This window comes from Eulemur rufifrons, chromosome 3 (assembly GCF_041146395.1).
Source record: "Eulemur rufifrons isolate Redbay chromosome 3, OSU_ERuf_1, whole genome shotgun sequence".
In the NCBI taxonomy this organism is placed as follows: Eukaryota; Metazoa; Chordata; class Mammalia; order Primates; family Lemuridae; genus Eulemur; species Eulemur rufifrons.
Window position 1 is genome coordinate 44,149,854 of NC_090985.1, and position 72,089 is coordinate 44,221,942.

Here is a 72,089-nt window from a genome sequence, read left to right on the forward strand (position 1 = left end):
CTACAGGAAAGTACCACTGTCATCCATTGATTCATTAGTTTCTAGGTAATACATAGAATGAGTTACTTAATAATTCATTTTGATAATAGTTTCTCAGACTAAATAGCGTACCAAGTAAACTTTTGTACTTCTTGCCTTACTTGTTTGAAAAATGGAAACTTTTGATCATTGGACTTATTGGTAATCAGAAATATAATGGCTTGGAATAAGAGAACAAAGGTTTTGAATCAAGTTATTCACAAAATCAGAATGTACAGAGTTAATGAAAGAAATCTAGGCACAAATTTGATATCACTAAAAATGCTCTGGAATTATCAGTGTATTTAGTGAATAAATAAATGAATTTAACAAGTAGAATAGAAGTTTAATTCTGAGTGTAAAATACTGAAATGTGTTTAATTTTAGATTTACCTAAATTAACTTTATAATCTTCTGAAAGTCATATTTTATCTCTTTTACTAGGATTTTGCTCTTTTAAAGCAGAAAGTAATTAGGATAAGTAAAATTGTGTACTTTAGAATTTACACACTACATCAACTATTCTGAATAAAAGAGGGTAATAAATGTGAAAAGTTATGTTACAAAGTTTTATAAATTTCAGTTTCATTTGACCTGTTAAATAGATGTGCCAGTAAATATTGCTGAAATAAACAAGCTTTAGATATCATAATGTATATTGCATTCTTCAAAGGAACTATTATCCTCTTAGGGCGGAGACTCTTACCGATCAATTTATCTTAAAGACTCATTAAATACCATTGGGAGAAATGAAATGTTTTTGTTTATAAATGATTAACTAATGACTTTTTTTCTAATATATTTATTTAAATATCCATACATATATTCATCTATTTAGTCAGGTAGCCAGCTGTGTTTTGAATTTGTACAAAGCTGACATTCATTCTCCCAAAAGGACTTTTTTGAGCGTCTGCTGTTTAATGCTAGGCTAGATATAGCAAGAGAGACAAAGATTAACAGTGCCTGGCTTTAAGTGAGTCACAATTATCATCTCCATTCTAAAGGAAATTCTCTAAATATTGTAAATTGCATTAGTCATTTGTTTGCTCAAAGGCACTAATGTTTTATGGCTGAAACTTCTTAGTTCATGTAATTTGGAAGTACTGTAGAATACAGAATGGGGCAGATATTTCTTCAAATAATTTTAAACCTTTACATTGAAATTCTTTTATGGTTGACATTTCAGAATTTGAATTTTAGTACTGCCATCCATCTGAAATTTTGGAATCAAAATTTTTGTCATGATTTCTTTCTCACTCTCACTTATTTTGCTATATCTTCAAGTATATAAATATAATTATGGTTTTCTGTTATTAAATCATTAACGACTTCTCTTCTTTATACTACATATTTATACACTATATGTGTATGTATCATACATACACACACAAAGTAGTATATACTTTAACATCACCTCTGTATTCAGGCATAATGAGATAGGAAAAAATGAGTAAGAGTTACTAGGAGAAAGTGAAAGAGAGAGAATTAGATTTTCAGAGGATCTAAAATAGTTAGCAAATAGTCCTACTTAGAAAGCAAATGAACTTTACTACAAAGCACCTTTATGTTTTCACTTACTGACTCCAGCTCACACAAAATTCCTTTCTTAGCAAATAAGGGCAGCACAATGTTGTGACCAGCCATTGAGATCCTAAAGACATTCAAGCACTAATAGGAAGATATAAGTAGCAACTCAAAAGGAAGAAAACAAAAGAAAAGGGAAATATTAAAATTTAGACATCAAAATTCTGAAACCACAGATATTTGGGATCAGTGAAAAATTCCAAACACCTTGTAAGTCCCCAAGCCTTTCTTATTTTATAATACAATACAATAATTCATGTTCATAATAATCACTTCAACAATAAAAAAGATTTTCTATTTGATATATTTTTTGAAGGAGTGCAATTATAATAATTCAGTTTATAAAATTTTCCTCCAAAATAGTTAACATTGTTTAAGAATTTTATCACTGAATAGGGAAACTTCCAACAATCTAGACACCCTTCTGTGAAATACTTTATTCCCTAGTAACTTTGGGTGTGTAAGGTAGTCACCTACTTTTCCTGGTGTCTAATCCTATGCATTTATTGCTTTCTGTATCTTCTCCATTTATTTGCCTCCTCTGGGTAATAGGATGTCCTTAAACAAATGCAATGTTGTAAGTATCAATAGATGAAAAGGTTTGCCCCCACTATGTAGTGGGGTATCACCTTAAGTTTGCCAGACATTGTCATGTTTGGTGACAAAGTTTTTAGAAATTCTTACCATAAACATATTTTCAAAATTATTCCACAGTTAAGAATATGAATGCATCATATGATCATCTCCTTTTGGTGTGCAATTCCATTTACTCACTTGAGACTTTTTTATTAATGCATCCGATTTCCCTGAATGACCCTTTATAACATTTCTTGGCTGTTGATATCATCAGTCTTTTTGGAATCTGAAACTTAAAAGCATAAGACTTTATAAGTCTTAAAAAAAATCTACTGTCTGCCTTTCTTCTATTTTACTTCTTTAAGCAACCACCAAGTGTTATCATAATTTGGTTTTCAATCTACATTTGGTAGCTTTTTGCTTTTGGCTTTTCATTTTCTTTGTTTCTTTCCACTTCGCTTTTGCTTTCTTCCTTGTCATTCACATGCATTTCTCCTTCTACGAACCCCATTTTTTCTCCCCTACAGAATGCAGACTTGGAGGGGTACTCATCAGGGTTCCCCAGCCACGAGACATCTAAAGCCCCAAGGGCTGAAGTCCAACCTAGCATAAATGAATTATAGAAATGCAGGAAGATTCTAGATTTTATACTATACACCAGAGAAAAGATTGGTAATAAAGTTATTTTTTAATGTTTTTCTTCATGGGCTAAATTATGTGCTTATCTTTCTGAGTTATTCCCATTTTCTCCTATGCAGATGGCATCCTTGTCACAGTGTCTGTGACAGCTCCAGTTTACATCACCTTTATTGCTTGTAATTACAGAGGAAAAAGGATACAGAAACTCTCCCATCATCCACATACTAAACCTTCAAGAAAAGCGATTGGTCCTGTGCTTGAGTCACATGCTCATTCTTGAACCAATCACAGCGATGGGAGAAAGAAGTTTATCTGATTGGCCAGCTTGGAACATGTCCCAGCTCATGAAGGAGAAAGGCAGGGTAATGGGCTTGCTAGCCTCCTCCCCATCACGTGGAAGAACATACGTTGAACAGAAAACTAATGTCCATTACAGGGAGTATTACAGGGCACTATTTTAGCCTAGACCTGACTTTATTTGTAATATTAAAAACAGAAGTTCTACTTAGAAAAAAGTGTGCTTACTTATGTTGAATGCCCATCATTTAGACACGTAGCTTTGTACTAAGTGTCTTTTCTTTAAGTGGAACGTGTTAGATTGTCACCCTAAATGTAGTTTGACTTGTTAAAAAATGTAAGTCTATTGATAGTGCCTAACGATGCCAAGTAACAACGCATAAACAAGGAACATGAAAATCAAGATTGCGTAAGAGCAGAATCATGTTAACAGGAGTTAAATATATTTTAAATCCATTAGAAAAGCTCCAGTAGGTACCAGTAATGAGTTTTAAAGCACCTGGGTCAGAAACACTAAACAAGCTGCTAGTTTATCACACAAGATCCATTAATCATTTATGCTGCCTGCAAAACCGGTCTGTTAAAATGGACCAAACATGTGGTAGAGGAGATGCTGGTCGGTGAAATTTTCAGACATAAGGACCACACAGTTGTTAACCACTGTGACAGCTTCCATAAGAAACTGAAGGCTGTTGATACTAGGATGAAGAAAAAATTAGGAAGATGACTTTGAATATATTAGTTAGACCAGTGATTCTCCAAGTAAGGCACCAAGCAAAACTAGCCAGATGCTGGGCATAATACTTCACCAGAAGCTCTCTTCTCTGCCCTTTAAATCTAATTTGCTGGTTTTACTGATGTGCTTCAACATTCGTTAAATCACAATGACCTATTCCACTGGCCACTGAATTCCTGCGGAGAGTAGGCATGCTGTGCTGTGCCTGCATGCTGTAGCTAGCACCTGTTGATATGTGTCCTTATGAGTCAAATGTGTTTGTTCTCAAACCTGTTAATGCCAGGTCACTTATTACTATAATAAAATAATTAAATATTAATAAACTGAGTCACTACTTATCATAAAATAGTTGTTTCTGTGAAAATTCAGTTGAATCCATTGTAAAATCTTGACTAATGTAATTTTCAAAAAAATGCTGTATAATTAGGCAAGTACACCACTTACTTAAAGTGGCCATGCTGGCTGTCTTCTTTACTGCCTGGGAGTCATTCCTCTCCATTTTTTACCTTGTATATCTTCTGATGCCTTCCTCAAATTCATTCTTCTTTCTCCCTTTCCTACCTTCTTTTATTCAGGAGGCCAAACCCTAAGGACTTATTCATAAATAGACTCCTTTGCTCTCTGGCTTCCACTTGTTTTGGCCAAGGAGAGACATTGGCAAGAGATCAAAGAGAGAAAAGTTTGAGTATTCATTGCCCTGGTTCCCTCCCTGTGGGGTCCAATTGGGCAGCTGGCTGTACTTTGGTCCAAAGTCCTTATTTTCTGACAGATAGCCTTCTCTCTCTGGCTTCCGGTGACCACACCCTCTCTTTCCCTTTCAGGCCTGTAGGTGTTAACGGTGCTCAGTTTTTATCAGCTCTAGCACACTATATTATCTCTGTGTTTCCCCACACTTTGCCCATGGTTTTGTTTGTAATCCCTTTTTAAAACTTCCTTTGACTTACCAATTTTGAGTCTACTAGCTGTTCCTCCCCACACCCTGACATGGTGAAGGTGTAAAAAGTGTAGGTGCTGTCATGAGACAGTCCTAGATGCAAATCTTGACTCTATCATTTCCTATGCTAAGTGGAGAACATAGAGCATCTAAGGTAACTTTTCAAGCTTCAATTTCTTATTCATAAAAAAGGGACTAATAATAAATTTGACTCCACAAGCATACAATCTGTTCCTACTGACATAGGGAGAAAGAATTATGTTTAGCTTTTTTGCTTAGTTCAGTGTCTGTAACATACTAAGTTCTTATTAAATTTTGGTAAATGAATAAATTAATGTATGAATGAAAGACAATATTTTCTCATACAGATGTACTTCCTGGTAAATTTGGCAGTCATTAAAGTCCTCTATGGAATGTAGGAAGAATATTCCTTAGGTCAGAACCATATTACTACCATGTGAAGAACTTTCATTAATGTCACTTCTCATTGGCTTAGCTCACAATCTAAAATAAATCATACAAAATATAAATGAGTTAAAATAAAATGGCACACAATGAATCATGCAGATATACATTACTTTGGCTTTAGAGCCATGTGGGCTAGGATTTAAAAAATATATATCTGACTTCCTAGTCAAAGAGATTTAGTATAAAACTTATTTACTAATTATCATGGTGTGCTCTGTACTGACCTTTCAATAATTTTTCAAATTATTTTTACAGATTTATGGGGTACATGTGCATATTTGTTATATGGATATATTGCTTAGTGGTGAAGTCTGGGCTTTTTGTATAACCCTCACCCAATTAATATACAAAGTAGCCATTAGGTAATTTCTCATCCCACACCCTCCTCCCACCATCCCATATTTCCACTTTTCCAAATCTTCAGTGTTTATTGTAATATTTCCCTCTCTATATGCATGTGTACTCATTATTTATCTCCCACTTACAAGTGGGAACATGCGGTATTTGATTTTCTGTTTCTGAGTTATTTCATTTAAGGTAATGGCTTCTAGTTCCATCCATGTTGCTGCAAAAAGACATGATTTTATTCTTTTTTATGGCTGAGTAGTATTCCATGGTGTGGGGTTTTGTGCGTGTGTGTGTGTGTGTGTGTGTATGCCACATTTTCTTTATTTATTCATCACTTTATGAATCAACAATTTTCTGTGTGACACTCACACAACCTTATATGGCATTTATTATTTGTCAGGCTTGTTCTAATTACTTTATATATATAAATTTATGACTCTCCGATGTAGTTACTCTTTTATTATTCCTGTTTTACAGAGAAGGAAACTGAAGCACACAGAGATTAAGGAATTTGCTGAGGTCCCATGGCTAATACACAGTGAAATCAGAATCTGAATACACAACTACTAGCTTGTAGTTGCCTGTAGCAGAGACAGTGTTACGGGTTCACTACATTTCCTCTTCCAGATCACACAGAAAGACTACATTTCCTAGATTGTCCCGCATCTAGATAGGGGTCAGTGACTGAATCTTGACCAGAAAAACATAGGCAATAGTAACGTAATCCTCCTTCCAGGCTTGGCTTTTGAAATCATCCTTTGTAGCCCTCCAACCCTCTCTTCCTCTCCTTTGGCAACCTAGGAAGCGAGGGGTTCCACATGGATCACTATGAGATGGGCAAGGCTGCTCAACCTGTTTTCAACTATGACGTAAATAAGAAACAAACTTTTATTGTGTCAAACCACTATCATTTGAGGGTGCATTTATAGATATGGCATGGTGTATCCTAACTAATGAAGAAATTGGTATTTTGAATGAGACTGCTTTAAAGTAAGCTCTAATATATGACATTGGCTCGTTACTAGGCAACATGGAGGTTAATATCGGCGGCTAGGCTATATGAGAAACTAGCTGTACATTTTATACTGTGAAAAAGCAGCTGAAAAACTGTTTCTGCTAATAACTCAGAAGGCAGAATTGGGACTTTTAACTTGTAATTTTAGGGAAAAAGCTGAATAGCATAAAAGGATTAGTATGTATTGGCTATTACTGGCTGCCTTTGGCAAGGTTATTACAAATATGTAATGTGTGTGTGTATTTGTGTTTATATCTATCTAACTCTCTCTCTCTCTCTCTGAAAAGAACTGGCCAGTATACAAGCAGAATTGAAAGGAAATACAAAGAGTACAGAAATTGGAGTCTGGCTGTGTTAGAAGATGCCAAATAGTTAAAGATGAGATGTTATAAGACACTGAAGAAAAGGCTTAATAAAACTTCTCCATTGAATAAAGTGATTTGGGGCAAAGATCAGATGGAGAATGTAGACTTCCCTCCTACAGTTCCAGAGAGTCTCAAAGAAATAGTCACTGCCTCGAGGGAGACCAGACCAGACCCAGGGAAGGTGGGGCAGTCGCTGAGCAAGGAAGCATAAAAATACATTGGGTTTGAGAACCCTTCCTATCAAAGAATTTTGTGTGTGGTTGCTGGCACATGGCACCAAAAGCTAGTAGATCAGAGGCATACTAATTTTTGAAGGGGCTGCATTGCTAAAGAAACCACAACTCTGGACTAAAACATCCTTTGATTTTATGAAACCTGAAACAATCCTTAGGTTTCAAGCCTTTGAAGAAAAAGAGCCAGGCTTCAAAGCCTATTACAGCCCCCAAAATAGCCATGGTCTCTGACACCCACATCAGATGTGGTCAAGGAGAATAATGGATGAGCAGGACCTTCCCTGTATACGGAAGCGGGTGGTAGAGAACAATGATGAAAGGCCTTCCTCCCAGGGAGCACACTGAGGGTGGTGGGTCAGCAGATAGAACAGCTCGCAAGCACTTATTCTGGCAGCCTGAACAGGCTCCTGTGCTCAAACTGGCTGATGGCACTGCCAAATTGCCAGGTATAATGTGTCACTTTAACAGCAATATCTTGCTTTAAATAATAAACACAGCCCTTTTTCATCCCAACAAATGTCAACTTGATAAAAAAATAAATAGACAATAAGATCACCATAGACATTATAACAATTTGAAATACCTCATGGCAGTTGCTTCTTGGAAAACTATAATTGCTAGTTCCCCATTCGGGAAATTTCCAGTAATTCTCAAAACACTCAGGAAAACTGAAATTTCAGTGAATATGAAAGTGATCATGGCACAGTAGGATTGATTTCTAGTCAGAAGTTATATCCTCATGGTCTTACCCATGTTTGTTTTTTGTGTGAGACAATAAGCATAGCCTTGCGTACTGGTCAGACCAGTGTGCCAAAGAGGTGCAGGGAAAAGAAAAGCATGGCCTGCCTTTCTTTACTACAAGTTTTACTTAAAGGCCAGGTGAATACATTATTTTATATTAAAATAAACACCTCATAATATGGAATAGATTGCAACATTCAGATGAATTTTTGAGATAAGATCTGGAACCGCAAATTTATTTTTGCAGCATTGACATATGTCAGCTTCCTTGGGCTGCATCACTTGGCAGGAATCGGTTTGCACGCCTAAGTTAACTGAGAACCTGGGAGATGAGAGGGAACAGAAGGAAAGAAGGGGTGTAGGAGGCATTTTACAATTCAACAAGATGGGTATTGGAGCTGCATGATTTTTATAACTTAGATCATACTGATCTTAGGCCATTGTGTATAAGAACAAGACTGAGGCCTGGGACTTCTAAGGTTGAGTCCTCCAAGTGATTGTGATGTGTGATGTCACTTAGGCAACATGAAGGTAGAGCAATGGCACACCTATGCCTTTTATCCCTTTTCATTTTTTTTTTTCCCTTCCTCCCATTCAGCCCTTCAGTTCAATTCAAAACCAACATTAATTCAAAATACTAGTACTCCATATACAAAGACATATCTATTTCTAAATAGATATGTAGGTAGGTAGGTAGGTAATATAGATAGCTAGCTAGATAGATAGATGGAAAAGAGAAAAAGAGAGGTGTAGAGAAAGAGAGTTAATGGAATCTTTACACACCCCTCATCTTAGTCCTACTCCTGACATAGCAATTAGCACAAGGCCAAAACTGAGCCACTTTTAGACAACACAGGTGACTTTGTCACAGCCGGCAGGGCACACTGTATATTCTTCCTAGGGCTGATAAAGTGGGAGGATGAGAGTCTTGACTTGCAGATGAACATCTTTTCCATCATAGAATAAGGATCTGCAGAAAGGAGCCAAGCAAAGAGTAAGAGGTTCCAGAGAGAAGAAAGAGCCCTTTCAGATCCTGGCCCCAGATGCACAGCAATCTAGCTGCAGCCCTAGGCTTCCCAGCTTCCTTCCCTGCTTCCATTAGTCTGAGCTGGGTTTCTGTCTCTCACCAGTAAAAGATTCTGGGCTGAAGCAGCACTATAGAAGACCTACAAGCCTAGAACTGATGGTCAAAGAGAACAAGGAGACACATTTCCAGAGCAACCTTTTCTTATGCAAATGGTCTTTTCCTTGATTGAGTTGATAGTGACTGAAAATAAAATATTGAGTCATATCCTATGTATGGAGTTTTGATTAAAATTTAAATAAATCCACAATAACCACTTTAGTGGTATGTTTAAAAGTAACATAAATTATAATTTCATGTATATCTACTATAAGCTTGATGGCTGTGGTGTCAGAATTTCAGGGTCTTGTTGCTGGAAATGTTTCAAAACTGGTTTTCAAAGATAAGAATTGGCAATCACAGGAGAGTTCTCAGAACCCTGAGATGTTAAGATATTTCCAAAGAGTGAACTGTAGTCTTGAATTACATCTGGCCCTGTTTGCCTCAACAATTTAGAAAGTTCCTAAAGTTAGGAATCCTGTCTTAGACCTCTTTGCAGCTGTCAAAACCATCTCTGCACACTTAGCAGCTCCTTCTTCACCTACAGATAAATCCACTTATTTGTATATAATTCATAAAAAGTCCCTACAACCAACTCTATTGTCCTAGAAAATTTCTCTTGGCTCCACCTTCTATTTTTCATTGACTCTCTCCTGTTCAATCCTGGGTTCGTGTTGCGTTGCATCCCGTCTGGTTTCTATTGTTCTTCTGGACTTTTTACTCTGATGCATTATTAGGACTGTCTGTGTTAATTCTAGTTGTTCACTGCTTGCTGCCATTCTAATTTTGAAGCTTTCCAACTTCCTTATCTTACCCTGGTTACCAGAATGCCTGATAGACCATCATTAGCCTCTTCTTGCTAAAGAAGTGAGTTTGGACTTTCTCTCTGCACTGCCCCTTCAATTCCATCTCTATTTGGCTCCACCATGTTCAGGAGTCTGAATTTTATAGACTATGACAACTGGATGCCTTACCCTCTGGCTTCCAGCTGGGATTGGCCAAGAGAAAGCACAGGAAGGAGAATGGAGTCACAGTAGGAGACACAAATCAGCTGAGGGCCTCTGAGCTTCCCTCCCTGATGGCAGCAGGTTATTTTTCTACCTTAAAGGCCACAATTCCTGTCAGGTAGCTCTTGCATGTAGCTCTCTGAGGCTCTGGTAACCTGACACTCACATTGTTCCTATAGGCTTTGCTGTTACTGTGCGTCATCCCTTGATGGTTTCCGTTAACCTTGCCTACACCTTTCTTTGTACAAAGTTCTCCTTTCCTACTCTTCGCAATGACCTCATTTACATGTGCCATCCTTCCGGTCAGGGCACTAAGAAAAGCACCCTCATCCCTAGAACAGTGTCCTGCACGTACTAGGACCAGGAGGCACCAGGAGACTTTGAGTTCTATTCCTGGACTCATCATTTATGAGGTGGTTGTTGAGCAAACGTGTATTGGTTACTTGTTATATCCTGGACACTCTGCCTTGGCCTTCATGCTACAAAGATGAATGTGTCACAATCCCTATCTTCAATGGAAAATACTATGACAGGAACATGTAGAGTTGCCCTGAGAGAGATCCTGAGGGCCCTTAGGAGGCTGAGGTGTGTGAACTGCACTTCATAGAATGAAAAGTTGCTCAGTAGACATTACAGTCTGAATGTTTGTGTCCCCCTAAATGGACATGTTGAAACCCTCAATGCTAGGGTATTAGGAGGTGAGGCCCTTGGGAGGTAATTAGGTTACCAGGGCAGAGCCCTCATGGATGAGATTGGTGCTCTCATAAAAGTGACCTTGACGAGCTCCTTTTTTCTCACACCTTCTACCATGTGTCTTCTACAGCTAGAAGACAGTCCTCTCTGAAGCAGGAAATGGGCCCTCAGCAGACACTGAATCTGCTGGCTCCTTGATCTCCGATTTCCCATTCTCCAGAACTGTGAGAAATAAATTTTTGTTGTGTATAAGCCACCCAGTCTATGGCATTCTGTTATAGCAGCCTGAACGGACGGAGACAGCAGACAACAGGGAAAACATACACAAAGACAATGTACACAAATTACAGAGATGAACCTGTTGTGGCAACGGCTAGTATATGTGTCAATTTGGAGGTATGTATCTGGCAGGAAGTGGCCAGTGGCAGGGCTAAAAATGTAGGCAGAGGCCCTATTACAAAGAGTACGAATTCATTCATTGAATATCTAGGTTTCATAGTATGTTATATTATGAAGTTGTGGCTTTAGTCTGCAGGACTATAAGATTAAGAGATAGGATTAGAGAATAGATTTCTGTGACTGTATAACTATAAGAGCTAAAAAATGATTGGCATGATGGGTTTCTTGGCATGATGGGCTCTTATTTCTTTCTTAAAATTAAATAAGAGCAGCACATCCTGTTACATACATCATAGTAATGAGAGAGAAGGATGGGAGTTATTTAAAACTGATGTGGAGTCATTTTTATAGTCTGGAGTAATATTTCTGCAGCAGAGGGACCCAAGTACTTTTAGAATCCCAAGCAAAGGACTCGACGTCCTCACCACGGGGGCCCCATGAGACCATGCCTCCCCCCAGCAACACTCCCAGTGCCCTTTAAGGGGACCCTGTGCACTCCGTCTTCCCTTCACACGTCGTCCCAGGATCACATCCCTTCAGCCCAGGGGACTCCAGTATGTCATTTTCCCCCCTCTCTGTCAGAGCCATTGCTTTTCAATGTTCTTTTCAAGACATTTATCATGTTTGACTTTACGTGTTTTCAACTGGTTCCCCCTGGAACACTCTATCTCTATTAGAATCCTTTCCTTTATGTGAGGCTGTATTTTTTCTTGCCTTCTGAGGGACCAAAAAAAAAAAAAATAGTCTTCAGAATTCTTGAAATATCTATTTTTTTTCCTTTTGAGGAACGGATGAAATGTTTCTAAATTTCAAGCCTATTCATAACCAATGGAGGTGGTGCACAACAGTCATGTTTTTGTACAGTTTTTCTTTTTCCCCATATATCCATGAATAGATGTGTTGTACACACAGATGAGAAGCTCAGAAAAGTTAAGTGAGTTGTGAGAAATCGCACAGAATGCTAGCAGCAAAGCCACAGCAGAAACTCTGGACCTTCCACATACGCCCTTTATCATATGGTGACACAGAGTAGTGCAATGATTAACAATACAGGTATTGGACTGAACAGCTAGGTTGAAATCTCAGCAGGTGACCTTGGGGATGTTACTTAGTCTCTGAGCTTCAGTGTGCTCATAGGTAAAATGGAGATAACAATAGCGTAGTATGTGCCACACAGGGTGATTTGAGGATTAAGCTAAAACCTTGAGCTTAGCATAATGCTCAGGTTATGTCATTATTATGTCTTGACCTTGTTGTTTTAACTTTCCTTTACAGGAAAACTTCTTAAAAATATTTTCAATATACACTATCCCTACTTCTTTGCAGCCCATTTCCCCTTCAACTCAACTCTACACTGTCTTCTTTCCATAATGCTACTGACAAACCCAATAGATACTTTTTAATTATTATTTTTACTTGAACTCTCAGAGACATTCAGTACAGCTGTTTCCCTTTTTCTCAAACGTTTCTGATTTTATTACTCCTTCTCTGAGCACTCTTATCAGTCTTCCTAAAGAGGACCTCCCTGTTCCTTCTCCCTAAGCTTTAAACATTAGGATAACTCAGATCTCAGTCCTGGGCTATCTGCTTTCCTCACTTAACACCCTTACCCTAAGCAACCTCACTCATTTCTGTTGTCAAATCCCTATTTCTGTTCATAATTGCTATGGTACTCTATGGCCAGGACTGCACATGGAAAGTGCTTAAAAGAACATAAATGAGAAGTTTCTAGATCTTAGAACACAGGCTCAAATAAAGTGAGATTTCGAAGTTGCTGGCACAGAAGAATGGCAAGTCCCAGAACTTGGTCTTTAGGCACATAGGATATGGCTTATTGAGCTGCAGGATTATTATCTTATATAGTAGCATAAGTTGTTTCTGACAAGGCCTTTTGAAAAGAAGGAAACTTGATTTGGGGAAAATATTTTTAAACATAAACATTTCCAGAGAGTACCCACTTCTAAAACACATCTGCTTCTCCTAGGAAGCTTTCTCTAGAATCATGTTCTCTGAGTTGACTCAGGAAATAACCATGTAAAGTTGTGATCTACTAGGAAAGAGTCACACACAAGTTTATAGTACATAGACTTCCTAGTAAAAATATTCACCTACATCTTATTGGATTGAAATTGAATGTGCTTTGTAATTGCATTTTCCCCTAGTTCATTTCCTCAAGACTTGGAAAATGCTTGTGTGCCTTCTTTGCTTTTCTACACATTATAACAGAGCTTGTGAGTGCCCTTCCGGAGACTAGTATTCTGTCAACGTCTCAAGAGGTGGCTTGTAGACAGTCTGCATCTCCAATGCCTCTCCCAAAGGCTTGCCAACCAGGTTTGGCGAGGATCAACTATTGACAAATGAATTGCTTCAGGGGTTCCAAACTGAAAAACACATATGTCCAAGGGTTGTATATCTTTAAAATTATATGAACACCCATCAATCTGCATTATCTCCAAACTGCAATCTCCAACACGATAACTAATTTGGGATTGTTGTACTCACATTTTAATAAGTTCTAAAATGTCTGACTTGTTTCTCCCTGCCTCCCTGCCCCTCCTTATCTCATGATGAAAGTGACAATCTATGATTAATCTGAGTTTCACTGAATGTCAGGTGTAGGTCACCTGGAAAAAATAAAACAAAGGAACATTTGCCACTTGTCAATGCTCATTCATGCACAACCACAAGGACCCTTTCTGTCTTGTGAGGAAATGGTATGGGTGAGTATTTACACTGACATGGGAACTTCTTGTCCACATCCAAATGAGTAAGCCAAAAAGGGCATGTTAATGTATTTGAACACATACGTCAATGTCTTTCTTCAAGAAAGGGTGATGCAGTTCTACAAAAATTCTTTTGGCCAATTTATTTCTATGTGTCTTTGAAGATACACCATAGGTATAAAAATAGGAGAGCTTTATATAATCCTGACAATGGAATTAATCTTGAGCCTCAACATTGTACACTTGATATCCAATGAGTGTGAAGGGAATCCTACCTACAAGGCTGGAAATCTGATCTGTCTTCTTCTCCATTGTGTCTCCAGCCTAAGCTTAGCATGGCACCCCCCAAAACATATTAGATACTCCATAAACATTTTTGATGAATTAATGGGTTAATGATCTCTACTGTTCACCTAAGCTGTAGCTTTCCTAATTGTTCACCATGCAGGCTTCATGCATGTGGACTCTGATTTTGACTCCATTCTCCCAGTGGCACTGGACACTGGCCCTGAACACTCTCTGTGGGGCCTTTCCAATCATCTGCCACTTAACAGCTTCCTCTGAGGGTTGAACCCTGTATACCATGTACCCCTTCCTAATAAATAGATTATGTATGTTTGAGATGTCCTACTTGACTTTGAATACCGTTCATACTGTGCATCTCTGCCTCATGTCTTACCAGCAAAATCTGAATTCATTGGATATGGACCATACCATCCTGGTTTTGAGAATATATGGTACTAGGTATCCACCTTGGCGTCCATAGTGAGGACAGTTCTTTTTATTCCTTTTTTCCCCTTTCTTTAAAAGTCTGCTTACTGCTGCTCCAGCTTGTCCCAGGGTCAGATCTCTCAGAGTTATAAACAGCAGAAGGTAGGGCAAGGACAATGTGTGCAAACTAGAGAAAAGTGTATTTTAGATCACTATAAGGAAAAACTTTCTAATAGGCTTATCAAATTACCAAACATGTTCAAATACAGACAGCATGACCATGTGTTGGGGGACATTAAAATGAAGTCCTATATTTATAAAAAGATTCATGTGTACAACATCTGTGGCAAATGATTCCTTTCCTTCAATCCTATTTGAAAGAACGTGGCAGATTTATGCCCCCTCATATTTTAAAGGACTTAACTATGTTACTAAATTCTTACAACCTTGAGGCAACGTAAATTAACGATTTCATTTTTAAGTTTAAAAATAGTTAATTTTAATGTGATAACCATAGGTTCAGATGAACTGCATCCTAAAAAATAGTATAGGTGGTTTAGAATCAATCATATCCAGTTATGAACCTCAGCCTCTAATTCTAACAAGCAGTGTAACTTTTGCAAACTTATTCACCTCCCTGAAAATAAAAATTTTACCCATATGTGAGGATAAAACGATTTACCTTGCTGTGTATACATACACACACACATTCAGTATATACATATATGTGCTGTATGCATAGTATATATGCTGTATATATAATATATATGTGATATATATTCACATAAGTGACTTTTTAATATATTTTAAAATATTGTTTGTTTCTTTGTAACATGTAGCTGGTTATACATGTAGCTGGTAGTAATGGCTAAGTTTTATTGCACACATATAAGGTGTCTAGCTGGTACTATGCTAAATATCTCATAACATTACCTCCTCTGTTTGTCACAACACTATGTGACGAGGCACATATAGATTCGTAAAACAAGGTTTAGAACACTTACAATATTCCCCTAATGGCTAGTAAGAGGCACAATTGGCATGGCATTCAGGCAGTCATGACACCATATCTAGATTTTTCATTTCTAAGTGATGCAAACTGGTGCTATCCCCACATGGAATCACACCAGCATTTTCCTATCATTGATTAATACCTACAAAACTTTAGTCTCAATGTGTTGATGATGCTGTGAGTGATACTGTTTGGTTTATTTTTCCTCTACTACAGATATCTTGTTGCCTCAAAGTATGCAATCCAGAGAGCTAGAAATTACTTGATTAATGACATTCAGAGCAACCCATATTTGGGTAACACAGATATAAACAGGACAAAATGCGTTTTTTTCTTTTTTTTTTTTCAAAATGCATTTTTTAATGTCTGCAGTTTTTATGGGTAGGTGTTACAAAGTGCAATCAATGTTTGCTATATCTCTCTATAACAAATTTATACAACTATTTTTTTATTATTTCAGCATAAGGGTATACAACTTTCTACTGTGTGCAATGACTCACTTTTCTAGTGAATTCTTTTATGGGGGAAATAATTACCTGCTCATTTTTATAATATTTTGAGCAAATTTTTATTTTCGTATATCTGATTTGATTTCCCTGTATCTGTAGTTACCAGCAAAATTGTACTGAGGGTGTGCTAAGTCACCTCCACAAAACTAAGACCATATGTAGACATTTATGAAATGAAAAATAAATCAGTGAACACAAAATTTGAAAGGCCAGTTTCTGAATCCTTAGCATCTCTGTAAATGAATCCTCATCTTTGACTTTGGAATGTAATAGAGAGAAATTATTTGAGCCCGTGCTATTACAAGGCCATTTTGGATGAACTTCCGTTCAATGTCAGAGCAATGGGCAGAGGCTGGAGAGGACAGTGGACTGGCAGTCTCAACCAGCAGGCTGGGGCCTGCTTTTCTTTCAAATAAGCTGAGTCTGGTAAATTGCTTAGCTTCCTTGGGCCTCAGTATTATCATTGGGAAAATGGCAGTGAAAATGTCTGCTCTTTGTACTCCACAGTTTATCAAATTAGAAGTGATACCCAAAGGCGTTTTACAAAGCACAAAGTGCATCACAAATAAGAGTTTTCACAGTAATTCTAACTAAGTGTGTAATACCTTCACAATTTCTTCCAGGCAAGGTTGCAGGATATATCCTATTCTTTAAAGCTCTGTTATCTTCTCTTGAAAGTATAATAGCAAAGATGAGTCATTGAGAGAACTGTTGTTATTATTATAACATCCATAGCAAATAATAATAGCACTTGAAGTACACACAATACATACTCATACTTTGGAGGCTTAGAAGGAATCAGAACATGGATCCCAAGAGGAGCTTCCCCCAAGCAATGTTTGTTGTGCTTTTCTTCCTTCCTCTCTTCTTATCCCTTTCTTTTCCTGCAGGTGTTTCGAGGTTCTTGTTTTTCATGATCTTGGCTGGCATTTTACCCAAGGATACTGGCTTTGATATGATGTCCTGCTTTGTAATTTTTATGACAAGATTCCCTGCCTTCAAAATATCCTATGCTAGTTTCTCCAAAGAGTCTAGTTTAATAACCTGACAAATGTTAAATATTTGACAAATTCCTATTATTGAGCTGAATTGAATAAGGTATTAATGGGGCACCTTGACATGAATGTCATCATATCCTAATGACATTCTGTATGTTTAGAACCTTCAGAACTTTTCTCCAGAGGTGAGATATGGAATGATCATATTTTTGGCTGGAAGTGTTTTGTATGACTTAAAATCTGTGTTAAAAATTAATTAGTTGCCAACAGATAAAAATATGAAGATATTTTATAAAGTTCCAGCTTTTTGACTTCTCTTGAAATAGCAGAACCTGTGGCAAGATTGGGTCCTCCATGGCAACAGCAGCAGCCACCGAGGAGCAGCTGGCTCCTTTAGAAGGGCAAGCTATGTTCAGTGTAGTAAGGGTCCCCACCTGTTCCACTTCATTTATTTATGTCATCTGTCTGGTCCCTGTAAGATCTGAGTTTGTGACCCTTGTTGAACACACAGAAATAACCTAATTAAATCCTGCTTCATAACCAGTTAGTCATGGGTGAAATCATGGACAGATGGTTTAAGGTGAACATATGTTGTTGATCTGTTTCTCTTATTTCATTAACCATTTGCCAGCATTTTAAACAGTCTAATCATATGTCACAAACCATATCTGGAAGAGCAGTTTATAAGGTGATAATCTAGAGTTTCTTTGAATTGCTTATTTTTAAACTTCCAAGTGAAAGCTGCTCTGAGGTTTGATTTGCAGTTCAAGGTAGAATTTTACCAGCTCAGTAAATGTGATTTCTAGGCAGGTTCCAAATTCCATGCCTGACTCATTTCTGTGATGTCAGAGTATTAGAAAGGACATCTCTGGGACGGGTTTTGTTTAAACACATGAATTTACAGTGAGTAAAAGGCCTCCCATGAAGTTTCACTATGAGTGATATATTAAAGGCAAGGAAGAAGGGACCTGGAGATTTGGTGTTGGTAGCACCTTGAAGCATCTAAGGTTTTCTGAAGGCTTCATAAAGAACTTCCCTCATTCCCAATGCCTAAGGGGAAGAAAGTTGATATAGGTAAACCTAAATTAAAGAAAAATGGAGTCATTTTAACAGCAGGGGGTAATTTAGAAGGAGGACTATAAATATTATAATATTGTTTGGGAAAAAATCCCCTCTTTTATTTTTTTTTTGATTTCTAGAGTTACCTTTTTTTAAATCAGAGTATTAATATGTAGGGGCCTGACATTAAGGTTTGGGTCTACAGAAAGGGGTATAAGACACCTGCTTATTATACTTTAGTGAAGGCTGTCGATCAGAAGCACAAAAGGAGTCCCTATGATTCCACATGGTCTGAAACAGGACACAAGGCTAGAAGTTCCTCATACAGAGGTGTGAGGTCAAAGCATTTCCATGTCTGTGCAAGCAAAGAGAACTTGCAAGTACGGCTATGGACATGGTGGGTGATTGGTTAAAGAACTGGGCGTCTTGGGTTCAAAGATCTTGACATTACCCACAGAAGGCCCTCTTACATATGCTTGGCTTTGGGCAGGGGCAGGTTAGCCTAATCATTACCAACCAACCTAATCATCACCAACTGTGCAATTATCCACTGGGCTAGATATTGGTTTAGGCCCCCAGGGAGAGGTGGCAGAGCAAATGCCAAGGGAACATTTCATTTGAGACATAGACAACCACCTCTTGCATAATGAGTGATTCAAACTCTCTTTGGGGATCCATGTAACCTGGTGAGCTATTGAGTCAATAACATACCATGAATGAAAATGACAAAATCATCACGAAAGAGCAAGGTGATCGAGATTCCAAACCTCAGTCTAGCATTTCCTACTTGTCTTGAGTCAGAACAAATTTAGTGTAATTAGGAGGAAAAGGATGGATACAAACAACTATAATGGTAGTCACAGGGAAATAACAAGTGCATAGCGTGAGGGAAATTACTTTTTCTTCTTAACAAACTCACAGACAAAGTACATGGTAAGATGGCACTCTGTGTCATTCCATCTGCCAGAGCTCAGCATTTCTACACAGTCCTCATGACCGTAGGGGTCACTGGGTTCCCCCTCATTCCAGTTGCTGTAGTTCTGCAGTGGAGTGTTGTCTGTGAACACGTACTGTCCCTCCCTCTCAAGGTCGTTCACCCCAATGAACACCCGGAAGAAGCCACTCTTGGCCACATAGTCGGCGATGAGTGTGTTGGCAGCTTCATCCTTGGGCATGGCCAGCATTCCACCCCGAATCCTGCAGTGGGTCAGGGATTCCCGGTAGTTCTTCTCCTCCTGCACGATGTAGTAGAACTTCTCTTCAGTCTCCCTAATCCCTGCTATGACTTTGCAGGGAGGAAAAGAAGAGTATCATTATGTATCTCAACAAGAGAAAGGCAAGTACATAATACTGCCAGATTTAAATTCATTTACTCGATGTTCAAGAATTATTTTGCAAGGCCCTATTATGAGGTAGTCACCGGTTTAATTTTTTCTTCCCACTTTCTAGTTATCAAATGGAGAACTAACTTCTACTACTTGTCCTCTGTTTTCATCTTCCTCAATGTCCCACAGCTGTCCAGCAGAGAGCATGTTGACAAAGACTTGCTACACAAATGGCCACAAGGCCCATCTTATGCTATTTTTCCCATCACAGTTTGTGTTTTAGCCACACTTGTAGTCCCATGGGCACGCTCTTCTCTCTATTGCTTCCACATCTTTCATGCCTGGGAAGTCTTATCACTGCTTCTCTGCCCAGCAAAATCCTACTCATCTCAGTGGAAATTCTTTCTCCTAGAAGAAGTCTTTCCAATGCCCCTGTACAGACATGGCAGTTGTCGTGTGCTGTTTCCTGTGTTTCCATTGCCCCTTCCACTTTTTCCTTATAGCATGCAACACATTCTAGTCTAATTGTTTGCTTGTGTGTCTCTCCAACTCAACTGTGAATGTCTTGAGGGCAACGATCATGTCTTTGACACTCTTCAGCCTCAGTGCCTGAAATATTTTAGGGGATGGTTAATGCTTATTGAAATGGCGTAGGAATAATACAGAAGTTTGCCCATTTGGGGCCAAATTCCTGGGCTTTGAACATGTATATGGATTGAGATTTTCCATACTTCATGACAGGTACAAAAAGGAGAATGAGCTACGGAGTAAGCTTCAGGACAGAACTGGGGACTCAAAATCCCTGAGCTCATAACATGGCATGTATGTTTTGGTCTTTTGGGGCATAAATATATATGCATTTTGGGGCATATATATTTAATTTTAATTCACAAAGAAGTCTATTACCACTAAAATGTTAAGAACTATTGCTCTATGTTCTACATTTGTGATCTGTTTTATTCACGACAGTCTAAGTCATATTAGGGACAGAATCTTCAGTATGGGTTATAACCAGAGTTACATAATAATTAGGGTGGTTAGTTAATATCAAGTATTTCCTTTGCCTCTAGTATTACAAGATGAAGATGAACACAGGATGGCATCTATGGGCTTCCAACAATGTACAACAAATATGGCTGGACTGCAATAAATGAAAGTATAACAAAATGAAACCAGTTGTAACAGTAACTACAATAGTTCCCTTATTAATACTGTCTCAGAAGATAATACATAAGCTCTTCCCATTTTAAGGGCTTTTACTGATAAACTATCATGGGGAAATGGATAAAAATGACTAATGTGGGACACTGCAAAACTTGGAGAAAGATAAAACGTTCATACTGGTTTGTCCTGTGAGGAGAGGAATCAGAGAAACCTGTGTTCAAATCCTTGTTCCACTGCTCATTAGGTTTGTATCTATGGGCAAGGTACTCTCTCTAAGCTTCAGTTTAATCATTGTATCTACATCATAACAATAATTATGAAAACTCAGGGAGATAATACTAGTAGTTATGCACTATTCCACGTACTCAAGAAAGTAGCAATTGTTGTTATTATTACTCCTATTTTCTGAGATGCTGGTTCTGTTTTACTCTTGCTGTCTTTTTTTATTCTTAAGGCATGCGTTGCCAAACTCTAACCTTTTCTCCATTCCTCTTTCTTAGGAAAATACCTTTTTCTACCCATGAGCAATGCACATATGTATGAATATATATATGTAGTGGACTTGAAGTGTCCTGTAGTCTGTGTGGATAATTAGCATTTTGAGAGACTTTTAAACTGGAGACACTACCTTAATGGACCTTTGCTCAACACAATGTATTTCCTACTAGAAGTATTGAAATTACAGTGTTGAAAGAGACTAATCAATAGATATATAGCACAAAGCAAAAGAGAATATGCTCACCATTCTTGACGAACTTCATAGATGTCTTGAGACGAGCAACACTAATATCCAGTTGTCCAACAACTTTCCGGTATCTTCCACAATCACAGACGGTACCTTTTAAATAACAAAAACTGTGAAGTCATGTTGAAGTACATGCAGACCAGTTGAAAGGAACATTTGTTCTCTTTCCGATATTTACTATCTTTTTCTAGTCTGGCTCTATCTCCCTGTCAATGAGTATACCTTAAAACTTTGACTTAAAACAAGGCTTCCAATTTAAATTATTTTAAGAAATCCAGAAAATATATTTTTAAATGTTTTGAATGGGTTAAAAAACAATTCTAAACTAGATTTTTAAAAAGAAGAATAAATATGACAAACCACTGCACACACATTGTGGACCATTTGGCATTTTTGTTGGAATACAGAATGCGTCTGCCCAATCTCAGAATAAAATTTTTACAGCTTTCTTAAAACATATTTCCAGCCATTCCTCTCTGCTGTTTCTGCATCATTCACTAGTTCACACAACTCTCCCAAGACAAAAGAAACTTTTAATGATTAAATCAAATGTTAATTCTGATTATTCATTTAAAGTATAGGTTGTATGTTTCAAGGACTAGGATTAAATCCTGGAAATAGATCCAATGTATAATTTTTAGAGCCAATTTTTCAATTTGTGGATTAACTATGATTTTGTCATTCATTCTTCTTTGCTCACCTACCTTTTCAACTATCTACAAATATTTTTGTGATAGAGACAGAATTATAAAGAAAATGATGTAAAATTCAAATGATTCCCTTTTTCTATTTCATGGCCATTCATGTCAACATTTTCATTTGATTTTTTTCTTTAATAGTGTGAAAGTTAAAAATAACTTTATTAGCCAGAGGGAAAAAATATGGCTTTATTTACCCATATTCACAGTTAAATATAAGGAATGTAAAGCAATTCTCAGAATTTGTCTTCACTACACCCCTGTGGTTAGAAACAACTGAAATTACTAAAGAACAATCTACCTCCTCTCTCTGCAGAAGGCGCTGGTAATAAAACTCTTTTATAATGTTCTGGGAGAATCTCCCTGGCAATGGAAAACATGTGCTATAACCAGGGGGTCTATCTGGATCAGGCCAGGTTGCTACTGGCACTCCAAGGGCCGGTATTTGGTTGAGATACTAGTGGAACGTGAGGCATGGCATGCTGACGCAGGTCTTATTGCTGGATTTTCCTCTTGGCCCAGGAGAACGATGACTGCTTCCTGATGTGCTGGGTTTGCTTCTAACAGTAAGCATGGCAGGGATGGAGTGTGCCGTCATCCCCTTCCCCAGGGCTTGGAAAGTCACCAGCGGATAGAGAGGAAAGTTCTCTTCTTTCCTTTCCTCTAGCCCAAGGAAAATAAGGTTAAACACACTGAAAGTACTCTTGTTTTTATCTAAAGCATACTTATTTTTGAGATGAATACATTTGGAGTGATGCTAGAAAGCAAAGACAAAAATGAGCATATCATACCTGCTTTGCCTTTTCCTCCAGGTATTCCAAGCAAACCCTTTTCCCCTTTGTCACCTGAATAAAAACAATGGCAACCAAAAAAAAAAAAAAATGAAATAAAGGGTGAATTATTTCACACCTAAAATCAGAGCAGTTTTTAAATTTCATTTGCAATATCTTCAACCAACTAATATCGCTTGGTTTTTATAAATAATTTGATTTTGAATTGGCTGCACAGGTACAATTAATTAAACGAGTCATAATTGATTTAGATTGAATATAGAATTCCAGCAGGGTATGTAAAGAACATTTTGAAAGTGTGTTACCTATCTCACTAAAATGTTTTTTATAATGTGGCCTTCTGCACAAGGCTAATACAATTCTCAGCATGTTTTTTTTTTTTTAACTTTTTATTCTTTTTTTTTTTTTTTTTGAGACAGAGTCTCACTCTGTTGCCCAGGCTAGAGTGAGTGCCGTGGCGTCAGCCTAGCTCACAGCAACCTCAAACTCCTGAGCTCAAGCGATCCTCCTGTCTCAGCCTCCCGAGTAGCTGGGACTACAGGCATGCGCCACCATGCCCGGCTAATTTTTTCTATATGTATTTTTAGCTGTCCATATAATTTCTTTCTATTTTTAGTAGAGATGGGGTCTCGCTCTTGCTCAGGCTGGTCTCGAACTCCTGAGCTCAAACGATCCGCCCACCTCGGCCTCCCAGAGTGCTAGGATTACAGGCGTGAGCCACCGCGCCCGGCCTCAGCATGTTTTTAATTTAAAAAAATATCATTGTTTTGTAAGTCCAGATCAATTAGCACAATTTAATGTCTGTGTATTTATTATGTCTCAAGTTATTTTCACGTGGCTTTTTGCCCTTGGGTTTTCAAAAAAATATGTATTGTGCTTTTACAATTGAATTAAAAAATATTTACTATTTACTTGCTCTATGAAAGACAAAAGGCTAGCTACTTTGAGAGGATATACAGAGAGACAAGATCAAAACTTTGACTTCAAGGAGTTTACAATTTTTAGAAAAGATGTCATGTATGCAAATATCTATAATATAAAGTCTTGTCATATATACTGAAATATCAACCTTTGTAATTTTCCTTTCGGCTCTTCTTTGCATGCGACTGCTTTCTCATTTAGAGGAATCTATAAAATAATTCTCAGAGAAGCAGGACTTTTAAAGCACAGAGAAAGAAAAAAATGTTAATTTCTTTTTTTACTTCAAAATAAGCTCTCGAAGCTTATACCAAACACCATAATTGAAAGCAAAAGTTTTCATTTGCAAAAAGAAATGCTTGGCCTAGTTTCTTAAGAGTCAAAAGAGAAGACCCTGAGAGAAGTAAAATCGAGTTTATGCTGCAATGGTGATCTGGAAAAAGATGAAGAAAGAACTCATGAATGATGAATACAGCATGGTCACCCAGGCTAGGAGTATGGGGCTTACCCTCATATGAGTTTGGTGTGGCCAGGGAATTGGTGATACGACCCAAGGGGACAATGTGAAGGAGAGTGGAGTCAGCATTGAGATTCTGCCTAACCTCATTTTTCACCAGCCATAGGGAAACAGTGGAAGCCACTCTAAAACCTGTAGGGTGCCTTACATTGCATGTGCTGAGGACATCGATCGGTTCCCTTCTCATTACTGTCTGATGAGTGCTCTTCTTTAAGAGTCCCTTACACAGTGGCTGTTGACCCTCCAGACGAGGGCATGCCTGCCGGGGGCCCAAGGACTTACTGAGACTTTCTACACTGACCCATGCGAACACTTTTCTTTACAGTGATGCCAGACATTCCCGTGATCCCCAAACAGAAGGGAGGGTCCTTGAAGTCTAGAATGCAGTTTACGTGGGCAGGGGAAAGCCTCAGAACTTGTACTTGGATGAAATGAGACAATGGTGAAGTCTATGGCTATAGGATGTGATGAATGTTGTTAGAGAGACAGTGAACAGAGATAACATACTCTGAGAGGAAGCCAGAAGAGACAGTGCTTCAGCCGGAAGAATAAAGGAAGCCTTAGCATTTGAGCTTGGCTATGAAAAGCTCCAGCAGCTAAAGCGGGGAGCAAGATGAGGAGCATGTACAGCTGAGGGTATGGTTGGGAGAAAAGCATGAGCATACATCAAGCACCCTGCTGGGGAAGAGTGATCTGCTCACACCTTAGTTGTATCCTACAGATTCCTTATTCCCCTTATATGTAAGTGGGAAAGGTAAGAACAGATATAGAGAATACATAATATTAACAGAAGGGGCGGGAACATATATTTACTCAGTGCCAATTAGTTGCCAAGTACTGTTCTGGATACTTCACACATACTATCATCTTAAACCCTATGAGTGAGTTATTATCGTTATTCCACAACCAAAGAAATCGAGGATCAGAGAGGCAAAACAACTTGCTCAAGGACACCCAGCAATTAAATGGCAATTCTGGCATTGAAACCCAATCTTTTCTCACTTTCCAGTTCTTGGTACTTCCCAATGAGTTAACCAATGATTTAATAATGAAAGAAAGGAAAGTGTTTGAAAAATGCTATCTAAAGTTGAAGAGAATAGCAATCCTTACTACCACCAAAACTAATATGGACTTAAAAGATCATATGAATATGGGGTAAATATTTTAATTTTTTAAAAATGTATTTTCTTTGTATGTGAATCCTTTTCAATTCAATATGGATTGCACGTTGATTCCAGTTCTGCTATGATCCTAGTCTTAGGCTGAACCCCATAATAGACATAAAAGAAGCGTAAATAGAGTGCTTTTGGAAAACGATGGGCCTTTAAGAAAAGCAAAGCACACATAAGAGAATAAAGAGAATGTACTAACAGTAACAGAGTGAGATAAACAGAAAGCCTGGCAGGAATCCTGGAAAGGAAAAGATGGTTGTGGAGCAGAGCAAGGAAGGCTTCACTGAAGCAGTATCCCTTATGTAGGAAACAGCTTCTTGAATTGGTATGTGGCTTTTTTTCTGAGGAAATGTAAATGCTGTGACTACTTTCCAGTACTTGACATGAATCCTTTCCTTTTGTGACAGATGGGAACACCAAAGCAGTGTGGTAGAGTGTAACACTATAGAAGCCCCAAAATAATGGGGCTTGAATCCTGGCTCTGCCACTTACTACCTGCATGTGGACAGGTTATTTAATTTCTTTAAGCCTCCATTTCTTCGCTTTTAAAGCAGACATAATGACACTTAAAATTATAAGATCACTAAGGAGAATAAATTAGGTACAGTAATGGTATCTTATAATGGGATTAGCACTGGGCTTGACTCACGGACGATGCTCAACCGATATTAGCTTCTGCTTCCTAAATCTGAGTTATGGTAAAGGCATGCATGCCAAGTACTTACCCAGTTCACAGAAAGTTTGGGATTAGAATATCTATTTTCCCCATATAAATTATGGTTTAAAGCCATCCACAAAAACTGATTTTGGCCCACGAGTGGGAACATGTCTATAATAACTGCCTTAAGGTTGAAGAATTAGAGGTCGCATTCAAACAAACAAACAAACAAAAAATTCACAACACTTTCAGTGTAAAAGGATTATTGACCTTAAATAAAAGCAGTTATTTTGCTATGAGATGGAATTTATCTATACTAAATCATTTTTATTTCTTATTCCTAAAATGAAATATTGACATCCAGAAAGCTACCCTATCCATGCAAGTGACAATATTAAGGTCAACCTAGAATGTTGAGATTAATCTGAGTCAGTAAAAAATTTAAAAGGGTTATCATCAAAATGAGGACAGTATATTTCAAAGCACAGATTAGAAACGAAGTTAATCCAAGTGAGCTAGAATGCTGCATCTCCTTTTTTTAAAAAAATTCCAGGACATTCTCATAAATTTTGATGGCATATCTCTGGAGAAAGAAATCTTAGAAGATGAGGTAGAAACTGATATTAAGGGCAAGTGGTACTTTTAGGAACACTGTAGGAAATAATATGTTTTATCATTCATTTTTCCATTCTTTTTTCCTTTTTTTTTTTTTTGAGACAGCATCTCACTCTGTTGCCCAGGCTAGAGTGAGTACAGTGGCATCAGCCTAGCTTACAGCAACCTCAAACTCCTGGGCTCAAGCAACCCTACTGCCTCAGCCTCCCGAGTAGCTGGGACTACAGGCATGCACCACCATGCCCAGCTAATTTTTTCTATATATATTTTTAGTTGGCTAGATAATTTCTTTCTATTTTTAGTAGAGATGGGGTCTCGCTCTTGCTCAGGCTGGTCTCAAACTCCTGACTTCGAGCGATCCACCTGCCTCGGCCTCCCAGAGTGCTGGGATTACAGGCGTGAGCCACCACTCCTGGCCTCATTTTTCCATTCTTAATGCAACAAACATCTAGAAAGTGTCTACTACATAAAGGGCATTAGGATAAAATGATTAAACATTAACGTCCTCCACAGAGCTTATATTTATTTAAGCAAACAGATCCAGTAAACCTTCTGTTCATTTGTTCCCCCAAGAAGTTCATAGTCTACAAGGGGAAACAGACAAGCTAGCCATGACAATGAGTACTATGATAGAGGTATGCACTAGGTACTATGTACCTGAATCTTGAAGTAGGAATTGGCATGAAGGAAATTAGGCTAGTTAACCCTATCATTTTCAGACTGTTACTTTTTCAACATTTTTGGAAATTCATCTACTTTGAAGCTCAGCCAATCATACTAAAAAACTCTTGAGCCTTTCTTGTCTTTGTCATCTACGAAGTCACTTAGTCTTATTTTCTGAAAGGATTAAGACTTGGCTCAAGATCAGTAATTCTAACTCTTCTAGTTGGAATCTCATCTAGATTTGACACATCTAAATCTAGGAAAGTGCTAAAGCTAGAATGATTCATTGAAAAATGAAGTTCTTCAATTCTGGACTTGACCGTGGCAGTGATTTACCCTCCCCCTCCACTTCTGCCATGTTCAGGGCAATACATAGACTCTTAACCTCATTTAACAAGGCTGCATCTCAGAAATATCAAAGTCCAACATCCCACTTTCTATCCCTTTAACCAGTTGTTAAATGGAGTAGATACAGATGGGGCAGATCCATGATGCACTCTAGTTGAAGCTTATACAATTCCAGGGGCCCTCTTTAAGAAAAATAATACAAAATTACATATGGAAAAGTGGTTGCAAAAGTGAATAGTTATCATGAGAAAAAAAATCACTAAATTTTAAAAGTAGACAAAACCACATTACAAAATTCACTAAAAATCACGACATTTTAATGAATGAATTGTGCGTTTATAATTCTTTTTTTCATAATTATTGGTTGCATATGTTTGGCTGTATTCATTGCTTCTTTATTTGATCACAAATGTATAATATCATTTTTTAAGAGATGACAGAGGGATAATATAGTCAGATAACAGTTTCCTTTAACATGTATAATCAAAAATGATTTCATTAAAAGCTTATTGAAGTAAAACACAAAAGTGTGCCAACATAAAGGTCCTGCTTGATGACTTTTTACAGAATGAAATGCCTATGTAACTACCACCAAGATTAAGCCCTCAAAAAGCCCCCCTTTTGCCATCTCCCTATTTATATTCCTCATTCCCAAAGGTCACCATCCTGACTTATAACCATGTTATAAGTTTTCATGCTATAATTTTTTCATGTTGTTGAACTTTCTATAAATGGAACAATTTGGAATGTAGGGGTTTTTTTTTTGTATGGATTCTTTTGCCCAATACTATGTCCATGAAATTCATCTTTTCTGGCATATAGAAATATTAATAGCATATTTATTTCCATTGCTATAGGGAAGCAGTGTATGGGAGTTTCAGTTGTTCCATATCCTTGTCAACACTAGGTATTGTCAGTTATTGTGACTTTAGCCATTTTGGTGAGTATGCAGTGCTGTCATAATTCAGTCAAATTTGTGTCACTTTGATAAGGTTGGCACTTTTTCATATATGTATTGGTCATTTGAATAACTTATTTTGTGAAATATCTATTCAAGTCTTTTGAACTTTTTTGTCTCTTTTGGGCTGTTATTTTTCTTATTGATTTGTATACAAACAAATCCCTCATGACCTGTAGCAGAAGTCTGAATTTTGTTTTTTTATTAATAATGTCAGCATTTTCTTTCACTTTTACAACTTGTTATGGGTGACATATAGTTAATTAAGAATAGTATCAAATTTGAGAATATACCTTTTTAAAGTCTTTTTCACATATAAGCTGTTAGATTTGGAAAACTTTTTCACAGACTAGTTCTGGTCTTATATATTTCAAACATTGTTGTTTGGTTTTTTCCCCTACAACCAACACATTTCTTGTGCTGGATGTCCCAGGACACATTCCTATCATGATCTGACGTCTGGCCCAGCACTTTTGTACCATGCATTTGAATAAATGTGCACAGTAAGTGGTAGGAGTATTCTTGGAAGCTATTCCCACACTGGAATTGCGAGCAATAACTGTACATGGAAGTAACTTCAAACTATGTAAATATATCTCAATAATTCCAAACTAAATATTTTCCCCACTCAGACTCCTCTTAGCTAGTTCCCAAGATTCTTGTATTCACTCCAAAACCACTTGATATAAGAGGTATGGTGAGAGAAGTTGGGGAGTAGGAGAGAGTAGTCCTAACCCATGCTTTCTCAATGGGATGATATCACTCAAGGATGCAAAAGTCAGTTCTTGGGGAGTGAAAAATTGTACTCTTTTTTTAAATACAAGAAGCACAAATATACACACAGTACATAAATATATAGTCCATGGGTGGTGTTAAAATTTCATGGGGAAGGACAATTAGGAAAAGTATGTTTAAAAGGCTTGTTGGGGAGGCAGTAATTTTAAAAAATGTTGGAGAACACTATTCTAACCAATTGAGGTTAACCTGTCTTACTTTGCAAATTTTACCAGGATATATGGCCATGTGAACCCATTGCTAAGGCTGGTATCAGGGGCTTGGGAAGGACCCAAACAAATGACAGACTCTGAAGCTAAAGCTTCACTAGCTTCACAGTAAAACCACCACAGATGTACACTGCACCAGGACTTGTGAACTCTAAGGTTACATAGCTCTTCCCCAGCTATGAGGATTTTAACTACAGGTGACTATACAATATAAGCCATCAAATCAAAAATACCTGTAGTAATTTCTTTTCAGTGGCACTGTCCTTCGTTCCTATCTTCAAGTGCAGGCTGAAGGAAGTACTTCAAAGGAATGAGTTGGGGGAATGGGGAGAGAGGGCGTACTGAGCTGGAGAATGAGAATAGCGAGGCCACTGTCTAAGCTGAGACCGCAGTCTATCAACCTGTCTGCAAGAACATACTGCTGGCCAAGTGAGGCACATGTTTAATTATGAAGCTGCGCAAACATTTATGAAAATATAGAGGGCCCATCAAGGCTACAAAAATTATATTACCCATAGCACTGAGCTTTCCCCCAATCTGTATCATTGTATAAGCATCTCTTGTATTTCCCTCTAATGCCTTTTCCCCATAACATAATATTATTATTCCTCAAGACCTACATCTGTTCCTCCTCATATCAATCTTACCTTACTCTCCCATATGATTCCTGGAGTAGTCATATTGTTCAGTACTATAATATTTTTGAGAAAGTTCTATCTTCCTGAATAGTCTATGAGTCTCTTGCAATAAAATTTTGATTATCATTCAGCGTTGTATCTTTAAACCAGGTGGAACAATGCTTGTATGAATTACTGGATATCAGGAGCAATTAGAACCTGCTACTCTTGTGGGGCTTTATGAGAAGAGGCAGGGAAGGAGTGCTTAGAGAGTATTGAGGAAATTATCTCTGTTTTATAATATTGAGGCTGCAATTATGTCCAAGAGCAGACATGACTGAAAACAAATAAGTATACACATATATGCTTCAAATTCCTATCCTGTTAATAGATCACAGGACAGAATTTTCATTTATTCTTCTCAGATTAAGAAAGAAAATTATATTGCCCTCTGCCTATTTTGTGTTTTATGAATGATCATGTATCATTTTGATTGTATCAAGGATCTGTGGCCAATCAGTAGATCCCAGGACAGAATTCAATATAGAGACAACCAGAACTTGATGCTTGATTCTATTCCTGATATCTTGTTTAATTTTTCTCAAGGCCTTTCTTTTTTTTGAGCTGTGAGATATATTTCTCATATATGGAAGAAAGAGCCAAGCCATGAAGACAGAGAGAACTCATATTTTAAAAGAAAGAAATGGGATTATTTTAATGACACAAAACCTTAAAATATTTTAAAGGTATGCTCAATTTGCTTTAAATTGCTACTGGAAAATAGTAAAATGCAACTCACCCTTCTTGCCAATGGGCCCAGTCTTGCCAATATTGCCCTGGTCTCCTATATCTCCCAGTTCTCCTTTAATTCCTGAAAAGCAAAACATGTCATATTTATATCATAAAGTTTTATATTTCCTTGAAAAATGTGGAAAATGTGATATTCACTTGAAGGAAATACAAAAAAGTGTATTATTCTACCTGTGATATCTAATATATCTCCCATCCTATATCATCTATTTTAACAGAGTTATAACATATGCATTAAAATTAAAATTTGAGCAAGTATGGCAATCTTGGACATGATGATAATAAAATAATTACTGGTGCAGTATTTCTAGAATGACTATGGCAGAGGATATTTAACATAGAGGTTAGATAAGGGCTGAGTGGAAGCATCCTTGCACTTTGTTCTGGTTTTGTTCTTCTCTGGATCCATTTTGGCATTGCTTTGGGATTCTGTTTCCTCCCTTTTTAAAAACAAGGTTTGACATCCTTAGCCACTTTAAACAGGGGAGGAAATGTGCAATCATAAAACTCAGTGATCCAAAGAGACATGAGAGATGTTCCGAGTTTCCATCCAAAAAACTATGATCAGAATCACTGAATTCTTTAAAATTTTTTTTACAATGATCTAAAAATTATTTGCCAGTGATAAAGCTTTGTTTTTGTGAGAATAATTTTGCAATTGACAACTGTATTTATAGAGTAAGTTTAAATCAACTTGTGAGCCTGTGACTTTTTCTTCTCTTTGAATTCTTCAAGATTTTAAAGTAAGTGGTCCAGGGCAACCATCTTGCACCAGCTGGCAGGGAACATTTCGAGTGCTCGGAAGGCACACACTCACACATCGCAACTCGGAAGTGATGTGCTGGTGAGGCTTACTCTAGGCCTTGTGAGTGAAAACATTCCCTGATAGCCTTTGTGTTATTCTCATCATGTTTGATCCCACTTTTCCCATGTCACCACCATTTGCCTCACTGTGTTATTCCTTTGCCTAAGAGTTAAAGAAATAGCATTTGGGAAAAGGTGAATATATCAATGGATTCGGCAGCTCTTTTTGTTTCTTTTTATCTTCCTCTTTAAGCTCTAGGCCAGCCAAAAAAAAAGTTGCTTAGCAGTGGTTTCAGAGGGAGACAGAGCTATGAACACAGCTGTGTTTCTAAAACTCATAGTTTCTCAGATATTCTGGAGACTGCTTTTCCCTGGGGCTCCTGGAGTGCCCCACCCCAGCCAACCCTAAGGATGCAGCTTGAGAAACGTGTCCAAGTCTTGTTGACAGGTGATCTCATAGGAGCTCTCAGATGGCGAATTAATTCACGTTGGAAATACATTTTGTGCATCTCTGGGGAAGAGGGTGTTAAGAAAGCTGCTCATTTCCAGGGCAAAAGCCAAAAGAGAGACAAGAGCAATTCTGGCATTATAGTGTCAGTTTCACATCATTTTACTTACCCTTTGGCCCCATGCGCCCCACTTTGCCATGCTTTCCTTCCTCTCCCGGATCTCCTTTTTCACCATCATCTCCTTTTGAAACAGAAAATGAGAGGGAGAGTGTAGCAGCTCACATAGGAACATAAGCACATTCTCCTCCGGGTAAGGTGAACATGGGCAGAATCCATCCCTCAGCTCAGTGCTTGCTTCACAATTCATCTGTGAACATGTATGTAAATCCACATGGACTGGACACTTAGGTAAAAAGAAGAATCTTCCAAGATATTTTCTCCTTTATTTTTCTCCACATTCTAACTCTATATTTGAAGAAATATCCTTGGTGTTGTATTCCTAAGAATTTTGTTTGGCCTGACAAGTCTTTATTCTTGCTATAGAATCTGGTGAATTTTGGAAGCATGATATATATAACACTTATAAATGTTATATTATATATATATAAATTTGTTACTCTCTGACTGCCTGCTGGGGAACCCCAAAACTGTAGGCATGGACTAGGAAGTCAAGAGCAGGAGACTAGGAAGGAGGAACAGCTGCAAAGCAGTTCTGTGCGACTGTGACTAAGGTGGGTATTGCTCCAGCACCTTGAACAATCGAGAAGGACAGAATAAATGGTCTCATGAATGATGCCCCAGAGTGTGAATCAGGAGTCCTGGATTTTAATATCATGTTAGTCACTGATGGATTGAACAAATCTCTGGTAGGCCAGTGATTGAGCTTATTGACCTTGGACGAAGACAGACCTAGACATGAGTCTCAGCTCCACAGCTGCTACCTGGAGAAACTTGAATGCACAACTTCCCTCTCTGAGTCTCACTTTCCTCTCCTGCAAATTGAACTTACAACACCTATTAGAATTGGATTTTAGGAAGTTCAAATAAGATAATATGCAAAGAAGACCTGGACACAATCAGTGCTTAGCAATGATGGCTACTATTATTCTTTCCTTTATATTTCAGTTTCCTCATCCTTAATGTGGGGATAATATCTTCTCTCCCTACCTCACTCAGCTGTTTTAGGATCAACAAGATAAGCATGTGAATGTGCTTTGAAAACAAACAATACAACACACACAATATTATGACCAGGTACCTACATTATCACCACAGCAATCTTAGGACAAAAGAAATCTGTCAGACTTCTAAAGACAAAAAGGAAGTTTTTGGGATTGGACATTTTGGCTGAGAAAAAGTTGTGATGTTCATTGATTTATCCATAAAAAAATATGACCAGAGATTTTCTCTCTCTCTCTCTCTCTCTCTTCCCAGAGAGCAGTATGTTTTGAATGAAAGCACACACAAGGTATGAAGAGTTGGATTTCCAGGTTGTGAGATTGGTCAAACACTGGGATGCTTCTCAAGGGAAGCTATAGACTCCTCCCAGGAAAGACTTTCAAAAAAGAATGCACAGATGATTTTTGTGGTCATACCAGAGGGGGAAGTGGGTGGACTAGATGGCATTTTTCTAGCTAAGGTTAACATTGAATGTGTACTGAGCAATTATGATGTGTACCAAGCAGGGGCAAAGGACTTGACATGTAGTCATCATAGCAATTCTAGGGGATAGAAACTATTATTTCTCTATGAATAGAAAAAAAAATGAGACTATGTGGTTAAGTTGCTCACTTACTGTTATAGAGATTGCTCCTGGTAGAACAAGGATTCAACAATGTTAGATCTGGTGGAGGTAAACAGGTAGCAAGGAAGTAGCTAAGGGCAGAGAACAGGAACCAAATTGTAGCTAGGAACCAAATTGTGGTTAGGCACTGTTCCCTGATGGGAATATACATAGTAAAAAGGTCCTAGTAATCTTTACCTGACCTAGAGCTCATTACCATCTAATTAACATAACATGGATGGAGCTTTATGAATGATTCTGGGGAAGACTCATGCACAGAAAGGAAAACTATTATATAACCTACCCGTCGTGTGATCTGTTATGTAACCACAACCTGTCAATCATCCCCAAAGGCTGGAAACAGCAACCAGTCCTGCCAGGGGAAAGATGGGGCAAGCTAGTGGGCTTATAAAAGGATGGGATCAGCCTTTGGCGTCTTTCTCCACAAGTGGAAACTGATCCGTTCCACTCTCTCTGGAACGTATTTTCACTTTGTGTAGCTTTCTTCTCTACTTTCCTTCTTTCTTTTAAGTGATAAACTGTATAAAGTTGCTCTGTGTTTGTGATCACTCTGTCTTTGGCTTGGCTTGGTACCAGTACTCATTCTTGATGCTGGGAACTGGGGGACCAATGCGCATCCACACAGACGAACCTAACAACAACACGCATGCTTTTCCTCCCGATCTCTAAAAGTAGACTGTAGTTTCTTTTGGCCTAGGTTTCTGTGACTCTTAGCAAATGGCGGATTTTAGAGAATTTGTACTTTGCCAAATTTTTCAGGTTGAGAAGGGGAGATGTGGAAAGAATGACAGTTTTTGTTTCCTTTTAAACAAGAAAGATAGTGGGGTAAAAAGGAAAAAAAAAACTTTCTTATTATCTCAATGACTTAATTCACAGGAAATGTATCCGTCGGGTAGCTTAGCGTAATTGAAACCTGGCTTTGCCACTCACTAGCCGAGGCACCTTGGGAAGCCCTTTACATTTTCTGAGCCTTTTAATACTCACTTGTAGAACAGACAAAATATTAATAACACCTTTTTTTTCCAGAGGTTTTTAATAAAGGTAAAGTTATAAAGATATTTTCCTTCCCTATCTAACACTCCCAGACTGGGCTAATTTCTCCTCCTCGTTACCTTTGTTGTTTAAAATACCACTTTATACTGAACGTGTCGGTGTATCTCTGCTTATCCCTTACATCTCTTTCTCAGCTGAGGGATGGCTGGGATCATAAAATTTATTGTAGCATCCCTAGAATTTAGCACAGTGCTGGCCCTGGGGCTTAATAAATGCAGTTGAACTGGATATACTTTGTCTGAACCATAAAACATCTTACAAATGTAAGAATAGTGTTTATTGCATACTCCGTGCCAAAAGTGTTCTTAGTACTTGACATGCAATCTATCATTTGATTTCCACAGCAACCTTTGAGATGGATACTAGTCTTAGCTCCATTTTACAGATGAGAAAATGGGGTCACAGAGAGGTTAAGTAACTCATCCAGTGTCACACAGCTTGTAAGAGATAAAGCCAGGATTCAAACCAGAGCATTTGTCTTCAAAGCCCATGTTTTGAATAAGTTGTATGATTTGAAACAAATTCGTGTCTTAACATTTCTGGCATTTGCATTGCTTATATGGGACTAATGATGCATGTCCTGCTCACTAAAAGGCAAGATCAAAAACAAGTATGCATGCGAAGCACTTTGCGAGTCCAAAGGCCACACAGACGTGAATTATCAATGCCATCACAGTTTCCCCTCCTTCCTTCCCTTCCTGTGAGCTTCCCCATTCATTTGCAAGCGTCTAACTGGAAGCAACCGGGCGAGTGACTTAGTCATCTGCTGCTCCCTGGTGGCTCCTGATGGAGATCCGGGAGGGTGAAAATAGGATTATTATTCTTGTGACCCGTGCGACTGCATCCCAGCCTGGTGGCAAGCGGGCTGCTGGCAGAGAGGCAGTAAACAACTGATGCCTTTGCCTTCAGCTTGGGTTCTGGGTTTATTTGATCTCTGGGACATGCTTTAATGAGAACAGAAGGGAGATATAAAAGCAAGCTTTGGATACGATCCCCCACGTGGCTCACAGTTGTCTGCTTTTATCCTCTTGGCAATATTTTATTGGATTAGTAGGACAATTTAGACTTCTTTACTTCATTTAAAAATAACCACTTGCATTTGAAATTAAATGAAAATCTATAAACTGAAACCAACCAATTTCAATTTTACAAAAATGATTTTCTTTGACCGCCCCCGCAAGCCACCAGCAGAATTCCAGCAGAGCACACAGTCGACCACATTTTCTTCGATAGGACATTTTTTTCCCCTAACAAGCAAAAAGTCTTTTAAAATGGAATCTTAGTTTGAATCCAGGTTGGTACCCTGTACTCAAAGGAAGTAACTATTAAAAATTAGACAACTGGTTTTGGAAATGCTAAAAAAAAATTTTCCTGGAAGATGTCCTTTTCCATTGTGGAAGTAGTCGTATAGATGGGCGGGGGTGGTGGTGGGGGAGGGGAGCTGTTAGCAGTTTTTCTCCTGATCAGTCTTAGAATTGAATGGGACAGGGGGTACAGTGTGCTTTGTTAGGCAGGAAAGAGCTCCTGCCTAAATATATCCTTCCCACCTTCACTGACATCTTCTTTCCATATATGCCAATTGCATCCTCATTCTTGGAAATTTCAATAGTCAATGCTGATTAATCCCCAGACCTCTCATAGACCCCAGATACACTAGTACGATCATACAGTGCACCGCTCCTGAGGACTTTTCCTTCCCCAGTCACAACCTCATCACTTCACTGACATGTCCAGGCCTCCATGGCGCCTGCTACTGTTTGCCTTCTCCCCATCCACCCATTTCATCATTCCCTTGTGCCTTCACCTACCCCCCACCCCGCCTCACCTGTCCTCTTTCAACTCAGTCACTTCTGGGAAACTCTTCCTATGGCAAAAGAGTGCACTACCTTGGTTAAGAGTACCCTGGAGCAAGTCATTTCCTTTCTATGAGTCTCAGTTTCCTCATCCATAAAAAGGAGAAAACTACCTCATAGGATTGCTGTGGATTAAGGGAGTCAATGGGGGAAAAGTGTTTAGTTTGGTGCCTCCTCTGTTCTTGCTTTAATGAGAATGGACGGGATGTGCAAAAATGATTATTCCTTTGTATTCACTACCTCAATCTCCATCCTATAATCATTGTTTACTTTTTTACTTGACAATGTGTCTTCTTACTCTTTATTATGGAAACTTTTTATACAATTAAAGACAGATATACACATAATTGGGATTTACCAATTAGCATGTTGTAGTTGCTTCATCTATTTATTTTTGCTATTCTTGGAACCCATTCTATTAAGTGAAGTATCCCAAGAATGGAAAAATAAGCACCACATGTACTCACCAGCAAACTGGTTTCCCTGATCATCACCTAAGTGCACATTTGGGAATAACACCAATTGGGTATCTGACAGAGGTGGGGGCTGGGGGGAAAGGGATGGATGTATGCCTACTTGATGAGTGCGATGCACACTGCCTGGGGAATGGACACGCCTGAAGTTCTGACTGGGGGGGATGGGGGTGGGGGGAGGGGATGGGTACATACCTACATGATGAATGTGATGTGCACTGTCTAGGGAATGGACACGCATGAAGCTCAGACTCGGGGGAATGGGGGGGCATGGGCAATATATATAACCTGAACTTTTGTACCCCCATAATGAACTGAAATTAAAAAAAATTAAAATATAAATAAGCACAATTAAAAAAAAAAAGTAAATTACTGACATGACATATCTTCCTTAAATAATTCAGCAAGTGACTCTAAAAGGTAAGAACAGTCTGCTATATAAAAATCATCATTAAATTAATCTCACTTTTTAATGGGCTGCAAGTATTTGCTAAAATCAGTTTCATAGAGTTCTGCTATCTTGTTTATCTTGAGCCCATACTGTTGTGCTATATGTGAACTAATAAAACAGAGAGTGAGTACTTAGAAAGAGAAGCAGAAATTCAGAGGAGTAAGCCTAAGTTCTTTGAAAACAAATCATGAAAAATAATCCCATTTTCTCTTCTGAAAGAACTACCAATAAATAGATCAAGAAGCTGCCTTGCACAGAGTGGCTGGAAGAAGACAAATTTCCACTGGTCATTCATAGAAGGCGGTAGTTTCTGGAAAGGTGGGATGATATATTGATAAACCCCATGGGTTCCAATCTCATGTATTCTGAGTTGAAGTCCTTATTATATTGCTTACCAGCTTTGTGAACTTAGATGTGATACCTGCACTCTCAAAGTTTCTTGCTTACCTATAATTGTAAACAACTACCTGTTCAAGAGTCTCCCATACTGAGGGTTGTTAGCTCACTCTGAGACACATGCTACTTTGATTCACTTTAATAGCTTTGCAGTGGAAATCGCAAGAAGGGGAAGAAACAATCAAATTATTTCCTTTATCCCCTGTCAAATGAAGTGCCACGTAATGTCCAGTATTCCCTGTACTGCTTCTGCCATTGCCAGAATGTGAGACTCTTCCACTGTCTAAGTGATCCTGTGCCCTAGAACTGGCAATGAGAACTTGGTTAATGGGAGACAACAGAAGAAAGTGATGTGTAATTTAAAGCCAGGCCTTCATAAGCATAGTATGCTATCCCCAGAGGTAGCGTTGGCAGACTCTTTAGAGAGATTATGGACCCATAGTGACATTTCTTCTCACACTTCTTTTCCCTCATCTGAGACACAGAAGGAAAAATTTTTTGTATTTCTTTTAATAAAAGTAAAAGGAGCAAGTCAGCACGAATTCTAAATGAAGAATGATTTGTAGACATTACAGGTTTGCTATCTTCATTGCTGTGAGGCGACCTATGTGTGGAAGAGGGAGGCCCAGATTTTGGCCAACCTTCCTCAAGAGCAATAAACAACAATAGGCTCCTCAGGAATAGAATAAAAAAAATATTTACATGGCAGTGAGGCAAAAATTTTATAAGATATCTTTCTGAGATTCTACCCTAAAATTGTCTTGTGGTTATGATGAATGTGCATGAAATAAGATCATTCATGTAAAACAACACTTTTCCTAGGGGGAAAATATTTAAAGAGTTTAACATTTAAAGAGTTAAAAGCTGTTGTTTATTCTGGACTTACAATAGGGATATGGTTTCAAAAGAACCAACTACATCTTAGTCCATAGGAAACTACATGCCTTTTAGAAGAAAAGCTGTCTCAGGGAGAATCTTGTATGAAAGATAGCAACTCTTTACAAAGACACAGTTTGCCAAGGGACTCTACCTTCAGGAACCACATGACTATTAGCAGACAGAACACTCATTCAAGTTACTTCTGAAAGCTTGGGACAATGGGCAGAACAAGAATTTTATAATCACACAGACTTAGGCTCAAATTCTGAATTTGCCACATAACAGCTCTTTAATCTTATAGTAAATAATTTATACTTACATTTTAATATAATAGATAATTGAATTTAATAAATAATTGAATATTAATAATTATATTAAATAATTTGTCAAACTATTTAATAAATTATTTAAACTTAAATTAAATCTTATACTAAATAATTAACCTCCCTGCTTTAATTTCCTATCCTGGAAAATAGGGATAATGACCCTTTTCTTATGAAGTTACTTGGAGTTTAAATGAGATTATGGATGGGAAAATTCATCAGAGAGCCCTTTGCATTGAGTGTGCTCTCATTGATCCATAAATATTCCATGTATAGTGAGCATCTATTTTTCTTTCATTTTTCTTGAGAGGCGGGTATCCACTCTCTGTGCTTCTGGTAATAGCTCCACAATTTTTTTTTAATAGGAAATCATACTCATTCACTCTCAATTCATATGGTTTAGACCTTATCCATAGTAATTGGTTCAGCAATTGACATGTGACCCAATAAGAGCCCATAAGTCTCAATTTGAGGATTTTTAGCTAGAACTTTCAAAAACTGGAGACTTGTTCTTTCTGCAGGGATCTCAGAGAGGTAAGACCATCATTAAAGTATCTGAATCTATTTTGACACCACAGAGAGAGAACTTGCTTTACAATGAAGTCATTATAGAAGAAAGCAGAATGGAGGTGTGGAGATTGAGTCCAGAACACATCTCTGGAGCCCCTGGATCTAACTCAGCTTGAATCTCTTCCTGTTACTTGAGTCTATTAATTCCCCTTCTCTCTTCTGTTTGCTTGATTAACCAGTGAAGATTTGGTTTGTCCTGGTTTCTTTCACTTGCAAACACAAGTTTCCTTACTAATAAAATTACTAGACAATGATCAGGATGATTGAGAGAATAAGGTCCCTTCTCAGGAGGAAGTCAAAGCCTCAGGGAAAGATGGAGAGGAAAGAAGAAAATTACTGTGATAAATGCTCAAAGGGTCACTGTTATAGGAGCACAAAGGAGGAAACACCTAACTCTACTTGTCCACTCCCCAAACTCTCTCCTATTCTTTGTCAGGAAAAAGTAGATGGGATCTCTTAGACTGAGGCTCCACCAGAATAAACTTGTATCTCAAGGCAAGTGCAAAGAAAATCAGCTACAATACAAATTTGTCATTATGGTAGGGCAAGCTTGTGCTAAAATGTCCTCACCACGAAAAGTTCTTATGGATTTTGTCTTCTGTTGAACTCTGCATCCCTTACAGGTCCAGCTCATATGTCACCTCCTCTACCAAGGAGTCTTCTCAGTACAGATTTTCCTGCCTCCGTCTCCCTCTTCAACAGTCAGAATTAAACTCACTCCCCGAAGGGTAATCCCCTCAACCTTACAGCATCCTACCACATTGTGTCTTGGTTGATGAGACAGGTCTGGGATGACATATTGTTTCCTTTGTATTCCCAGCACTTGGCACAGAGTCTGACATGCAGTAGGTAGATGCTTGCTCAATACATGTTTTCAAAATAAAAGGAGTAACATCCTTAAAGACAAGATAGATAAATGTGAGCCTAATGACAATGCAGTCAAATGAATTTGTAATTGACTGAAATGTCTTTCTCAGTAATGGCTGATTAATGAATTGACTCAGCCTGCTGGGAGGTCTGTGGTGGAGCCCTCTGATCTAGTAAGGCAGCCTAGGCAAACACACACACCACTGTCTCTGCTGCTACCCAACACCCCATGTCTTTGTTTCCTCTTCTAATTTACCTTTGTCTCTCAATATTACTGTGTGCTCTAATTTCCCAAGCTCAGTATCCAAATCAGCTTTGATTGTTCTCCCTTCCTTACTCTCATCTTGATTCTTAATTTTTCTCACATTATTTTTTTATATTTCCTCCCATCCCTACATATTCTACCTCTTCCTGTCCTAATGCTGTGACCCTGCTCCTTATGGGTGATTCCTGAATGGTCTTCGTTGTGTTTTACTCATTGATGTATCTGAAGTGCCTAGAATGGTGTCTGTTCAATAAATAGTTCTTGGATTGTTTGTTTTATTGCATCTGAACCACTTTTTTAAACCATCTTGCAAATTAATCTTTATAAAATGACATTTTCATCATGCTACTGCCCCATTCAAAATGTTTCCACAATTCTTTTGTGTTTATAGACCAAGTCCAAACTAATTAGTAGGTGGACTTTTACAGACTGACATCAATGGAACTTTCCCACATTATTTTCTGACATTGACCTATATAACCTTCTATTCATGTCCAACCTGTTTATTCATCATTCATCAAAATGTCTTTCAGTTCCTGCCTCCGTTGAAAGGCACAAGTTCTCCTTTCCATTTGAAATTTGTCTGCTTAGAGAAGAATGCAAAAGTCATAAAAGAAAAGATAGACATATACTACCACATGAGAAACGGAAAGTTTTTGTATGATAAAAGATACCATATAAATATACAAACTTTATAAACAAGTAAATGACAGACAAGGGAAAAAAATTGAACAGTAAGATATAAAAATTGATTAATCTTCTTAATATGTAAAGAGCTTTTGCAAATTGCTTTGCAAACAAAAGAAAACAACATATAAAAAGATGGTCTAAAAATTTAAATACCAAATAATAGATGAAAATGCTCAGACTATTAGTCAGAGAATATATGCATGTAAATGTCTACATCATATTTCACCATCATATTTGCATCTGAAGATGCTATAAATGGAGAGAGCTAAATGTTCTCATTCATTGCTCTTGTCAATGTAAATTGCTACAACATTTCTGGAAAATAATTTGTCAATAATGATTAAATAAAAAGCACATATACCCTAACTTACCTTAAGGAACTTATGGGAATGATTGTAAGAACAAATGTATATACAAGAATGTTTATAGTGATAAAAACAAAAACTATAAGCAATCTGAAAATGTATCATCATGGGACTGATTAAAAATACAATGATAAAGTTACATTATAATGATTAAAATTATATTAGAATACGATCTTATGTTGATATTAAAAATAGTGAGTTAGCAAAAGCTTTCTGGATATAAAGTGAGCTCCGTGTTACATATGCATAGAATATCTCCACCCATGAGTAATATATCTGTGTATGTGTAATACCATTTAGAAGAAGGAATAAATAAAATAAATTTAGAGAAAAGTGTTAATACCAAGCTGTTAATGATGGTTACATGGAATAAGTGGGACCAGAAAGAGAAGGATGACAGGGAAAAAAGAGACCATTAGCTTTTTCTTATATACCTCCATTTTGTACATCTTTACACTGTTACATGTTATAACAAGCATAAAATACTCTTGCAATTTAAAAAATAAATAATACATAATGTAAAAGGAACTGTGGCTCTTTCTTCCTTTATAAATCCTACCCACAATCTTGTCTCAAGTTAAATTCTAACTTCTCTGAATTTATTGATAAAATTATTCCTTGGTAATTCACCATCTGGTTCCTTGTTACTACTTTCTTATTGCTACCTTGCAGTGTTATTTAAATAATGCATTGTTATTTAACTGTTTGTATTAATGTCAACTATTTAATTAGAGTTAAGTTCATTGTGATAAGAGCAGATATTCTACATTTTGCTCTCAAGTATTTTTCAAAGACTCACAATTTGCTCATTTGTTCACTCATCAAGCAAATATTTATTGCATTTGTACTAGCTACAAAGCTGTGCTGGATCCTAGGGATATAGCACCATCTTGGAAAAGACATAATCCCTTCCTAACAGTTTGTTGGGATGGGGGAAGGCACTTAACACAGTCTTAAAAATGAGTAAGTCACTAAAGGGAAATTGCAGTGTGTTTTGTTGGCATCCACCATGGTGAGCCTAAGATCAGTGACATAGGAGTCAGGAAACTTGGCTTTGACTCATCTATATTGCTCTGTAAAAATGACAAGATAAAAAATCAAATAAGGAAATAGAACGAAAGTGCTTTTTCAGTATTAACATGCTAAGCAAATGCAAGGAAATATATTATGTAAGGAAATTAATTTATCAAATAATAATGTCAATGTTAATAATGATAATAGCTAATATTTACTGAGTGCTTACTAGTCAGGTCATTGATGTGTGTGACCAGGATCCCAATCCACCCCTGAATTGTACCCCTTCGATTCCAGGGACCCATGAACTTCATTTTGCCTTCAGCTAGTTCCTGTACAACCTAGCAAAGAAGAAAACTAAGGATTTCAACAATCCTACCATCTCTCCTATTTGAATTACAAAGCACCTACTCTTTGTTTTCAGAATTACATGGCTTAAAAAGAATTACTACTTGGAGCCTGCAATCTTTTGCAGTCACTGCATGTCTGGGTAAAGGTTGGCAGTGGGGGGACTAACATTGTACTTAATGAAAAATGCAACATTAAGGTTTGTTAGGTGGGTTTTCTTCTGCCTTCACATATCATTTATTATTAAAATGCATTCTTAGCCAAGTCCATAGAAACAAAAACAAAGAAATCCCATCAATCCTGGACTAAGTGGCATGCTTCTGCAATGCAGTGCAGTTGTTCAGAACATGGGATCTGGGATCGAAGTGCTTAGTTCAAGTCCTGGCTCCATTACTCACAGTTTGTGGGACTTTAGCAACTCACTTAAATACTTAAACCTCAGTTTTGCTCATCAGTAAGTCAGAATAGTGAAATGCCTCCCTCACAGGGCTGCTGTGAGCAGTAAGTGTGATCGTGCACTCACAGGGCTCAGAATGGTGCCTGGAATGTAGAGAGGACTCCAAAAATATCACATTGTGCCAGTGTCATCCCAGTGGCCAGGCAGAACTTCTAGCCATTAGAAATTAGAGGCGTAAAAAGAAGAGAACAAAGGGAACGGAAGCCTCTTTTAGTTCATGCCTTTGCATGTAGATTTACACATTCTGATTGACAAGTGTTTTTACTTCCAGGGAAGATTTGTGCTTTTGGCATTGAAAGGTTTACAGCACTCTATAGAGGTAACATACTATATTCTATATAAAATGTCTTTCAATACAAAGTGGGGAAGAAACAAACTTAAATTAAGAGCAGTGTTGTTATTAAATGTAAGTGATGACTGTGCTAGTGTATATACTAACATCCCAATCTATGGACATCTCACATATCTGGAAAAATGGCAGTATCTTTTCTGATGGCTATCACTAAATGAGACAAAACATAAAAGCTGTAAGTCAAGGCTATAGGTCATGGGATTTGCTTTTCTAGAAAAATAATGCCTAATAAGTATTCATGATACCTATTTCCAACTGTTTATTAGACTTTTCCATTTGGACGTCTGTAAGCAGCTCAAATACAGTGTAGAACTCATCATATTACGTATAATAAAATATCAGTTTTGCTTCTGAAGTGCCTCTTTAATGTGCCTGCTTCTCTCTATAACAACAGCCCTAATTCATCTCTAGATTTTAATTTATGTCCCATCAAGATCTTCTCACGTCCTTCAATCTATCTTCAACCCTGCCAAAAGATTTATCTGCTTGAAAAACAAGTCAAATCTAATAATGTCATTCTACTCAAAGACTTCCACTTGTTTCTTGGCTTAAACTATGATTTGGTTGGTTGGATCACATACAAACTATCTCAGAACTTCTGCAAAATAACCATGAAAACTGAAGAGGAAAAAAAAAGAAAAATCAACATACATTGAAAATTAGGTTATCAGACAAGTATAATCAGTTTTTATTTATGTTGAAGCCACTGAAGCTAAAATAGAGAAAATAATTCTATGTTCTACCTTATTAAAAGATCAATACTATGCACCTAAAAGGAGGTAGGATAGCACTTAGTTCCTCCTCCATCGGATATCCTTGCTCCAGGACTCAGGATCTCTACTAACCAGAAAATTGAGTTAATAACTTTGTTGCTTTGGGGATGTTTTTTGATATGACAGAATACTGTGCCCTAACCCCTCACTCCCCACTCATATTTCTATATTCCTAAAAGTAAGACAAGAAATGGTATAGGAAAATCAGCAGTGATATGATGCATTTTGGGAAATTATGTTCCCATTAACAAAGGCTTGTAAGCAGATACAAGGACATCTTAGCAGCTTTGAGTGCTGGATATTTTAGTTTTGCAATCATCTGTTCAGGGTTAAAATATTAGAGAATCAGGAAGAGGGATCAGGAGAAAATTTCACATTGGTCACATTAGAATAACATTGGTATTGTCTCCCCTGATCATGGGGAGATAAGGAAAACACATTCTGTACACAGGTTAATCAAAATTTTGAGTGCATTTAAATTTAAAAAATAAAATGTCATCTTAAGTGTATTACAATCAGGGAGAGCAGGTCATATCCCTTGCCTGTGTACACTCTAAGTGAGCTTTATTTCAGTGATTTGGTCTGTGTCTATTGTCCAGCACTGTCTTTGACTCAAAATCATTGGTGGCATTGTTCAGCCTTCCTCTTCAAGCGATAAGAATAGTGCTTGGGTGAATCTAATAAATTGGTTCCATAGACTCTTGTTTGTGGTGTATCAAATTCTCCCTGTTTCTCTGGGGACGTTCACTTTGGTCTGAAGCATATTGTCACACTGCGTCTCCCAACTTCCCTTGGACATATGGGCCCCGTCCTTTTGGTTGTCCTGTCATTTGGTCACCCAGTATGTGGTCTGATGAGAGAGAGAAAACTTTGTTGCAGATTTTGGCTCTGAATGGCAAAATCTTTTTCTAAATACTGGTTCATCTCAGGCCAGGCAAAACAACACAATTGAAACTATTTTTGACTACACCAAATACTGGAATGTTGTGCACATTTACTCAGCCCTGGGTAGCATCAAACAAATGACCCTCAAAATCTAGAATTTCTCGAATGCAGGGAACAATAAGAGGCATCTCTTCGAAGAGTTTTGTATCTTCAGTACTCCAACCTATCTTATGAAGATATGGCTGACTTTTCCTGAGATGATGTTATCTCGTTTAATGAATCTCAGCTCCTCTTATCAAGCTGAATTGATTAGGGTTTCCTTCTTCATAGTTAGGGAGGAAGAATGGGCACAGGATTTCTCTTCAGAATACTTACTTACAGCTGTGCAGTCAAATCACATACAAGACCTGTGTGCTTTAAATTCCTTCTCATTGAAATAGACGTAATGATCCTTATTATGTCAGTGGAATGAAAATGAATTAATGAGTGAACACTTTGTAAATGCTAAAGACTTATGTTCATATAGTTTGTTTAACAGATACAAGCATCACCAAGTGGTCACGAGAGACCCAAAATGATGCTTCCAGAGTTTTCAAATCAAGAATAATCACAATAAATAATTTGAAAAAAAATTGAATTATTTAGATACTACTTTACTTGAGTCTCTGAGTGTCAGATTTTTACTGTGCACATTTGCAATCTTTTATAAAAGAGCAGAGAAAGCTATAAAATATAATTTAAAGAATTTTATAAAATTATAGGATATTGCAAATCAAATGTGATGTAAAAAAAGACAAACTGGTTGATTGTGTGTTGAATATCATAAAAAGATATGAGGAAGCCTAATCAAACCATTCTAATAGACTTACCAAATTTCTACAAGTAGAATTTCATAAACATAAACAAGAAAAGTAAGAGACAGATAATTTGTGCCTGGCCTATATCACCAATGACCTAAGGCCACAGAGCAGCCTGCCTACAGCACAGACAAGTAGCTAAAGGGAAATGGTTCTGAAAGGAAGAAAAAGGAAAAAAAAGAAAAACCAGAAAACAGTCTCACCCTCTCTCGGGTTTTGCTGACCTATGGTTTGCTCATATTTACAGAGTCCCTGAGACTGTATCAATTGTACTGAGTGCATTACGTGGCTTAAATAATTTTTCCTCTAGACACCCCTATGAAGCAGTCACACTATTATCATCCCATGTTACTGTGAGAAAACTAAGGCTTAGTTTTGTGGTCCCAACTCATTTCATCCCTATTATAACCCTGGAGGTATTTACTTTTTTACTATTTCTATTTTACTAATAAGGAACACCAGGCTCCACTGGAGAACTGCAGAAAGGAGGCAATCTGAGTGAAGAGAAACTCAAGTTTGTGAAATCTTGAGGAATAAAAGTTAACTTTGGAGTAGGACTGAAAACAGGCAAGAAATTGCAGGAAATAGCAGAGGTGGCCTTTTCCTGGTAGATTTCTATTTGGAGAGCCCACTTCACAATCTATGAGCCTTTCTTTAGGGAGGTGGAGAGAGAGAAAGCTTATGGTGACTAGTAACAACAATGGAAGCTAATGAAAGAAATAATGATACCTAAGCTATACGCTATATGTGTTTTAATTTTCAAAATAAGAGTTTGAGATGGGCAATATGAACTCCATTTTAAAGATAAGGACCTTGAGGCTTAAGGTCACATAGCTAGGTAAGTGGCAGAGCTCAAGTTCAAAATCATACATGTCATCTCCAAAGCCCATGGAAATATCAATCTGCAAGTGCCTATTATAATGGTCCCTACTAGTGATTAATATATAATCAAATGACCTCACCAAACTCCTTTTCTAATGGAGTTTGAAAATTGATAAAATGGAAGGATGATTCTGTGCTTAATGAGAATGATACAAGGTGAGGGACAATGATGCAACATGGTGGACTAGAACGATGACCAGTCCAGAAATCTGGAATCTGAGTTCTAGTTCTAGCCCTGCTACCAAGTGGCAGCTGTGTGACCCAGGACAAGTTATTTTACCTCCCGGGGCCTCAGTTTTCACAAAGTGAAAATGACTGGGGTTAAACCAAATCATCTCTGAGAGTGACCTTTCAGGTAGTAAGACTTCGATTTGAATGTGAAAGAGATGCAGATACTCCTGAGTATAAGTGGCCATCCGTTTGGAGAAGTCGTCAAAAAGCTTGTTTACGTTGGTGGCTGAGAAGTATCTTGGGAAATAACTCAAGTTGTGTCAACTGCTGAGATTCCGAGCCATGTCCAGTAAAATAGAGGATGCCCAAATAGAAGACCGTTTTCCAGTGGTTAAGAGGTTTGTTGAGAAAGAAATTATTTCAGAGGATAGTGGCGAGCTCTCCAAGGCTTCCCTCATGACATGGTCTGTCTTACCAAAGAAGAGAGGCCACTGTGCACAGCTCATGTTGTCTGACACTAAGATGTGTGCCCTTGTCTATCATGTAACGTTCCATGGGGACCATCGGGAGCTTTAGGCAAAGAGTGAAGTAGCTATTTCATCTGGCCCCATAAAAAACTGTGGTACAGCCAACACTGCTTAGGGGCCCCTCCAGCTAATTAGAGAGTTTAGCAGGTTGATTGAAATAGAGAGTCCAACCAGAACTGAATTGAGTTCCAACCTGCCCATCCCAGCTCTATGGCCTTGGGCTAGCAACTTACGTACCTCAGTTTCTTCATTGGTCTAATGGGAATTATAATGTTTTCTTTCTCAAAGCCCATTGATATAATTTAATTCAAATTCAGTTATAAAGTGCTCACACAATGTCTGGGGAATGGCAACTATTGAATGTGTGTTAGCAACCCTGCTCCTGCTCTCTGACGGGTGCTGTCGTTAGAGTCATGCTGAAAGGGAGACAACCTTTCTCTACCTTATGATTTCATCACAGACCACATGTGTGGAGGAGTCATGAGGGTTACCTGTAGGAGTCGCACTGATTTCAGAAGCAGTGGAAAGCCTTCCTTACTGAATGAGGTGGCAGTGAGTTAGTGGCCAGGCTGGGGGAGATGGGGCACCTGCGAAGCAGTGGCCACTGGCCAAGAGGTTCTTTGGCCATTGGAAAAGGGGCACAATGACAGTGGCCCCCAGAGCAGTTCTTTTTTGGGAACATGTACAACACTTTTTAGGAACTGCAAGACATACTTAGAGGATGTTTTAAAGGAGTTGTGTTAACAGATCAAGGCCACAAGCTAAAATGTTGGGGTGGGGTGGTTATTGGAAAATTTGGGTTAATTTATTTAATCGAAGCTATATATCGAGCACCCACTATGTGTCAGGGACTCATCTAGGCTTAGAAAAACAAACTTAGCAAGGTGGATATATATCCCTGTATGTTCATGAAGCTTACATGCTTGGACTGACCATAAATGTATAAATATACATGAGATTTTTGTTTAGTAGTGAGTTCTGTGAAAATAGTAAAATGTCTTGGGAGCTATGGCAGAAAGTACAGGGAAATTAGGTGAGGCCTTGACACACAAATGGCATTTGAGCTAAGACCTCAGTAAGGAGAAGGAACTGTCCTTGGGGAGATCTAGAGTAAGGCTGAACCAGGCAGAGGGAACAGAAAGAGCCAAGAGCCTGAGTCAGGAAGGACAGCCAAGACTAGCGAGCCCAGAGAAAACTACTAGTGGAAAAGCACCTTGAGACGGTGTGGGAGAAGTAGGGGAGGCCAGATTGAAGAGGGCCTTGTAGGCCACACACCCAAAAAATGTCACTGAAAGAAAAGAGCCCCTACCAAAAAGCTAACAAAAGCCAAAGTAAGCGATAGGGTGCAATAGCATTAATTTCCAAACAAATTAATGAATTAATGGAGTTACTTATCAAAGAGGAGATGTGCTGTCACTTGCAGCATATTTTAGTACCTAACACAATGTTAAGCTGTGACATTGCACAATGTCATGTTCTTAGGCATCTTCCTATGCATTTTTTATCACCAAAAAGCGGCGGATGGACTGTGTTTTCAAACCTGACGTATAAGGAGTGTAAGCTAGTGGATGTCACGAAATGACACTGGACCTGGAGCCAGAAGGGCCGGGATGAAGTTCAAGTTGCATGTCACCACCTGTAAAGACCTCAGACACCCTCCTTGGCCTCATTGGGATAGTTGCCTTAGGTCTAAGTTTAAAGAAATTGCTACCACACAGAGAAGTTGTGGGAATTAAATGAGATGATACATTTTAAAGTTTCTTGAAAATTGTAAGACATCATCCAGGCATTTCTTATTGGTTTTTAAATTCTTTTTAACATTTCTTTTTTCGGACTTTCTCTGTGTTCATCTCTTTCTTTATTTTTCTTTTTAATTTTTACAGATATCTAATAGTTGTACATATTTTGTCATTGTTGTTTTTAAGTAAAACCACTAGAGGTCAGAATTTCACATAAATTGTTTAAAGAAACACCCAAGATTGGTGGGGGAGTGGGAGGGAGAGGAGAGACACAGAGAGAGAGAGGATATTTTCCTACTAAGCATCATAAAACAATAAATTTAAGGCATAGAAAGAAAAATAATGATGGCTTGCATCTACGAAGTTCCCATAACTTATTCCCAAAATTGTTACTCAACAGACTTAGGTAGATAAGAAGAGAAAGATAAAATAGAATTTGTTAAATATCTGTGATGTCTACACAGCTTAAAGCTGACATTGATTATCTCATATTATTCTTTTTTTTTTTTTTTTTTGGAGACAGACTCTCACTCTGTTGCCTGGACTAGAATGCCGTGGCATCAGCCTAGCTCACAGCAACCTCAAACTCCTGGGCTCAAGCAATCCTATTGCCTCAGCCTCCCAAGTAGCTGGGACTACAGGCATGCACCACTATGCCTGGCTAATTGTTTTCTATTTATTTCAGTTGTCCAGCTAATTTCTTTCTATTTTTTTCAGTAGAGACGGGATCTCACTCTTGCTCAGGCTGGTCTAGAACTCCTGAGCTCAAATGATCTGCCCTCCTCAGCCTTCCAGAGTGCTAAGATTACAGGTGTGAGCCACCATGCCCGGCCTCTCATATTATTCTTAAAACAGGTAGCTGATGAAGACACATTTTGCAAATCAAGAAGCTGAAGCAGAATAGAAACAATAACATGCTGAAGATAGACAGATTGGCTCTGCTGTCTTTCCACTAAGCGATGCTTGGGAAGCAATGTCTGCATATTGATCAATACATTCTATGATTAGTTAGCATTATTGGTTTTTCACCTGCAATTCAAAATAATTTATTTAGTTTCCATTTTCCCAAATGAATTTAGAGCAAAGCCCTTTTATTGTCTGTGCTTCCCAGAGTATCTAGAAATTTCTGAGCACTAGCCACAGTGCTAGTAAATATGGTAATGAGATGAACAGCCACAGAGAAAAATACAGACCAGCTTGATCTTAGGGAAAAAATATAATTAAACAAAAGCAATAACCCAGTCCTTTAAAATGTTTACTTCGCCTTTTTTTTCATTTTGTAGAGCTAAATATACAAATCTGCCTCGTTTGGGGGTGGGATGGGGTTGTCACAGTATTCATGAAGGATTGAGGTAGAGTAGATGGCATTTTGTATCTTAAGAGAAGATGCCATGTCTTGTATTTACAACATCTAACATAGTGCTCAGCGCAGAGGAAAGGCAGTGAAGAGTGTGTTCATTTGCATGTGTAGGCAATTTGCAAAGAAACAGGTTAACTAGGCACCCACCTCCAGAGTTTACAGTCTAATACCAAGCTTGATACGTAGATACAAGACCTAGGACAGGTTTCTCATCTTAGCTTCAAACCCTTAGCATCTAACATGATGCTTGGAACTTAGCAGGTACTCAGTACCTTCCATAAACATAGAATCTTTTTACTAAGAAGAACACTTAGAGTCCATTTGATACATAGTTTCCAGGCTCTGGGGAAAGAGGAAATCACACCTGAGTCCATTACAGACTTAGTTCTAGAACTCATTGTTCTAGAGCACTTTTTCCCAAGTCCCTCTCCCAAGGAACATGTACTTCTTCATTCTGCCACACTCTGGCTTGTAATCATCTCATAATGTCTAAACATGCTCAGGAAGAAAGTTAAAGAGGTTTCCACTGCTTGAAATCTTAGGGTTTCTAATAGGAAGGGAGAAGTCTGCATTAGGTTACAAAAAGAAGGGTAGGAAGACTTGTAATAACTTGTTTTTCAACAAATATTAATTGCATATGGATTGAAGTGATACAATAAAGTTAAGTGGTTTAAAAAAATGTTTACAAGTATATTCCTTGCCTTTGTCTTGGAAAGATTTAAGATTTTTATCTATTCTTTGTAAACTCTCAAAAGCAAGAATTAATGGGATTCTTTACCAAGTGCATTCTACACATTTTCACTTCTTCTTCTTTTTTTTTTTTTTTTTAACAAGCTCTACCCACTCCCTGGAATGCACTCCTTCCTCAGCTGCCTAAAAGAATCATACCTAAGGCCCAATTCAGTAATTCTCTTCTCAGAAAATCTCCTTGGCCCTTGGTTTCCCCTCCTAAATCATTTATCTCTCCCTTACTTCTAACACTAATGTATATTATTCAATGTAACTCTTGTGCCTAAAATAGTGCTTGGAACTTAACAGGTATTCAATGTATGTTGGCTGAATTGGAATAAATGAAATTGTTGAGTTGGAATGCGTTATATTTTAGACATTATTTTAACATCACTCTGTCCATTTTTCCAGTTTTAAAGTTGCAGTTTCTCTGCAAGGAAAATGGCTTAACAGTGCCATTCTCAAATGGATTCTCCCATTGCTTTAATTTTCAGCACCTCCTATGACACCCCAGGAATAATAAAAAGTTTTCTACACTCTATGGAAAGTCCAGTAATGGTTTTAAGTAAATACTTTATTTCTAATTGAAACTTTCTTTTCTGAACATTTGCCCTCACATTATTCATTTATTCACCCAAGAAATTATTTGGAAGCTCTAAGGTCTCATTGTTCCTCCCAGCATTTATTTTACTGTATCAAAGGTTAAACCTTGAATTGCAATCTTAGAGGAAAATTAATTCACTGATTAAGAAAAATGCACTTTAAGCAATACACATTTAAATAACTGACAAGCATAGGGCAATGCATTTCTGATTTTCTTGGGGTGAGGTGTGGGAAGACTCTCTTTTTCTACTTAAAATTTTAAGCAGCTGCAATTCTTCCACCCTATAGCCTGGGAAAACATAGCATGAATTACTAATAAGGTAGCACCAATCTGCAGTGCAGTGACCACTTTCAGAACAAAAGGGTAAGAACTGAAACCAGGAAAACAGATTTTTATCAACTAGTTGCTTAAAGCGTATTTGGACCTTGGCTCTACTTGAAAAAAATTTTGCAATATTCTATCATTCTTCAACTGAAAGTACTTGGCCCCAAAGATTCCACTTTTAAATAAAGCAATGTTCATTATATACTACCTCGAATCCCTGACAAAAAATTTCCCATCCTTTACACTGGGACCCAGGATCCCATTAATTTACGAAATACACAATTTTAATTATATATATAATTTCTATATTACTAATTAACACATAATTTTTACTTTAACCTTTTGCTGAAATAACTTTACCAGGCTCAGTATGAGACAGGAGTGAAATAAAAACAGCCCAAGAATAGAGATGCTTTTGAAGAAAGGATTCCCGAAGACCATGCCTAGATTGTGTGTCTTCCCCTGGAGCAGAATGGTCGAGGGAGTTTCCCCCTGCCCTGGCATTCCGCCAGATTCCCACCCTGCGTCTCCCCCTCCCAGCGTTCTCTTACCTAACATCAAGGGAAAGCTTTAAATAAGTAACAGACTAGATTTGGAAAATCCTTTTAAGTTTCCAAAATAGAAGGAAAGTGGGAGGAAGCTAGGGAGGAGAGAAAAGAAAGCCATTGAAAGCCAGGGTAAACTTGAGAGATGTGGAAAGAGATCATATTTATTATATATGAAAATTTTAGTTTCTTTCCTCACCTTTGGGTCCCGGTGAAATGGTGTGTGTGGCACAGACTTCAGTGGTAGAACGACTATCGATGTCCAAACCTAGACTCTGAATTTGCAAAAGAAATAGTACCAGGAGGATAAAGTGGTTTCTTCGAAGCAGGGCTCCAAAGCCCTTCATTGCTGTGGTTCCTTAGAAAAGAGGCTCCCAGAAGCAAATAAACAGCTTTATTTTAAATAAAACCTCCTGCTTTGGGGAAGAAAGGGAAGTAGCTAGAGTACACATTCCAAAAAGGCCTACAAAGACAAGAACGAAGCATATCCTAGATTGTTTATTTTCTCAGTATTCCACACAGGCCATACATTGTCCAGTCTGTTTATTTTCAAGTGACAACAGTTTATTGAAAATTATCTCTGAACTAAGCACTCAAGTGTCCAGGTCAGTAGAAACATTCCCGAGAGCAAAGAGGAGAGAGAGGCCTTCTGCTCAGTACTTGACCTGACAATTTAATAGGCTATATTGCATTTAAACGCCGGGCTTCAGAAAAGTTGTGAACCAGAGAGGTCTTCAGTTAGCCACTGTTATGCAAACACCGTGCATGGCTTTGAGCTTTTCGTAAGGTGATATTCGTTATCTGCTTGTGCCAGTTGAACACTAATGCTTCCAATTCTCTCCATGACCTTATTTCCTTATCTTGCTACCATGAATGGGCCTTGTGATTATACCCGAAACGAAAGAATAACAAGCTTTTCTGCAGAACAATTTGGCAATAGGTATGAAGAATATTAAAAATGTTTATAACCTTTGGCCTAGTAATTGCCTGTCTGGTACACTCTCTCTGGGGAATATTCCAAAATGTGGGCAAGGCTTTATTTGAAGAGATGTGACAAAAAGGGGTGAGGCATCAATTGCCTAACAATAAATTAATGATTGTCAAATTATGGTAAATAGAAAAGAGAGTATGTCATAACAATTTTATTAAAATGGTGTTTTTAGCAAGATTTTGATAAATGGTGAGAACAAGCTTGTGGTGTTATGATCATTCAAAAGCAGAATAGATTTAGATATAGATTGTGTAGATCTGATATAGAGATTGAGATCTATCTATCCATCTATCCATCATCTATTTCTTCCACCAACACATAATTTGTACGAATAGCCCAGGCTTAGTAAGATATTGGAAGACTAGAACCAGAATCCTGTACATTGGAGAGGCTCCTTAACCTTCTTCATTCTTGAAAAAGCATGTTAAGACTTGAGTGAAAGGGATTTTGGATCTATTTTCCTTGAAATTGGAAAAGAAGGATCTTACAAATATTGATAAGAACTGATTGCTAAAGAATTATCCCTAAGAGATGCCATTATAAGTAATAATCAATCCAAGAAATATAGATGTATTAGTTCCCTAAGGCTGCCATACAAAGTGCCACAAACTGAGTGGTTTAAACAACAGAAATCTGCTCTGAAGAACTGTGGGTCAGGACTTCAGCATATGAATTTTGAGGTGGGAAGAGCACAATCTGACCCATAACAATAGGTGTAGAGTAGGACTCAGCTGATCTTCTCATAAGCAATACAGGCAGAGGGAGGGAAAGAAACTGACATGGATTGAATAGCCATTATGCACAGGCTGAGGGATAGTCTCAAGTTTATCTCCTTTAAGCCTCAAAATAGCCCTGTGGATTAGCTAGTAATCTTTTCATTTTGCAAACAATGTAGCTGAGGCTCAAAAAATTAAGCAGTTTGCATAAGGTCATTCATTGAAAAAGTGACCAAGAAAAACATCACATACAAATTATTTCCTCAAATTCCTGCTTGTAAAATACTATTTGATTTCCATTGAGGTGAATATTTTCAAGCTTTGGGGATGCATTAATTTTCACACATGCTTAAAATGTCCAAAGCGGATGCATTTGTCAGGTTACCAGTGATAGAGAAATAGTGAGAATTAATAGAATGATGTTAGAAGTCTCAAATTTCACATCTGTCATAGCAAGATATGTGACATAGAGCAAATCACTCAACTTCAATTGCCACAAGGCAGATAAAGTAAGTTTGGACTAGATATTCAATGTTCTTTCTGAATTCTATGGTTCTTTGAAAATTGGTGCTCTTTAAATTGTTTAGACTATTCTACATCTATTTAACTTCTTTTCCTTCTTTTCAAGTGTTCCCTGGCACACGATGAAAATAGAATCATTACATTTATACATAGAAATTCACTGAGTACAATTTGAAGCAAATGATAGTCGTTAGTATTTTTCCTTGGCACATTCTATTTCTCCTCTTTCCAGCCTCTTTTTGTTTTTACACAATAATTCATATAAATATCTTCCTATATCAATTGTGTAAAATATTACATCAAAATTTAAGTTGCTACAGAGTATTCATCACATATTTTATTTATTTTTTTATTTCAGCATATTACAGGGGTACAAATGTTTAGGTTTCATATGTTGCCTTTGCCCCACATGAGTCAGAGCTTCAAGTGTGTCCATCCCCCAGACAGTGTGCACCGCACCCATTAGGTGTGTATATACCCATTCCCTCCCCCCCCATCTGCTTGACACCTGATGAATGTCACTACTATACGTGCACTTAAGTGTTGATCAGTTAATAGCAATTTGATGGTGAGTACATGTGATGCTTGTTTTTCCATTCTTGTGATACTGCACTTAGCAGAATGGGCTCCAGCTCTATCCAGGATAACACAAGAGGTGCTAGATTACCATTATTTTTTGTACCTGAGTGGAACTCCACGATATACATATACCACATTTTATTAATCCACTCATGTATTGATGGGCACTTGGGTTGTTTCCATGTCTTTGCAATTGTGAATTGTGAATCTCTCCATTAGATGGTCTATGTCATTCATAGTTTCTAATTATAAATTATTGCCTATTAACTCCCCAAGCTTGTTCTCAGCCTTCATCTTATGCTTCCGTGCATTAGTTTGCATCAGTGATATGTATAAACTTTCTTGTTCTTTGGCTTCCATTAAATTTTGCTACCACTCTGATTTTTTTTTTTTTTTTTTTTTTTTTTTTTTTTTTTTGCCAGCCCCTCCTTTTCCTTCTGGCCCCAAATGTAGGCTCTCTCAGCATTTGTATTTTTGAACTTCTCATTCAACACTCTACTTTCATCTATAATCTCCATACCTTTGGCTCCCCAAATGAAATCTCAAGTTCTAGACTTTCACCTGTGCTCAAGACCTGCATTGTGAAGTGAATAACAAGTGACATTTGCCCCTTGTTATTCTATTATTCTACCCATCTTTAGTGGATTGAATGGTGGCCCCCCAAAATACAAGTCTACATTCCTAGACCCCCAAACCTATGAATGTGACCTTATTGGGCAAAAAGGTTTTTGTAAATATAATTAAGCTTAGAGCCTCAAGATGAAATCTCCAAGATTGTCTGGGTGGCCCTAAATTCAATGGCAAGTGTCTCTTAAGAAACACCCAAAGGAGAGAGACAGAGACAAGAGGGGAAGACCACGTGAAGACCAAGGCAGAAATTAGAGTTATGCAGCCACATGCTACGGAATGGCCTTGCAGCCACCAGAAACTGTAAAAGGCAAGGAAGGATTCTCCCCCGGAGCCTTCAGAACGAGCTCAGCACTACCTATACCTTGATTTTGTACTTTTGGCCTTCAGAACTGTGAGGTAATAAATTTTTCTTGTTTTAAGCCACCAAGTTTATGGTAATTTGTCACGGCAGCCCTAGGAAACTAATACACCATTCTTAACGATATTCACCCACAGTTACTGGAAAAAATGACACATCAAAACATTTGCTCAGTGCCTGACAGAGACCCAGTAACATCTGTTCTTGTGCATTTTATTTATTATGCATCCAGCTTCATGATATCAGGAAGGAAAATAAAATCCAGGATATGAAACAAGTCTGTCCAAGGCAGAAGTGTTTTACTAGTTAAAACAGACTAGCAACACAAGGACAACCTCATCTCCAGAAGGCATTTTTTCACAAATTGATATAACTCAACTTTGAACTTGGTTTTGTCTTTGTCCATTCACATAAATACCTTATTGGATTAAAGTTCTCTCTTGTGATTTAATTTAATTTAATACAGTTTGTAAGAAATGGAAGTTAGTAGAATGGCTTTTAAAATAACACATATTTAGAAAGTGACATGCAAACACACACAATTATTTTATTATTTTACATTCTAAATTTCACATTTATAAAAGCATATTTTTAGAAAACCAAATGATTTTAATAGGTTAATGAGACAAAAACAGAAGCCTATTGCTATTCACTCTCCTCTCTTGATTCTTATTCCTATAAGAAAACTATTTTAATCATTTTAGTGTTTCTTCATTTATCCCCTTCATATTTTTAAGAAAAACTTAAATTGATATTCTGGTTTTTATTTTTATCAACTTAGATATTCATTGACTTCTTAGTATGGAAGATGGAGATTTCTCTCTCATCCCTAGCCCTACATCCCCCTCCATACACATGTCTCTTCTTTCTATTCTAGTAACTTAATAATAAAATTTTAATACAATATTCCATGATTATATTACAATGAATCTGTAACAATAAGTCACAGCAGAGTCACACGATGCATTGTAAATACATTTTGTTTCTTGTGCTAATTGTGCTCTCCCTAGGCTTAATAATTGTGTTGTTTTGTTTTGCATAACTTTCTATGTATCAATACAATAATAAGTACCAATTCTTTGAGATTTGTCAGTTCTGTGGAAATGTAATATGTTCAATTAGCTTCCATTGCTTTTCTTAGAAATATCTCTTCTGGAACCCTCAAGCTTATTGCCCCATTTAGATTGGAAGGCTTGTTGTCAAGCTGTTATCCCGAGACTTCTCTTTACCATTGCCTAGGAATCTGTATTACAACTGCTTTTCTGATAGCTACATCTTTTTTTTTTTCTTGGTTTCATCCTTCATTTTGGTGTAATATGTCTTCTAGCAGTTTTCTGAAAGAGAGTGAACTGCAGGTAAATTTTTGAGACATTGCATGCCTGAAAATATAGCAATTCTACCTTCAAATTATGTGCCATTTTGGCTGGGTATAAAAATCCCAGGATGAAAGTAATTTTCACACTGGGGTGTAAAAGATGTTGTTTTATTTTCTTCTATCTTCCAGTGTTGCTTTTGAGAATTTTGATGTCATTCAAATTTTCTAGAATTTATATAGAATATATTTTGCTTCTCTCTGGAAGCTTTTAGGAGTTTCTCTTTATACCACATGTTCTGAAATGTCAGTAATATGGCCTTAATGTTGGCCTTCTCTCATTTACTGCACTGGATTATCCGTAGGCCCTTTAAGTCGGGAAATAACTGTCCATCAGTACTATAAATTTTCTTGTGTTAGTTCTTGGTAATTTCCTCACTTTCACCTCTCTGTTCCCATCTTTGTCTCTCTCTTTCTCTCTATCTCCTTCTCAGGACCATCTATCATGGAAATGTTAATCTTTTGGACTAATCTAATTTCTGGAATATTTCTCCACCCATACCTTTCAACTCTGGTTGATTATATTTTATATTGAACCATTGTAAATTATTTTCACGTATACATCTTTCATAATTATAAAGACTCAAATCATTCAATAAATATTCATTGAGTACTTATCATATAAATATATATATTATAATTTAATTTGTCCTTTATCGCATTTCTCTTTGTTTCAATGATTTATTATCTTAACTCTCTAAATCTATCAACTAGAGTTTTTCAAAGATCTCGTTTCTTAGATTATTGTTATTAATATTTAGTCTAAATTTCCTTTATTTCTATTTGTTTGATTTAATTTACATATTTCTTGTTACTATCTTTAATAAAATGTCTGAATACCTTATACTAGTCCATTCATAGTTAGGAGCTGCTAAAATGTTCTTTGGAAGCTCTGTATATACAAGTTCAGTTAGTCGACTAATGACAGTAACTACTGTATTGTAGGGAAAATAGGTAAATGACTTGCCTGATTTGTGGACAGCCCCTCATTCTCATTATCTGTACGTCTTCCCTTGAGATAGAAGATTTATTCAGCATATTCCAATCCTTTGTCTAGGGGATACATACATCTCACACTAGCATTCTGATTAAGAAAGGGATGTAAGCATCGTACTGTTTGGTTTTCCTTTCTCTTAATCTTCCGTGGCTTATCGTCATCTCATCTAGGGCTGATATCCACAAGTCTAGAATCTTTCTCATTTAACCTCCTCGTGGTCTAAGCTCTCAGTCTTGTACCCAGGTATATTAGACGTAGTCTTCTAGTAGCAGACAATACGTTTGGAAATCTTGAACCATAATTGCTCATTTTAAAGACTTTCCCAATACTCCTTTGCAGCCTCAGTTTGCGACCATTCTAACTACATAGCATTTAGTGCCTTCAGTTCCTGAGACCTCTGAATTTCTGATTATCAACTTATACCTTTCTGTTATTTCCAGTGATAGTTTTTAACATTTCTCTGTTATGTTAAGATAGCAACCACTTGTCTAATACTTTTGTTAGTTTCCAAAACACCATTCTGTTGCTTTTTCTCTTCTTTTCTTTCTGTCAATGTGGATTATTATTTTTTACTCCATTGCTGCTATTTTGCTGACATTCTCGATGGAGCAAGGATAAACATGTAGATTCAATCTGCCATATGGACTCAGATGTTCCCAAAATTACTTTATAATATAATTTCAAGCAACTCCCGTGGGTAGGTGTGCTGAGATGAGGTTCAATAGCATATTCTTCCACTTAAAAATCAGTCATGGGAAGGAAGTTTCAGCTATGGCTATGAGAAGGGGTCAGAACTTCCTTTCTACAAACACCCATACAACTAGACAAAATTATCAAAAAATAACCATTTCAGGGCTCTCAAAATTGACTAAAGCAGATAAAGTTAGAAGCATTTATTACTGAAAAGATGCAATGGCTTTGTGCAAGAACAGTGAAAGTGTGAAATCTTCATGTATGGAGCCAACTCCAGCTTCTCCCTCATCTGATTTGATAAAAATTACTTTTTTTATCAGCACAAGAATGGCCAGAAAATTCAGCAACTTTGCTGCCATAGGGACAGATTCAATATGGACTGGACAATGGCAACAAACTAATGATTAATGTAACCAACCAGTAAGTATAGCAATAAATCCTCATATTAATGGTTGCTTGTTAACAAAGTTACCAAGACTGCTGAATGGGGAAACAATAGCCTTTTAAACAAATGATGCTGGAAAAATCAGATGGCTACAACACACAAAAACATAAACTTAGAACCATGTCTCACACTATACACAAAAATTTACTCAAAATGGACCAAAGACTTGTGTATACCATGGAATATTACTCAGCTATAAGAAATAACAGAGATATGGCATCTCTTTGGTTCTCCTGGAAAAAGTTGGAACCCATTCTATTAAGTGAAGTAACCCAAGAATGGAAAAATAAGCACCACATGTACTCACCAGCAAACTGGTTTCCCTGATCATCACCTAAGTGCACATTTGGGAACAACACCAATTGGGTAGCGGATAGAGGTGGGGGCTGGGGGGAAGGGATGGGTGTATACCTACTTGATGGGTGCAATGCGCACTGTCTGGGGAATGGACACGCTTGAAGTTCTGACTGGGGGGGATGGGGGCGGGGGGAGGGGATGGGTGCATACCTACATGATGAGTGTGATGTGCACTGTCTAGGGAATGGACACGCTTGAAGCTCAGACTTGGGGGGATGGGGGGGCATGGGCGGGCATGGGCAATATATATAACCTAAACTTTTGTACCCCCATAATGAGCTGAAATAAAAAAAATAACGTATAGAAGAAAACATGAAAGAGGATCTTTGTGACCTTGGGATAGGCAAAAGTTTCCTAGACATTACACCAAAAGCACAATATATAAAAAGATTGATAAATTACACTAGTTCAAAATTAAAAACCTTTGTGCTTAAAAAAAACACCATTAAGAAAAGAAACATAGGAAGAAAATATTCACAGACTGGAAGAAAATGTTTGCAAATCATATATCCAGTAAAGGACTTGTACCCAACTAAATAATAATACAAATGACCAAATAAAAAATGGGCAGGATATTTGAATAGATATTCAACAAAAAAGATAAATAGCTAACATATATATATTAAAAGATGCTCAACACTTTTACTAATTAAATTCCAATGAGATACCATTATATATAGGCAAGACTAGTCATAATAAAAACAATAAATGTGACAATACTGAGTGTTGGCTAGGATGTGATAAACTGGAACCTTCATTCATTTTTGTAGGGATATAAAATGGTACAGTCACTTTGGAAAACAGTTTGGCAGCTTCTTAAAAAGTTAAATATAAACTTAAAGCATAACTCAACATTTAAACTCCTAGATATCTATCTGATAGAAATCTAGACATATGTCCACATGAATACCTGTACATGAATGTTCATAAGAGCATCATTCATAATAGCCAAAAATTGGAAAAAGGCAAACATCCATCAAGCAGTGAGTGGATAAACAGAATGTGGCATGTCCATACAATGCAATACGGTTCAATAATAAATCGAACAAACTACTGATAGAAGGATGCCAGCATGGATGACATCTCCTCTCCAAATTATGCTAAGTGTAAAAAAACAGACACAAATGCCTATATAATATATGATTCCTTTTATAGGAAATTTCTAGAAAAGGCAGCACTCTACACATAGACAGTAGATATGTGGTTGCCTGGGGCAGAAGGTGGGAGCAGTCTCTACTAAAAATAGAAAGAAATTATGTGGACAACTAAAATATATATATACAAAAAATTAGCCGGGCATGGTGGCGCATGCCTGTAGTCCCAGCTACTCGGGAGGCTGAGGCAGTAGGATCGCTTAAGCCCAGGAGTTTGAGGTTGCTGTGAGCTAGACTGATGCCACGGCACTCACTCTAGCCTGGGCAACAGAGCGAGACTCTGTCTCAAAAAAAAAAAAAAAAAGGATTGTTTCCAATTCTGTGTGCCCTCATTTAATGTCTTTAGGTGGGGCTTTTGCAGTCAAAGTAATGGACAGAAAATGACCAGATAAAAGAAAAATATTAATATAGAAACAACTAATTTTTTAAATTTAAATATAACTAATTATAAAGTTAATTACAGAATGTAATTATATTAAACAGCACAGGGGTCTCTAACCTTTCTTTTTTTTTTTTTTACTTACTAGGGAATCAATATCCTCTTCTGGTCCTAAAAGAGCTAGAGGCAAGTTCTTGATTTTCATTATTGTTGTTCTGTGATTAATTATATAGCAATGTCTTGAATAATATTGGATGAATTAGAATAAATAATTATACAGGCACATAATGATGGGATTTTGAACTTGACCAATAAACATGTGTAATGAAAATTCATTCATTCATCCACTCATTCAACAATTGTATAATATTATTATTGAATATTGGGATAAGCTCTGGAGTTACAACAGTGAATGAGACATAGTCCTTTCCTTAAGAGATTTATCTTCATCTAGTTGAGGGGACAAAGAAGTATAAAAGTAGTTGCCATTAGTGTGGAAAATATTCTGATGGGGATAAATGCCAGACATGTAGCTGTCATGGGGCCCCAGAGGAGAGGCACCTGACCTAGGCTTGGTGGTTCAAGAAAGGTTTCCTTCAGGAGATGCTTCCCAGGCAGAATTTTGGAAAACCTGTCAGAGTTAGCCAAGCAGAATGGAAGAAGGAGGAAAGGAAGATATTCCACATAGACAGAATAGCGTAAAGTGTTTGTGAAGAGTTAGAATGTGATCGAGACCTGGATGTACGGGATCTGGTCAGCAGGCTGTCCCCCGGGCCCCGATCTCAATCCCTGACCCTGTCAGGGAGAAGAGTGCTGGTCTCAAGTCACCCACAGGGGTGCCCAAGCTGGATCAATGTCTCTCCGCCTCAGGATTTGTCCCGTTCTGCTGGAGTCACCAGGCAAGCAGCACCTGGGAGGGCTAGCAGGTAGGGAGCTCTCAGTCTGAGTACCCCTCAGTCCTCTGTAGGCCCCCAAAAGGAAAGGTCCCATTCCCTGCAGATGCCTCTGGGTGGTGGCTAACTTGTCTCTCTCAGCAGCAGCAGGTAGGGAAGGGAAAAGGGAAAATGAAGCAATATGGTACCTGCCGCTCAGCTATGGGTCTATGGGGCAGGAGGTGCCTGGAGGGAGTTGTGAGCCTGGTGCCTTGTCCACAAGAGGCTCACGGCTCACTGGCAGCCAATCAAATTAAAAAGCTTCTGCACAGCCAAGGAAACTACCATGAGAGCAAACAGACAACCTACAGAATGGGAGAAAATATTCACATGTTACATATCCAATAAAGGGGTGATAACTAGAATCTATAGCGAACTCAGGAAAATCAGCAAGAAAAAATCAAATAACCCTATTTGATTTGTAAAGGACACGAACAGGAACTTTTCAAAAGAAGATAGACCAATGGCCAAGAAACATGAAAAAATGCTCAACATCTCTAATCATCAGGGAAATGCAAATCAAAACCACAATGAGATATCACTTAACTCCAGTGACAATGGCCTTTATCAAAAAGTTCCAAAACAATAAATGTTGGTGTAGATGCAGAGAGATAGAAACACTCAAACATTGCTGGTGGTACTGCAAACTAGTGCAACCTCTGCGGAAATTAATATGGAAATACCTCAAATAGTCACAAATAGAACTACCATTTGATTCAGCAATCCCATTACTGGGCATCTACCCAAAAGAACAAAAGACATTCTATAAAAAAGATATCTGCCCTAGAATGTTTATAGCAGCATAATTCACAATTGCAAAGATGTGGTAACCACCCAAGTGTCCATCCATACATGAGTAGATTAATAAAATGTGGTATATGTATACCATGGAGTTCTACTCGCCACAAAAAACAGCAGTGAACTAGCACCTCTTGTATTATCCTGGATAGAGCTGGATCCCATTCTAACTAAGGTAAGTATCAAAAGAATGGGAAGAAAAGCACCACATATACTCACCATTAAGTTGGTATTAACTGATCAACACTTAAGTGTACATATAGTAGTAACATTCGTCGAGCGTTGGGCAGATGGGAGGAGGGAGTAGGGGATGGTTATATACACACTTAATGGGTGCCGTACTCACCGTCTGGGTGATGGTCATGCTTGAAGCTTTGACTAGGGTGGGAGAAAGGCAATATACGTAACCTAAATATTTGTACCTCAGTAATATGCTGAAATAAAAAGAAAATTAACAAAAAACAAGTCAGCCTACCATTGATACACACACATCAGGGAGGAAACGAGAAACAAATGAAATAAAGCCATTGAGGAAGCAAAAAAGAAAAAAAAAAGTTAGAATGATGTGTATGAGGAACTGAAAGTAGTTCACTGAGGCTAGAGCTACAGGTAAGGACTAGATCCTGAAAGGCTTTGTACATGCTGCTCAGAAGTTTGGAAAATATCCTAAGGGAAATGATAACCCATGAAGGATTTTAAGAGAGAAAGGATATCACTGTTAGAAGTGAAAAGCAGAACATGAGAGATGTGTCAGAGGTAGAACTTCATTAGCTTCACGTGATAGAAACACAGCAATAGTAGCTTATTGGCTGAATGAAATAAGAGGTGTTTTGCTTGTTTGTTTATTGTTTTGGCTTGTGAGTGTTTGTTTTTTCAGGTAATAAGAAATACGGACACAGAGAAACTTGACATAGTAACTCCATGCTATCACCAGCAACCAAGAATTCTACTTTCTGGTGACATCAGTTTTTGCATGTGGCTTTTCTCCTGATAGTCATAAAAGAGCTGCTACAATTTCAGACATTGTACCTACAATCTAGGAAGGACAAAGGGAAAAGTGATGGAGCAAGGGCTTGACAAAACAAGATAGCTAAATTAATCAACACTTCAAGTGTTTCTGGGAAACTTTTTGGAGCGAAATCCACTTAGGTCCCATTGGTCAGAATTATGTCCTATGATAGCAGCAAAGGACACTAAAAGATTAAATATTTTAATTAAGCAAATCAGGGTTTTGGAAGGAAGAATGGATATCGAGTAGGCGACCTGTAGTGCCTGACTTTATAAAAAAGTGCCCTGGACATTATCAGTGACAGTGGGGTTATAGGGAAGCAAATAGATTCAAGAGATAATAACAAAAGTAGAAGTGACAAGACTTATTGATTCTTTGGAAATGGAAGGTAAGGGAGAGGAGAGAGTCAGGGTGACTCCCAGGTTCCTGCCTTGAACAATTGGATGTGGTGTCATTTACTGACATGAAAAATGCAAATTGTGAGGAAAAGATGATGAATTGAATTTTGGATATGTTAAGTTCAACATTCTTCTGGAATATTCAAGGAAAGATATCTCATAGCTTAAAAGGAATACCAGTCAGAGGTATAGACTAGAAAGTCATTTACATATTGATTGTAATGAAAGCCATTGGAGTGGATGAGATCTCAAAAATTAGAAAGTGAGAAGAAAAAATGGTCAAGGTATTTTAAAGAAAGAATTAATAGGATTTGGTAACTTGTCAACTCTGCAAAGAGAATGCATGTTCAGATTTTATAACGGGGAGATTCTTTGATGCTTTTGGCAGTACACAAGGGAAATTGAAACTTAATAGCCCTTCTTTTTCTTTTTGACAAGGCATTTTTGATTCTTTGTAGTCAGCTCAAATATTAATACATGATCCCTTTTAAATTGCTTTATGCTCTCTATGACAAATAGATGATTAAATTGAATATGTTTAATGGAAACTATGTTAAATAGAAACTATGCTGTGATATGACATTTTAAAGGCCTGGGACCAACTTTCAATGCCATCACAAATTTTGCTTCTGGGATGATTATTTATTTGTTCTACATCTTAGCTTTCCATTTTGCAAATGTGGAGACTGAGGCCCATGCTCTTCTTGTGGAAACAGGTCAAATAAAGGTTCGTTGTACGTGGGCTCCCAAGAAAAAGACAGATAGAGGTTAAGTTACTAAAAAGCATCCCTGCCTCTCTTCTTGCTGTCCACAGAGGTCAGGGATGACTGTTCTTCAGGGAAATTGCTACTTCCCATTCTTCTTACCCCTGGGTTCTGAGAAGCCTCAGTCAGTAGGGTTTCCACACAGACTGAACAGTATGCAGTTGGCCTACTGCATCTGTTTGACATGCAACACAGAGAAGTTAAGAGAGGCTATCAGGCATTCATTGAACTGATAAAACACAGACTGTAACCCATTCCTGGGAAAATATTTTCTGCCGTATGGAGATAAATATTTATTTTAGCTCGGCTGGGAAGCATGGGCCTAATAAATATGTTCCTTTTTCTAATGGTCTGTTTATATTTTAGAGAATTCATATCATGAATCTTGATCATTTACACCATATATAATTCTCAAGACATATTTTCATGAAATACTTTTGAGAAGGTCTAAACTTCGTCAGCAAGAAAATATCCTTCTTTTTGTACGTTTCCATAAATGACTATGATTTCTATTTCATAACATGTATAGACACTGAAGTCTTTTACTCATATAATTACTTTTTATGTCAAAGGATCCAAAAGCTTACAAGGACATGTCACAATTTATACAACCCCAAGAAACAATTTTGTTTATAAATGAACATTTTGTAGCAAATTTTTTTTAAACATGTTAATTCCAGAGGCAAGAATGCATCATAGAAAATAGAAACTAAAATCTAAGGACTCCCAGCAAGATTGCTGTGGGTGATTCTGGGAGTCATGAGAATACACAGGTAAGTTTGTTTTAGGATCATATTACTGACCTCTACTCAATATTGGTTTTGTGTTCTATTTTTCAAACCAATCGCAGGTCTGTGGCATGGTTCCTTGTCTGTTACATGCTTCCCATATGCATCACATATCTCTTAAAATACACATTTTTTGTATGACCAGTCTATAATATATAATATGATATGGAAGAATTTCCCTGATGAATAATGATATTCACAAGTTGTGCTCTTAAAATACAGTAGTCCCCCCCTTATCTGCAGTTTCACTTTCAAGGGTTTCAGCTACCCACAGTCAAACATGGTCTGAAAAATATTAAATGGAAAATTCCAGAAATAAACAATTCATAAGTTTTAAATTGGGTGCTGTCTGAGTAGCATGATGAAATCTCATGCCATCCCACTCTGTCTTGCCTGGACATGGACCCCCTCTTTGTCTAGTGTATACACTCTGCCTACTCTAGATTAGGCACTTAGTAATTATTTCAGTGGTCAGATAGACTGTCATGATATGACAGAGCTCGTGTTCAAGTAACCCTTATTTTACTTAATAATGGCCCCAAAGTGCATGAGCAGTGATGCTGGCATATTGTTCTTATTCTATTTTATTATTACTTGATGTTAATCTCTTACTGTGCCTAATTTATAAGTAAACTTTACCATAGGTATGTATATATAGGCAAAAACAGTAAATATAGGGTTCGGTACAATTTGCAGTTTCAGATGTATACTGGGAATCTTGGAAAGGATCCCCCAGGGATAAGGAGGGACTACTGTAAACTACTTCAAGACAATGAACTAAATCAAGACTGGAGGAAAGAATAGAGGTCATTTTGTAGGTTCAACTGTGTGCAAGCTGTCATACCAGGCTTATATCATTTTTTATTGCCTGTGATCTTGAGAGGCAGGTGTTATCTGCACTTTACAGATGGGGAACTGACTTTAGAAGGGTTTAGGAACTGACTTCCGGTGTCAGAGCGATGTAGTGAAGTCAGGGTTTAAACTCTGATTGTTGATGGCAAAGCCCTTGTTAAGAACTATTGCTCAATAACTCAAACACAATTCTTCATACTGTGGACGTCAGGAAATATGGAACCTGGATGCCAGCCACCTAAGGATCCTCCAGTTTCCCTGCTTTGAGGAGTCCTAATGCTCTTTCATACTTAAATAAAATGGCCCTTACAAACTTTGCAGGCCTATTGCCCTCACCAAGATTGCTGAGAATTCCTGAAGACTCATGCTCGCAGTCCCTATTCACCCTACTTACCTGTGGCCACTCATCTCTGTAAGCATATTGACTCTGTCTTCCTGCAGCTCAAATGACTCTCCACCCTGCTTCCACCCACAGGAAGGACAGAGTCCTCTTCATCGGTTTCTGTGAAGCATCAATGCAAGGCAGTTTTATGTGGCTTGTTTCTATTACAGTGCTGAGGATAGTAGAGACTGATCATTTCAGAGTACATCAAACCACTTAAAACTGAGTGGGAGGCATTACTTTTTGTCAAAGTCCTCTAGCCAGTATCATACTAGGACTTTCTCTTTTCCATCTTCTCTCAGGCATTTCCTTCTCAACATTTTTCCCTAGAATGTTATCTTTTTCTTTCTCTTCTGGTTCCCAGGTACTCTTACTCTTCTTCTCTTGGGCTGCCAAAGAAGTTCCAAAATCTTGTGTTGTTCTGTTCTCATTTTGCAGAGATTTTAGCTTTCTTGCTTATTTGCCTTCCCCTAAATTTGCCTAATAATTTCTAAGATAAAATACTCTCTTGTTCCTTAGGATAAATATAGCCAGCAGCAGCATATCTTTCAATTAGAATGTATTAATAATAACACTTACTTTTCTCTCCTCTAAAGATGGAATAGCACAAAAACAGCATCACCAAGGAAGCTTGGGAGGCAGCACTGGCTTGCTTCACTATTTACAATTTGTTACACAGACGTTATTTACATCTGAGAATCTCATTCACTCCGTGAGGACATGGAGACTTTGGAACTTTAAGGAATATAACACATTTGTATAGCTGATAAATGCCACAACAAGATATTGAATTCAGATCTTAGAAATTAAGCTTAGTAAAGATAGCTGTGTTAGCTTTAAAAATTAAATGAAATAGTGTCTTAGGTAATGGAAGTTATCATTTTTATTTTAAAATGCTCGTCTGGCAGACAGGACTTGTAATAATCTTACCCATTGCCTCAGTGGCATTAATGTGATCTTTGTGAGAGGTTGGTGTGTGCAAAGACTTAGTGTTGCTACTAGTCTGTATAATTTGGCTAGCTTCTGACCTCCTATAAAAAAATGCACGTATTTTCCAAGCTCTAGTTAAAACCATGGAATGTTGCTAGGACCATACTTGCTAACGTGTTTTGTAATCACCAAGCCAAATGAATTTTACTTAAGAATGAGAAATTCCAATAGTTTTGATAATTTTGTAGCTGGGAATAATTATAGCAATTTTGCCATTTTTCTATCACTAGGTGCTCAGGGGCTGACAAAGTTCCCCCAGACAGGTCATTTATTTTGCTGAGTACTTTGGCTACCTCTTTTGATGCTTATATACCATAATAAAACTGTTATGTTTCCCAATTCAGATGCAAGAAAATTGAGTCACAGAGTGTTTGAATGACTTGCCTAATATCCACATAGCAATTAAGATGCAGAACTAAGATTCAAACCCCAAAGCCTGTGCCTAAGCTGAGCTGATCATCTGTCTCCAGCCTCTGCCACCAGATTCAGAATCTTTACTTTTATTGTTTGTCATATTCCTTCAACATATTAATCAATGTGTATATAATACACTTAAGAAATTGACAACTTAAATGATGTCATCATCACCCAAATGAGGGTGATGATATCACTATCTCTATTAAATCTCTATTAATATGGCATGCACTTTTAGTTGGTTTTTTTTTCTTTTTTCCCTTGTGCTGGGCTAAATTTCACCATCTTTTATCTACTACACATTCATTGGTTCATTCATGTGTTAATGAGCATTGAAGGAACAGTTATTTGGCTCCATTTGTGTGCCAGGCACCCTTGTTTGTAATCAAGCCTGAGGCTTACACCTTGGCTTCCTGAACAGGATATTTTTATTTCTGTTTTAAAACATTGATAACATTTTAATTAGATGCATGATCTCCATCTTCCTCATAAAAACCTCACTTTGTAAATATAGTAACTGAGGTTCAGGAAGATTAAGAGACTTACCTTCAGCCAGATTCCTGGAAAATCATAGGGACTTGAATTCAGCTCTTCTAATTTGCAACTTTAGTGCTCTTTTTTTCACTGTTATCACTAAAAAGAAAAAAAAAGTTGTAGTAATCCAAACATCACCTAAGACAATAACCTAAGAATAATAATAAATAGGTACATTACTTACAATTCATGCTTTCATTTATAGTTCAATTCTCAAAACTGATTCATTAGGCTTTTAAATTTTATTATAGACCCTTCATGTCTAAAATAAATGGAAGCATTTTTTGAATTGTGTAGGTCTTGTTCCTTCAATTCGGAAACCAGTTTTAGTCAATTGCTCTGAAAGAGACACGTGTTTCATTTAAACAGTTAGCTTTAGAAAAAGGATGGAAGTAAGGATTAATTCATTTTTATAATAAAAAGCAATTAGTTTTCTCTTTTGCTCTAGTTCATCCTTAGCCTGAGTATTAGTACTTTAGTCCTGCTGGCTGTTGGTGAGACTTCTTGGAATATTTTAGATGCATGAAAAACAACCCATATGGAAAACAGTTTGGAGATTTCTGAAAGAACTGAAAGTAGACCTACCGATTTAATATAGCAACCCCACTACTGGGTATCTACTCAAAGGAAAAGAGATGATTTTATCAAATAGATACCTGCACTTGAATGTTTATTGCAGCACAATTCACAATTGCAAAGCTGTGGAATCAACCCAAGGGCCCATCAATTCATTAGTGGATTAACAAAATGTGGTATATGTATACCATGGAGTACTACTCAGCCATAAAAAGCATGAATTAATGCCTTTTGCAGAAATTTGGAAGGAGCTGGAGACCATTATCCTAAGTCAAATATCTCATAAATGGAAAAACACCACATGCACTCTCTAATAAATTGGAACTAACCAATGAGCACACAAGTACAGAGGAAAGTAAAAGGCATTGGAAATCAAGCAGAGGGGAAAGCAGAGGAGGGGAAGGGCAAAAAGTCACCTAATGGGTATAATGAACAGTATTCAGCTGATGGATACATTTA

The 72,089-nt window shown here is 37.6% G+C and overlaps 1 protein-coding gene across 1 annotated transcript; it reads right to left on the minus strand.

Annotated features, from left to right (window-relative positions):
• Positions 1-16,034: 16,034 nt before the first annotated feature.
• COLEC10 (collectin subfamily member 10) lies at positions 16,035-54,435 on the minus strand. The gene is made up of 6 exons (XM_069466052.1): positions 54,200-54,435; positions 32,614-32,685; positions 31,181-31,252; positions 22,912-22,965; positions 21,420-21,515; positions 16,035-19,473 (listed from the first exon to the last, which is right to left on the minus strand). The coding sequence occupies exons 1-6, from the start codon at positions 54,345-54,347 to the stop codon at positions 19,082-19,084; spliced, it is 834 nt and encodes a 277-aa protein (XP_069322153.1). The 5' UTR covers positions 54,348-54,435; the 3' UTR covers positions 16,035-19,081.
• Positions 54,436-72,089: the final 17,654 nt, after the last annotated feature.

Excerpts from the sequence above, each read along its gene's own strand:
- COLEC10 (XM_069466052.1), bottom strand. The coding sequence starts at position 54,347 with ATGAAGGGCTTTGGAGCCCTGCTTCGAAGAAACCACTTTATCCTCCTG. Across the intron at positions 21,516-22,911 it reads TGGAGGAAAAGGCAAAGCAG|GTACCGTCTGTGATTGTGGA; the intron begins GTATGATATGCT and ends GTTATTTAAAAG. Across the intron at positions 19,474-21,419 it reads TATGAAGTTCGTCAAGAATG|TCATAGCAGGGATTAGGGAG; the intron begins GTGAGCATATTC and ends CTCCCTGCAAAG.